General features: G+C 42.8%; 10 protein-coding genes across 14 annotated transcripts; 7 read left to right on the forward strand and 3 right to left on the reverse strand.

Moving 5' to 3' along the window:
- Positions 1 to 3,206: 3,206 nt before the first annotated feature.
- On the forward strand, positions 3,207 to 4,538 carry LOC128309532 (gelsolin-like). Its single transcript, XM_053045945.1, has 2 exons — positions 3,207 to 3,457; positions 3,530 to 4,538. Exons 1-2 carry the CDS (start codon positions 3,227 to 3,229, stop codon positions 4,466 to 4,468), a joined length of 1,170 nt encoding a protein of 389 aa, XP_052901905.1. The 5' UTR covers positions 3,207 to 3,226; the 3' UTR covers positions 4,469 to 4,538.
- Positions 4,539 to 6,522: 1,984 nt separating this feature from the next.
- LOC128309530 (gelsolin-like) lies at positions 6,523 to 11,559 on the forward strand. Of its 3 annotated transcripts, none has more exons than XM_053045942.1 (7): positions 6,523 to 6,730; positions 8,568 to 8,642; positions 8,697 to 9,198; positions 9,263 to 9,477; positions 9,543 to 10,625; positions 10,702 to 10,938; positions 11,385 to 11,559. In XM_053045942.1, exons 1-7 carry the CDS (start codon positions 6,671 to 6,673, stop codon positions 11,445 to 11,447), a joined length of 2,235 nt encoding a protein of 744 aa, XP_052901902.1. In that variant the 5' UTR covers positions 6,523 to 6,670; the 3' UTR covers positions 11,448 to 11,559. The 3 variants fall into 3 exon arrangements, with proteins under 3 accessions (XP_052901902.1, XP_052901903.1, XP_052901904.1); XM_053045943.1 differs by having other exon boundaries at positions 8,712 to 9,198; XM_053045944.1 differs by having other exon boundaries at positions 8,712 to 9,198; positions 9,546 to 10,625.
- A 1,112-nt stretch (positions 11,560 to 12,671) lies between these two features.
- On the reverse strand, positions 12,672 to 13,494 carry LOC128310503 (uncharacterized). The gene is made up of 2 exons (XM_053047155.1): positions 13,261 to 13,494; positions 12,672 to 13,199 (listed from the first exon to the last, which is right to left on the reverse strand). The coding sequence occupies exons 1-2, from the start codon at positions 13,472 to 13,474 to the stop codon at positions 12,796 to 12,798; spliced, it is 618 nt and encodes a 205-aa protein (XP_052903115.1). The 5' UTR covers positions 13,475 to 13,494; the 3' UTR covers positions 12,672 to 12,795.
- Positions 13,495 to 14,921: 1,427 nt separating this feature from the next.
- LOC128297050 (uncharacterized) lies at positions 14,922 to 15,786 on the forward strand. Its single transcript, XM_053032604.1, has 3 exons — positions 14,922 to 14,994; positions 15,072 to 15,287; positions 15,362 to 15,786. The coding sequence occupies exons 1-3, from the start codon at positions 14,922 to 14,924 to the stop codon at positions 15,784 to 15,786; spliced, it is 714 nt and encodes a 237-aa protein (XP_052888564.1).
- Positions 15,787 to 17,364: 1,578 nt separating this feature from the next.
- Positions 17,365 to 19,405, forward strand: LOC128299180 (glutactin-like). The gene is made up of 4 exons (XM_053035057.1): positions 17,365 to 18,282; positions 18,347 to 18,718; positions 18,796 to 19,126; positions 19,203 to 19,405. The coding sequence occupies exons 1-4, from the start codon at positions 17,365 to 17,367 to the stop codon at positions 19,403 to 19,405; spliced, it is 1,824 nt and encodes a 607-aa protein (XP_052891017.1).
- A 1,304-nt stretch (positions 19,406 to 20,709) lies between these two features.
- Positions 20,710 to 22,735, forward strand: LOC128296876 (glutactin-like). Its single transcript, XM_053032392.1, has 4 exons — positions 20,710 to 21,666; positions 21,762 to 22,136; positions 22,203 to 22,533; positions 22,602 to 22,735. The coding sequence occupies exons 1-4, from the start codon at positions 20,710 to 20,712 to the stop codon at positions 22,733 to 22,735; spliced, it is 1,797 nt and encodes a 598-aa protein (XP_052888352.1).
- A 139-nt stretch (positions 22,736 to 22,874) lies between these two features.
- On the reverse strand, positions 22,875 to 24,449 carry LOC128296877 (protein FAM8A1). The gene is made up of 3 exons (XM_053032393.1): positions 23,971 to 24,449; positions 23,756 to 23,897; positions 22,875 to 23,607 (listed from the first exon to the last, which is right to left on the reverse strand). Exons 1-3 carry the CDS (start codon positions 24,353 to 24,355, stop codon positions 23,136 to 23,138), a joined length of 999 nt encoding a protein of 332 aa, XP_052888353.1. The 5' UTR covers positions 24,356 to 24,449; the 3' UTR covers positions 22,875 to 23,135.
- Positions 24,450 to 25,957: 1,508 nt separating this feature from the next.
- Positions 25,958 to 52,420, forward strand: LOC128299552 (ras-related protein Rab6). Of its 3 annotated transcripts, none has more exons than XM_053035551.1 (7): positions 25,958 to 26,272; positions 26,729 to 27,230; positions 29,978 to 30,036; positions 45,425 to 45,584; positions 50,272 to 50,477; positions 50,566 to 50,632; positions 52,209 to 52,420. In XM_053035551.1, exons 2-7 carry the CDS (start codon positions 27,161 to 27,163, stop codon positions 52,277 to 52,279), a joined length of 633 nt encoding a protein of 210 aa, XP_052891511.1. In that variant the 5' UTR covers positions 25,958 to 26,272; positions 26,729 to 27,160; the 3' UTR covers positions 52,280 to 52,420. The 3 variants fall into 3 exon arrangements, with proteins under 3 accessions (XP_052891511.1, XP_052891510.1, XP_052891512.1); XM_053035550.1 differs by having other exon boundaries at positions 25,958 to 26,131; XM_053035552.1 differs by lacking the exon at positions 52,209 to 52,420 and adding an exon at positions 50,910 to 52,202 and having other exon boundaries at positions 25,961 to 27,230.
- Positions 52,421 to 56,608: 4,188 nt separating this feature from the next.
- Positions 56,609 to 57,868, forward strand: LOC128299549 (uncharacterized). The gene is made up of 2 exons (XM_053035548.1): positions 56,609 to 56,677; positions 56,774 to 57,868. Exon 2 carries the CDS (start codon positions 56,782 to 56,784, stop codon positions 57,721 to 57,723), a length of 942 nt encoding a protein of 313 aa, XP_052891508.1. The 5' UTR covers positions 56,609 to 56,677; positions 56,774 to 56,781; the 3' UTR covers positions 57,724 to 57,868.
- On the reverse strand, positions 57,801 to 58,737 carry LOC128299550 (checkpoint protein HUS1). Its single transcript, XM_053035549.1, has one exon. It carries the CDS (start codon positions 58,694 to 58,696, stop codon positions 57,815 to 57,817), a length of 882 nt encoding a protein of 293 aa, XP_052891509.1. The 5' UTR covers positions 58,697 to 58,737; the 3' UTR covers positions 57,801 to 57,814.
- Positions 58,738 to 68,914: the final 10,177 nt, after the last annotated feature.

The raw sequence follows: 68,914 nt of genomic DNA on the forward strand, positions 1-68,914 counted from the left end.
GCTACTTTGCTTATTTTCCACCGTTTTTGTGCAAAACCATAAAAGGTGTTGCTTTGGCACACAACACAACCGGAAGTGTTAAAGGAAGCGAAAGGTAAAATTGGAAAAATCTTTGCTACCGTGGTCTTTTTTTTCTTCTTTGTGAAAAAACCACAAACACTGTCGTAGGTAACTGCTTTCACACACTTGGCACAGTAATTGGCATTTTGCGTTGGTTTGGGGAATTATTTTCCATGATTTGTTGATTAAACAATTCTATTGTTTTTTTTCCTCTTTTGCACAATAAATTCACACACCTTGAGACACACACACACACTCACACGTGTCCAAGCACACCCAGTCCCAGTCCACGAGGGGGGCTTTTAATGCCTGCGAAAAGATGCGAAAGGATGCCCTACTGTCCGGTGACCGAGCGCAACCGACCCAATATTATGAAACATCCAGCTCGAACTAATCTTCTCTCTCTCGGAGCATCGCTTGTTTAGCGTCGCAGCAGCCTTCGCCTATTCGGAACAAACACACACACACACACACGCACGCGAGTGACTCGCCGTATCCTTTTGTGTCACCTGCTTTCGTCATTCACCACTACCAGCACCATCTTTTGACAGATGAGAGAGCACGCAAACCGAGCACGAAGCCAAAGGAAAAAGTAACACGCGCTCGTCTGCCATTTACTGTCGGGAAAATCGGGAAAAAGGCGAGTCCTCTCGCAACGGTGCCGCATTCTCTCCCTCTCAATTTTCGAACACGCACACGTGCAAATGTGCTTTTCCTTTCGTTCTTTTTCTACCTCCCGTTTTCTCACATTTCTGTTCTCCCTTTATTTTTGTTTCACCAAACAAACGCGCGAAACCCTAGTTGATTTGGGAAGGATCCCTCTTTTGCCTTTAGAAAGGGAACAATACAAAAGGACCCCTTTTTGAATTTCGTTCCACGCTCGTTCCTTCTTCCCTTGCTTCGGTAAAGTAACAACAAAACACAGAGTGAACGAGGAACAGCATTGCGTTTAACGTTTTCGAAATTCATCCCTCTTCCGTTGGAAAATTGGGTTTATGTCTTGGATGAGTTATTGCCCTGATATCCGTTTTTCGCCCCGTTTCTGATCGGTAGGAATTTCCCCTGCAATGCAAACACGAATGAGGCAAGCGAATGTTCAGGGGTTGATTCATGCCGGCTGATGAACATGCAAGTTTCGTTAAGTTTTCCCCGGAGGTTCATCAGGAGAAAGGAGGTGTTCATCGGATGTCCTTTTCAATTTCTCAGGAGTGGGGATTTTCAGTTTCATTTTGCAGGGGGTGAAATATTTCAGGACATGAATGAACTCTCACATTCCTTTTTTCTACATCCACCTAGAGTTGCTTGCTTTTCTGAAACCAATAAAATATCTGAATTTATAAAATAACACTTTACGTTTTTTAGATTTTTCATTAAGATTAAGGTTTTTTTAGGTCCCTTAGGTCCTTAGGTATCAGTTAAAATCAATGTTTAAAAGATCCTGCCTTATTGTTGAGAAGCTATCTTACCTATTATGACGTTCTGGTAAGCTCAATGTAGGCCAGTAATAATTAGTGAACAACTAATAATTAGTGGATGCGTCTGACGACATTGTTGTTCGTATAAAGTCTTTACGAATGCGAAATTGTGCGGAATTGATAAGCTGGTGTAGGAAATTGTCTTTACTCAACATCTCATCAGAAGAATGTTTATCATGCATTAAAATTCCGATGAATGCCAGACGTATATAAACATAAAAAGAAGCATGGTAGGATCACTTTAAGGTTACTCGATAATACGGATACGTTTAATAGTAGTGTAAAATATAAATAAATAATGGAACACATTTCTATGTAGAGTTGTTTTGCACGCCATAGATTCAACAAACAATGGCATAAACCGAGTGCGTCATCAATTCATCTGATAGAAATCGTACACTAACGATGCTGTTGGTAGAGACCTTTCGACTAAAAGATCGTTTAGCAACTAGACCAGATCTCAGACTCACTGTCAGTGATTTGTTTTGCTGAATACCAGTTCATACTGAATCACTTGTTTGTCTGGTTAACGTGTCAGTGAAGTGCAAGGCAGACGTATTTCGGAATTTCCTCATTTGTAGATAAGCTTTAGCAACTTTTTTTTATAAAACATATTATTCATCCAACAACTGCATTGTGTTACAGTGTCCGTGATGGATTCTCCTTGCTTTACCACTACAATAATTGCGGTGCGCTCAAAAGTATGCTGGACAATCCCTTGTTTAATATCAACATAAAATGTATAGTGTATAGTACCAACACAAAAGTCTCACGATCACTTTACCGTACACTTCAAGCAGAGATGTCCAACTATAGTGCTTATAAATGCATTTTTTGAAACACATTTTCGCCTATATGCTTAACGAAAGATTAAAGAAATGATGAAGAGGCTGCTTAGATGTCCCACAACTTGTATTTACTCATCCTTTTATATCCTTAATGAATTAAATGTAGTTTTAATGGTTTTTTAAATACATCTCAGAATACAGCAGAATACATCTGACTATTTCTAAGCATATGTTCATGCCTCTTTCTACGCATCTTTCTTTGCAATGTTTCACACCTCTGTCCGAGACTACTCTCAATACCTTCGATGTGTGAATCAGTAAAGATGACCGTTTGTCCATCCCTTTCTGGTGTCTACGCAACGGACGTGATGTTCAATTATTTTCCTACGATCGTATCTCATCGCAACTGTACGCAACGCACAACGGGCGACTTGACTGTATTTGTTACAGCGCGAAACATTCGAAAGCCTACGAATATAAATGATCATCAGCTCCGTTGCGGCATAACGTTCACAGAGGTACATCGGTGAAGTTGACCACACAAGCTGCTGCAAGGTAAGAAACATTGTGGAAGATTTGTGATTGTTGCGATTGTTAGGAAGTGTTCTGTGTTGCTATCGATTCTGTGACACCTTGAAGCGTATCCTAATAGGAGATCATAGTGCTCCTGCTAGCGTTACACGTCCGCAAACCTTGAACGCATCGGCTTGATCACGTCGGGGCCGTCTATCAACGTGAAGGCTATAGGGGTCATCGGCAACGTAAAACAACCCGCCTGTACAATACGCTATCGTTGATAACCGTGACATCAATGACACTGAGCTGTTATTGAAACACAAACGCAGCACCACTGTTCACGAAAGTAGCGATCTTTTACGTTCTACGCTGTTTCGTTGTTTCAGAATGAATCGTTTGCTCGTTGGCGCATTTCTGCTGTCGGCGGTTTCCATCGCCCTCATCCACGGTGCAACGGTCGCAAGCGGTCCGGGCAGGAAGCTAAACATTCCCGCCTTCAACAATGCAGGCAAAACGGTTGGCTTGGAGGTGTGGCGTGTGGAGAACTTCCAGCCCGTAGTCATCCCGAAGGCAGAGCATGGAAAGTTCTACACCGGCGATTCGTACATCGTGATGAACGTAAGTGATAGTGGAGTAAACCGTAGTGATAAGCGCTAGCTAAGGATCGTTCTCGCTTGTTCATTCCCCCAGACGAAGGAAGACAAGAATAAGGTCAAATCGCACGACATCCATTTCTGGCTCGGAACGAAAACTACCCAAGATGAGGCCGGTTCTGCGGCGATCCTGTCCGTCCAGCTGGACGACCTGTTGGGCGGCGTGCCGGTCCAACACCGGGAAGTCGAAGGTACGGAATCGGACCTGTTCCTCGGCTACTTCAAGGGTGGTGTGCGGTACCTTGAGGGTGGCGTTGCCAGTGGCTTCAAGCACGTAACCACCAACGATCCGGGCGCGAAGCGACTCTTCCACATCAAGGGCACGAAAAACATCCGCGTGCGGCAGGTAGAGCTTGCGGTGTCGGCCATGAACAAGGGCGACTGCTTCATACTGGATGCGGGTCGTGAAATTTACGTGTACGTTGGACCGCATGCGGGGCGCGTCGAAAAGCTGAAGGCTATCAATTTCGCCAACGATCTGCGCGATCAGGACCATGCCGGACGGTCGAAGGTGCACATCATTGACGAGTTTTCCACGCTGACGGACCAGGAGAACTTCTTCACGATTTTGGGCTCCGGATCACCGACGCTGGTGCCGGATCAATCGACGGCTCCAGCTGATGCCGCTTTCGAGAAGACGGATGCTGCCCGAGTACAGCTGTACCGCGTAACCGATGCAAAGGGCAAACTTGCCGTCGAACCGATCACTGAGCGTCCGTTGAAGCAGGAGTTCCTCAAGCAGGAGGATTCCTTCATCCTGGACACTGGCAGTGGTCTGTACGTGTGGATCGGCAAGGGAGCGACCCAGCAGGAGAAGACGCAAGCGCTAGCCAAGGCGCAGGAGTTTATCGGCTCCAAGAAGTACCCGGCCTGGACTCCGGTCGAACGGATTGTGCAGAACGCCGAAACGGCTCCATTCAAACACTTCTTCCAGACCTGGCGCATTGCTGGATCGAACCAATCGCGTTTGGTGTAAATGTTTCCTGCAAGCGTTACGTTGCAAATGAGATTGTTTTAGAGTAATAAATGAGATTATGTACTAAGCAGTATGAGGAGTTTATTTGTGAACTTATTTATAAAATTATGTGAACATTTTTGATGAGCCATTTCAGTATTTACAAACGTCTCTAGTACGTCTCACAGCTTCCAAGAAGATCTTTAAACTGGTCGTTCACTTGTCACTTCGGTCATTTAAAAATATTAATTGGAGATGATTATTCCTCCATGTAAATGGCTCTATTAGCCATTCCTCTATCATGCCCGAAGCTAAATGGAATTGACTTAATTACACCTCTAAGACAACGAAGGTAATTGCGTTTCAAATATATGCGACCTTTTGGAAACCTCATCTGTACAGAACGTTTATTATTCAGTATTGCAAATGACTTCTCGCTCGCTCGATCGCTTAGATAGTAACCTTCTCGCATTATTATTGAATACTTTTGATTTATTTCTCGCTAATTGGTTAATACATTTCATTATTTATGTGAAAAATATCACGGTTAAATGGGTGTGATGTTGATTCTGATAAATTTTTATTTATTTCTATATTTACTTATTCTTTCTTTATTTGTCTTTATTTTTCCTTTATTTGTTCTTAATCTTTTTCTTGTTTCAGATTTTCTGTCAATATAAACTTATTTATTCATTTATTAAGTTTATGAGGTATAGTTTTGTTTTGCTTGACGTTCCATTAAAAAAAATATATATAAAATGATGATTTCTGTATTCTACTAATTCAATTATGAAATTTATGGTGGTATGTTTTATGTTTAATGTACTGTTTAGTCTTCTACTGAGGTAATAGTTTACTAAAATTGATTATTTATGAGAAAAATATCACGGTTGAATGTGTACAATGTTGATTCCGATGTATTTTTGTTAATTTCGTTGTTTATTCTTGCATTATTCTTGTTTATTTCGCCTATTTTTTGTTCTTATTTTTTTTTGTTTTAGTTTTCCGATCAATATGATCTTATATTTATTTATTTATTAAGTTTATTAGGTTTAGTTTTGTTTACGTTTCATTTAAAAAAGAAACATTTAAAATAATGATTTTTGCATTCTTTTAGTTTAGTTATGGAATTGTTGATTGTTTGTTTCATGTTTTATGTATTACTTAGTCTTGTAATATTAATTTAATCCTTTTTTCATTATAACCACCATCTTTCGTTTTCTTACATCTTGTTACCACTCTTTTACTGTTTTGTTATTATTGTTATTTATTATAATTTGTTATTATTTAATAGGTTGTACAATTATATATTTTTAATTTATATACTCAAAGGTATACTGTATACCAACATTTTGTTGTAGTTTCCTATTTTTCACTCCCATACTCAATCGAAACCATCAATATAATGTTTTTCACACAGCATTCCGAAGTAACGACATTTTATTATTCCGTGTTAAATGTGTTGGGCATTCTGAATTTGTTTTGCTTCAATTCCAAAAGTTTCCTGAGTGAAAATAACAATTTAAACATTACACTTTTAGTTCTTTACTTCGTTTTTGCTTAAAGTTTGAAAATCACTGTGCCTGTTGGCAGCCTTCTCTCCACTGCAATGACTCATCTTCAACTCTCACGCAACGATGCTTGCTCTACATCTCTCTCAGCCAGATATGAAGGGGTTTTTTTCTCTATTTCATACAAATACACCACTATTATAGTACTCTCGCGGTGTGTTCACGTGCCGCGACGAAGCTTCCGCAACCGCTGGAACGTACCGGCTCAAGTTCAAGCTCACTCTATTCACTCTCTGTTTATCCACCAACGCCACCTCCGACATGCGTTATCCCCCCAAAAATCCCACGGCCATGGTACGGGTGGGACGTTCCCACAGCAGGCCAGAAGGTGGTAAATCGAGCCCCGTTCGGTGCCATCCCCATGACACACCCTTGGGTCCCACGAGGCCAAAGCGTTCGGTTGCGAGATAAACACCACAGCTACAAATGCCGGTTTCATGCGCTAGAAGCGTTACAGTTCCGCGCAAGAAGTCGCGTGCTGCGGATGCCGACTGAGTGCCCCTAGGTTTCGTTCGCTACCGATTGAAGTGCGTGTGTTTGTGGGTGGTATTGTGCGTGACGTTTTTATCGGTGATCAAGCAGTACGCGAGAAGTGGATCGGTTATTATTGTCACCACTGTTACAACTTGCGCCGTGAAGTGAATACGAAACGATGCATCCAGCATTTGATAATGCCGGCATCAGCCAGGGCCTGGAAGTGTGGCGAATCGAGGTGAATATAGAACATTTGCGAGATGGAATTAGAACGTAACAACTTGAAACGAGCGTCGAGAAAAAAAATGATTAAAAACAGGTTCTGCGAGGCAAAGAAACGCGGAACAAAAAGTGAAGATGCGTTGCAAACAAACAAAAATCGCAATCAAGTTTTGCCAACCGTTCTGAAACAGCGGAAATCATCGCACACTTTGATGCGCTTCAAAAAAAAAGCATTGCCAGTGTGTTTGTGAGCGTTTGGTGATTTTGTTTTTGGCCACCGTGCTTCTCGCTCTTATTATTTCCGTTGAGACACATCGCAATCGATTTGCCGTCCAATTTTGGACACGGTTCAGCAGCAAAAGCATTAAAAGCGCGCTTTTGGGAAATGGCATGATGCCGGAAGGAAAACAACATGCACACCATCACACCACCACAAAGAGTGATGGGCTAACGTCTGGATGCATTGGTGGAATGTAGTGGGTTTGGTTGTTTTATCGCCGGAAAATCGATGGCACCAGACTGTCGGGTTGGGAAATGTGTAATAAATTACACCAAATTCTTACACCAAACGTGTCCACTGCTATTAGATCGTACGCAACTCCCAAGAGTTCGCCCCCATTCCGTCTCGCTGGCTGGAAATTACCGCAGTGTATCTAATCCAACGCGAGGTGGTAAATAATACCTGACTCACGGAAAGCTTGTCACAATGTTATCGGTTGTGCGCGATGCTGTTGGGCAGATAATTATCAACCACGCGTGCTACGTGCCATACGTGCGAGTTATGGTCGGGATGTGAAACGACAACGTTTTGCTACGCGCTACGATGAGAACTCCGGGCACCAGTTCTTTGGTGATCATATTTGCTTTCGTCATTTTAAAAATAGACACCAAAAAGACATACATCAGGAAACCGTACTGGAATGCACTAATGTGTGCCAGATGGTTTGTTTACAGCCGCTCAAAACACTGTCGGAAGAGAATTAATCATGGTCTTTGTCATGCTCAATTCACGGGAAGAAAAGGAGTTATTGCTTCAGAAGCTAGAAGAGGAGAATGAGAGTTTTTTTATAAAAATGTCTATTAAATTATTTTTAATAATTCGCCTCAAATGTTAAGCAATAACTACATCGCCTTTGTCAAAGTTTGCACAAACAACGGTTAACGTACTGAAACGATTACTCAAAAGGCCAATATGGCGGTCGATCATGATAAGATAAGAGCGTATCATAACGACCCATTTGTACCGATATCTATGCTACGTTCGAACGGCTAAACAAACTCATACTTTCAAGGGAAACGCAATTATCCGCAAGGTTTTTTCTTACCAAAACGAACCGGAGGAGATGTATTTTTAGCAGAACCGTGTTAATGTAAACTTTGCCGCACGATGTATTTACAGTGAACAGTTTATTCTGTTGTTGCTGTTTTCCCCGTGTGGAGTCACATTCTATTTAATTAAAATTGCACGACTAATCTACGCGCAAACAAGCTGGCGATTATGTACTCTGGCGATCGAATGGAGACTATTTCCGTGGAATTTTACCCCTAAAGAAGGGGAAATATGCGTCTCTGCTGAGCTTAAACCGCCGAGAACCCAAGGTTATGAGTCAAGAGACACTATGACTGGTGGAACTAGGCGATCTTCCAAACGATTCGTTTCACTGGCCCCGACCTTGTGAGTCATGGGAAATTCAACCACAAAGTCGTTGAGACAAGCAATCGTCACGGACCGGTACCGATAAAGCGTTTGTCTCAAAACCGGGTATTGTTTTTTCCCCGTACGCAACAAACAACTGTCATGAATCAGTCGTGATGGAGCTGTTAATAATCGATCAACCTTGATATTCTTTCAGAACTTTGAGCCGGTGCCGGTCCCAGTGAAAGAGTACGGAAAATTCTACACCGGCGATTCCTACATCGTGCTCAACGTGAGTTATTCTAATGTCTTCCTGAGTGGCGTCACTTGTACTAAAAAGAAAAAGACTTCCCAATTGCAGACGAAACAATCCAAGAGTGGAGTGCTGTCGTGGGATGTCCACTTCTGGCTCGGTTTGGAAACATCCCAGGATGAGGCCGGTTCGGCTGCCATACTGACGGTGCAGCTGGACGATCGTCACAACGGTGCTCCGGTGCAGCATCGCGAGGTGCAGGACCACGAGGGTTCGCTGTTTCTCAGCTACTTTCCCGGTGGTGTGCGTTATGCGGCCGGTGGCGTTAAGAGTGGTTTCAACGAGGTGGAAACCAATGCGGCCGGCGAGAAACGGCTGTTCCAGGTGAAGGGTGCCAAGAATGTTCGCGTGCGACAGGTTCCGTTGACGGTCGGGTCGATGAACAAGGGTGACTGCTTCATACTGGATGCGGGATTCGATATCTACGTGTATGTGGGATCCTCGGCGAAGCGGGTCGAGAAAATTAAGGCCATCAGTGCTGCTGGTCAGATACGCGACCAGGATCATGCCGGTCGTGCCAATGTGCATATCTTGGGTAAGGGAGAATTGCTCTAGCCATTCACGATCAGGGTGAAAGTAAGAATGTCTTTTGATTGCAGACGAGTTCGCCAGTTCCTCGGAACAGCAGGAATTCTTCGATGTGCTCGGAGAAGGTTCCCCTGATGACGTAGCGGAAGAGTCCGAGTGCGATGAAGTGTACGAACGATCCGACTGTAAGGCGATCACCCTCTACCACGTGTCGGATGCTAGTGGATCGCTAGAGATCACTCCCATCGGAGAGCGTCCATTGAAGCAGAGCATGCTTGATTCTAATGTAAGTAATCAAAACGTCATCTACGGTGGACCACCACGAAATTCCACAACTTCGCCATTATTCAGCAGGACTGCTACATTCTGGACACCGGAGCCGGCAGCATTTACGTGTGGATCGGCAAGGGCGCTACGGGTCAGGAGCGTTCGCAAGCGATGGTCAAAGCGCAGGAGTTCATCACCGCCAAGGGCTACCCGGTGCATACGGCTGTCCATCGCGTGGTGGAGAATGGCGAAACAACCGACTTCAAGCAGTTCTTCTCGAGCTGGCGCGATAAGGGCCTTAACCATGCGCAGCTCATCAAAACCGCCATGGGCAGTGGAGACGAATCCGATGCCGATGCGGAGTTTGATGCGGAAGTTTTACACACCTTCAAGAAGAACGGTGGCCGTGCGCTTGGTTTCATGCCGGACAATGGTCAGGGAGCGATCGAAATATGGCGCGTGCAGAACTACGACCTGGTGCCGGCAGAACCGGATGCGTACGGGATGTTCTTCGCCGGTGATTCCTATCTCGTGCGGTATGAGTACACCGTGAAGGCCGGTGGACACGGTTACATCGTCTACTTCTGGCAGGGCAAGACCTCCTCCACCACGGAGAAGGGAGCCTCCGCGATGCACGCTGTCCGTATGGATGACGAGCTGAACGGTAAAGCTATTCTGGTCCGTGTCGCGCAGGGTAACGAACCGCGCCACTTCATGAAACTGTTCAAGGGCAAGATGGTTACCTTCCTGGGTGACTACGACAAGCAGTTCGCGGATGATACGAAACTGTTCCGCATCCGGGGCACCTGTGCGGATGATGTGCGGGCAGAAGAAATGACCCCGAGCGCTTCCTCCCTAGCATCGGACGATGTGTTCCTGCTGAAGACAGCGGGCACCGTCTACATCTGGCACGGTGTCGGTGCATCCGATCTCGAGAAGGACATGGCGGCAAACATTGCTGGCGTTGTTGCCCCGGACGCTAGTGCGGAAGTCGTCGCAGAAGAATCTGAACCGGAAGCGTTCTGGAACGCACTCGGCGGAAAGGATGAATATGATCACGAGCTCGATCCGCCTGGGGCGCCCTTCTTATCAGCCCGTTTGTTCCACTGTCGCATTCTGTACAACAAGAAGCTGCGCGTCGAAGAAGTGCCTCACTTTGAGCAAGAAGTAACGTATTGACTATTACACATTATTAAAGCTTGCTGATGTATGTTTTAAATGGATGCCAATCTGCTCTCCGCAGGATCTCAACGTTGACGATGTGATGGTACTGGATGGAGGTGATGAGATCTACTGCTGGATTGGTAATGGAGCGACCGAGGAGGAACGCAGCAAGTCGATCGACATGGCACGTCAGTACATCCGTACTGATCCGTCCGAACGCACCGAAGAGACGGTGCCGATCGTCATTCTCAAGCAGGGCGCCGAACCAAGAAGCTTCAAACGCTTGTTCCCCACATGGGACGATGGTTTCTGGGAGGTTAGTCGTTAACTCGATGTACCAGTGTGTTGCCCTAACATTGTGCTAGTCGCCGTGTGAGACACAAAGCAAATAACTTCTCGGTGTAGAAGCGTACCCTACGACCTGCTGACTACTTCACCACTTTACCTAACCCTTAATTTTCCTTATCGCTTGTCTAACAAAATTATAATTTTTCCTCAGTCCACTACTCTGCTCGTTAATTAGTAAGCGTTGTTTCGGCTTTAACCGTCCCTAATCGTGCCGACGTCTGAAGTGTTGTGTATTACTAAGCGCTGCTATATGTACAAACGCTTGCACATGGGTTACCTACGGAATGGTTTGTTAGTTGTTTGAACTGTAAAAAGAGTTATTCAGTTGCTAGAGTGTAGTTTGTTTCAAATGTATGATAGTGTACACTAAAATTCATCCTATCTTCTGTCCGTGTTTTTCTCTCTCCCCTACAGTCTCAAATGTCATACGAAGCGTACAGGCAGCAAGCTTTGGAGCAAAACCAACATGCTGCTTAAATACGCATCGCGTCATCATGAGTCATTTATTTCATCAAACGTGTTTTGGGTCATATAATCTTTCTACCTTTTTACGATGTTTAATAAAAGCACAAACATATACGAATGCAGTAAAAGAATTGCTTCCTTTATTTATGAAGTAAGTATAAGGAATGAACAAAGTTTAAATCGAAACACAACCACTATTGAAAATATCTAAATTGCGTAAAATTATTGTAAATTTTTAATAGTTAATTTTTGCGATGCCAATTGCATACTTTCAGTCCACCAGGTAGATGAAGCCCCTTAATTTATGCAAATATTTTTTCAGTGTAAAATATTCTAGAAACTCGCAGATCCTCACGTTGTGAAACAAAATCAATCAAATAAGTAGTCAAAAATAATATTTTGTATATTTCCATGGTTCATGTAACAATTTATTGTTGTATAAAAAAGCGTTTAAGTGTTGAAAACACTTGGGAGTACAATAACATTAATCAAAGTAAAATGTATCATGTTATCAGTGGTGTCATATATGATGTCTTATAAAACCAAATCAAATTTATTGCTGACAAATTTGCGATTACCCACAATTGAAGACTTTTATTTTTCTTTCAATCTGACCTATCTTACCTTATCATTTATCAATCAACCAAGGATACACACCGATGAGCAAACGGAACTGGATCAAATTCTCTGCAAATAAAGTGTGTGGTATTTTATTTATTGGCAACATTTGTTTGCACTATGGATTTAGTCTGAATTAACAACGATTTCCATGCAATTCGTTATGATTTCTGTTGGGTTTCTTCCCACCATGCAATGTGAATGCATGCGATGATAGAGCATTTAAAAATTACTGGAGCAAATTGGAGTACAGACAGTGTGCTATAAAGTGCTCGAGGCATTTGATTAGATTGAACCGATTATTCAATTTATCAAAGGCAAGGAAACTCATAAAGATTGTAAGTACTTGCTGCATCATAGCGATAATCCAACATGGCTGAAGACTGGAATTGTGCTAGCAACCATGCAATAAAGCAAGAAAAGTTAAGTGTGAAGTATTTTTTCTTTAATACATATAATCAAGATTATAATATTTAACTACAATTTAAAATAAAACTTGTGAAATTCTAAACCACTGCTTTCACCATACAACATAGAAGTTTCATCAATATTTTCATGATCTGCATATCTTTCTTTCTAAAGTCCTTTTTGACACAATATCCTGATCATTGAGGGGCATGATAGTATATATCGTACTTTATTCATATGCGTCTTACATTTCTAACCAAAAGTCATGTAATTGTCAGCAACGCAGCTCATTTCGATGTCCACCGGATTGCATACATTTAGGCTGCGTTCGTCATTATTCAGCCGCCTCAATCTCACCGTGCATGCCGCTTATATCTTCCTTGTTCGCTAGTTTCTCCCGCAGCTCGACACACTTTTCCGAATCATCGCGGAACTCTTCCGGACAGGAAAGCGTAAACTGACGCCACAGACAGAACACAAAATCGAACCCTTCCGGATTACACTTCGCATCGTCGCTCGGAGCAAAGGCACTGTCCGCTGCTTCCACCTCGTCGAAGCACTGCTTGATGAATCCTTCCGCCAGCGGGACCTTCCACTCGATCGTGCTCATATGCTCCAGCACCACCTTGGTAAGATCCGTGTGTACGAGGGCACCACTATCGTCCGCAATACCTTCCTTCTTCGCGATACATTCGGTGATGCAGTTGAGATGCTCACGGTTCTTCATCATTTCCTCATCTGTGGACGGGGGCACGTCCATTAGAAGGACATTCTAAACAACGGCACAAAACATACTTACGAGGAACCTCACCCAAACCGAGCTCCCCAATGCAAGCGGTACGAATTTCGGCAAATTTGGCGTGAATTTCGCTCTTGTCGAACCCATCGTTACAGCAGCGCATCGAAGCATCGCGACGTACTCTCGGTCCGAACGCCGACCGTTCGAATCGACCACCAGCTACCGCACTCGCCACAACAAGCAACCCAACGCTCAAAATCAACACTTTACCCATTGTTTAGTCACTGTACCGGCCGGTTTGGATGGAAACGAACTGTCCACCTAGAATGGTGAGGTGCGCTTTTATACGATGCACCTGCAAGACCCCGCAGATGCTGATAAGATGCTGCACCGGGGCTGATCGTGCGCTGATCGTACATTAATTGCCATCTACGCCGGTTGTTAATTCAATGTCGCAACGGTAATTTCACCCACGATGATTTTCTCACAATTGTTTTGACGATTTTAATGTTCCAATATGTCCCGTTTCCCGACCGCATCGTCAAAACTCCCGGTGGAAGGAAATGATCGTTCAGCGGCCTGTGTATGCAAACAAACACTTTTCGATCTACGATATTGTCGGCTCTAAGTGAATCATCTGCCAGTTGAAGCACACTGTATCATTTGAAGCAATAGACTAGCTTCCTCCACAATACCTTGAAGTTGACTTCCGAAATTAGCATCCAAATTCCGGAATAGAGCAGACGTCGAGTTTACCGATGTTATTATTCAGCTTTTTTCTCTTCCATACTTTCTACACTTGTTGCGTAAACATTTGTACATCGATTGCTATTCGGTGATACTGTGGATCATTGACCCGATGGCCACAGAGGCGCAACGCCACAACCACAAAGCTGGATTAACTGGAAGGGCAAGTTTCACAAATGGTGCAAAAGTAAGTTCTAGCTACATGGCTTTTAGTTGCTTTTGTTTCTGTTTCGCAAACCCGGGGTTCGAGAAGATTCCGGGTCTCAAAGCCCTAAGCGACTCCGAATGGACAAAATGGATGAGCCTAGTCATGTATGCTCGCAACCGAATCTTGATCGAGATCTTACGCCCATCAATCATCAATCATATTTTGATGTGGCTTAGAATGGTTGGGAACAGTATAAGAAGAGGAACACAGTATTATCTGATATAGGGGATTTTGTAAGAGAATACATTTTATCGTTAATGACACTTAAACCAATATTCATTCCTGATGATCTTATATATCCTGATGATCATGATAAACATTCTCGGTTTAGATAATAATTTCTTAATAAAATCAATATTTCTGATATGAAAAACCTTCCAAATTTTTCATAAAATAATGCCGAAATTACATCACTATTCCTCGTCCCCATTCTCCAACGATAGAAAGATCATGGATCTTGTACAAATCAATCAGCACTTCAACCACCTTCATCAACACACCAACCGGGTGTCATCAGATCAGCTGGAAGAACGCAAAGTACAATAATCTGCACAAACATAGAATAAACGCGAACAAAATATGGTGTAATATGTATCCAACTCTTCGTCGGGCATCTTTGTTTTTTCGGCAGTCTTACATTCCACTGACCTTCCTATATATATATATAGCGACCTGAAGTGCGTTAGAACATCAAATTCTAACCAGCTCTCGGACGGAGCTGATCTTCGTGGTTTGGTTGCTGTGTGTTTTCGGTGGTACTGTGAAAATGTTGAAGTTCGTCGTTTTTGTCGGTTTGATTGGATTTGTGGTTGGGTACGACTTCAAGGATTCGTTCTACAGTAAGTGCTAGCGGTGAATTGATTAAAAGTGAATACACCGCTCAAGATTGTTTGGTTTAAATATTTTCTGCCGCTAGATGAGATGCTGCTAGACTACGACTACTTACTCGAGGAAGCTGATAACCCTTCCATGTCGGGTCGTTTCCGTCGTTCGCCGTCCGATGCGCTGGACGATAAGTGCAAGCGTCGCTACAAGTGCTGCAACGATATCAACACCGAGAATATGGACAAAATCCACGAAATTAAGAAGCAGTGCTTCATGGAAATTCGCAACAAGAACAAGGCTGACGGAGGTAAGCGAAGCACTAGCCAGGAAAGGAAGATGAATAGCCTGACATCTTACATCACCGAATATCTCCCTCTGCAGCATATGAACCGATGGACTTTTTCTCCTGCGAGCGGTTGAACAAAACCAAGTCGGATGTTATCTGCGCCATGGAGTGCGTTGGGCGGAAGAAAGAAATCCTCAACGACGATGGCACGCTGATCGAAGGCAAGCTGATGGAGTTCGTCAAGAGCAACTTTGCGTCGGACGATTGGCAGCAGCCGCTGCTGGCCGGCCACATCGCAACGTGTGTGAAGGAAGCGAAGGATAAGGCGGCGAAAAATCCGCGGGAGGCCGGCCAGTGCAACTCGGAAACGTCCCACTTTGGGTACTGTATGTGGCGCCAGCTGGCGCTTGCTTGTCCCAAGGATAAGCAGATCGTCAATCGGCGCTGTGATCGCATCCGTGAGAAGCTGGCCAACAATGAGCCGCTTCACTACTACAAGGCTGAGCTAGACGACATGTAAGGCGTAAGGAACACTTTTATAAGACTCATTGCAAGGAAATGTTTTAAGTAATATAGCATGTGTGCTGATGAAAGCATTCAAAATAAAATGAATAACATTTATTTTCCTCCCAACATTCGATAGAATTGGTTAGGATTTCACATCTCCAACTTCGCCATGCTTAATATATGTGATCTCTCAGACAATTCAACTAATTTTTGGTCCAAGTCTTTAAAATAGCCTTCTGTTTCTCTTTGGGTCCACCCGGGTTCCTAATTTGTCCAGTCTGGAACTTGTCTTGACAAACTAAATCTACGTCTTCAACTGATAATCTAATCTCCTCATAATTCGTCCAAACCCTCCGGTACACTCTTCGTCGAATAGAGGAATAGAAAATTCCTATGAACCTATCCTTCAAGAGGCATCAGGAAGCTTTTTTATCATAATTGAGCTTTAATTTAGATTTTAAATCTTATCACCTTGCCGTTAATGGAAGCCGCTGACAAAGAGTAAACAAATCTTCAATTCCTAACTAATCAAGCAAAACAGAGGTCGTAAAAAGCTTAATCTACTATCCGAATAATTTTATCTCTAAGTATTGAAGCCAGTTTGAAGAATATTGTGGCATCGATCGAATTTAACAAAGATTAATTACTTCACAAGTAGCAGACGCTTCCATAACTCGTCACCACACTGTTCATTGCGATAAACAATCAAGATATAAGCAGATTGAACCTCTTCCATTAAAGCCATCCAAGTAGACAAGGCGCTCCAAAATGCATAATCCACCGAGCTTGGTACAGATATTCGCGGTAAACATGATCGCCTCCCAGTCTCGCCAGGCTGATACATTGATCCGGCTAATCCCGAAACAAAATGCGCCACAAACCCCAACACCAGGAATCGAGGTTACAATGAGCAGTACAAATCGGCACCGGTAGATTTTGAATGGAACGCAATAGATAACGACCGTGTTTTGGGGAGCTGCGGCGTGGCTCGCCAAAATTGCGGAACAACGCGCGATGAGTTTTAGCTGATTTGATGCCCACATGTAAGCGTGAGCTATGGTAAAGCGGAACAACACCCATACCGGGGTATTGTAAATTGCGATCCTAAGCATCCAACTCATTTAGGGAACAAGATATGGACAAGCCTCCCTCCAAAGTTATTTGCCTTTCGTGCGATGTTTATTCTTCGAATGGGATGAGTAACGTGCGATGTTTTTTTTCCTCCGCTAATCAAAAGAGTATTCATTTTCACATACACTACAATGTACTGATTTTGGCCGGGCACGATAAAATGGATATCGAATTCCATAGTTTGTTGTACAGATAACAAACTAATACCTTCATCATCTTCGGCACAAAAGGCAGTCAAAATAAGATTTACTTAAAACCGTCCTTCGCGGTCAGAATTTCGATTAGTCGGAAGGTGACCGCGGAACTAATTATACCTACACGAGGACGAACCGAGGTGAATACAAGGTGTAACAGGTGTCTGGAAGTGTACAGTTTGTGAAGCACTACTGCTTAGTGAGCTGATCTTTTCAAGTGTACAAAAGAGATCTTGAGTATTTTAGTGATTCAGTGAGCCACAATAATGCTGAAGTTATTGCGAAAACTACCTGTGCGTCATCACACACGGGAAAGACTTGTGCGTGTAGCTCTCTGTGGTGCAACCAATAATCGCAGCTTCTCCAGTGATGATGCTCCGATCGTGGAGCTTCCCGGGTTTGGCAAGCTTAAGGGCTCGTACACTAAAAGTGCCTGGACTGGTACACCGATCCAGCAGTACCTGAACGTGCGGTACGCTGAGCCAGCAGTAGGCAAAAACCGCTTTAAGGCACCAATACCCGTAAAACCGTGGGAAGGTGTGCAGGATGTTTCGGCACGTGGTCGTGGAGCTCCCTGCTATGGAGATCTCAAGAAACTTCCCAAAGATCAGCTGTCAGCGGAGCTGGAAGATTGCATCAGTCTGTGCGTGTACACGAAGGACACTAGCGCCAAGCGGCCCGTTGCCGTCTATATTCATGGCGGTGGTTTCTACAGTGGTAGTGCCGCTCAGCATCCACCCGAGTATCTGCTCGAGAAGGATATCGTGCTGGTTGTGCCACAGTATCGCTTGGGAGCGCTTGGATTTCTTTCCACCAAAACGGACGCCATTCCCGGTAATGCGGCCATAATGGATGTGCTGCTGGCGTTCGAATGGGTCCAGCAACATATCGCACAGTTTGGCGGTGATCCGGAACAAGTGACAGCCGTCGGACAGTCGGCCGGTGCTGGTATACTGTCGTCGCTGCTGTTTAGCCCTGCGCTGAAAGAGTCATACTTCCAGAAGATTATTCTTCACTCGGGAGCCGCCTTCGGTAGCTGGCTGTTTGATCACAACGGTGAGACGAATGCCCGGGATATTGCGCGTCGTGCTGGGTTCGATCACAAGGCACCACTCGAACGAGTTGAGGAGTTCCTGCTCGAGGTGGACACGTACACTCTGCTGAAAGCTTTCATGCAGCACAATGTAGGTAGAGGACGCAAACTTTATTGGCCTTGTTTAACTCCTACCCTTGACTATTCTTGACTAGTGGCAAGGTCTTCATAAGGGAATCAATAGCACCGGAGGCCGTATGACGATTGGTGGACCATCCCAGATCTTCCCCAAATCACCGTACGAGGTGATGAAGGCCGGAGGAGGAAGGAAAAATATTCCCATGTTGACGGGCGTAGTCAAAGACGAGGGCACATTCGCACTGGTGGATGTGTTTACCATTCTGACCGCGTTGAAACTTTACGACAAGAAAGACTTCCTGAGGTTTGATGTGATCGAGGAGATTCAGCGAATTCTCGGTACGGTAGAGGTGTCCTGCTCCGTTACGCCACTGGCCGTGAAGAGTATGTTGGACATGGAGGCGGCCGCTAACGGCGACATCTTGAAGATGATTCCAGGGCTTATTGATGTAAGCTATAGACTTTTGATATCTTCTCGCTCTTGTAATGAACATCAACTTTTTATTTTCGTAACACACCTTAACAGCTCTGTGGAATGCATCTGATCAAGTCCAGTGTACTTCGGTTAGCGCAGTACAATAGCAGACACACACCGGAACAAACGTTTGTGTATTCGTTCGACTATCGTGGTGAACATACGCGCTTCGGTTACGATCAAGACATTCGCCATATTCCATTCGACGGTGGTGTACATCATACGAACGATCTGCTGTACCTGTTCCCCTATCCACCTACAGCTGCCCAGCTCAACGAACAGGACACGGCGATGGCGAAGAAAATGGTTGACCTGTGGACATCGTTCATTGTGGATGGTGTACCTAAAGCGCAAGACCTTCCACATTGGCCGCCATTTAATCGTACGTATATCGCACCTCGATACGTTGACGATAGTTGAAATCCCTCTCATGACTCATTACTCGCTATTTTTAACAGAGATCTTCGGTCCGTACGTTCACCTCGACCAGCAGCTAACGGTAGGCAACAACTTCCTGGACGAATTCACGGTCAACGCTGACGCTGCTCGGCGACAGCGGCAGCAGCAAAAAGATTCCCCCGCACAAGACAACGGTACCGTCGGCACACATCAGGACGAACTAATCCGGCGAAATCTAGCCCAGCAGCAACAACGGGTGTAGCGCGTTTTTAATCCACGCTAGCAAATCTTCCGATAAAACAAACAAACAGGCACGCACGAAGGCGAAACGAAACAGTTACAGAAACAAAACACTCAAAACCAGCACCCGACCGCCTTCCGGGACAGTTAGGGTGGACGGCTCCACTTTGTAGGATATTGTCAAGCCGAGTGAAGAAGTTATCTATTCTAGGCGAAGGTATCACGATCCCAACGATAGACGCTGATAACGCAGATTATATGATAAAAGGTTTCAACAAGGAACTCGAACGATAGCTGTACGCACTTTTCCCAATGCAAAGGTTGGACAGAAATTACGTGTTTTCCATTTATCACGATAATCAAATAAGAAACTATGATATTTCTTGACCGTTGCTTCAGTGAAAATAAACAAGACAATTTATGTTAAATTAACTTATCAAGTCTATGAGTCAATTAAAGCCTATGGGAAACTTTAACCATTCGAAGTTCTGAGGAATTTAAAACTTAAACTCACTGATAAATGTATGCTTTGACAAGTCTTCGAGACAAGACATATAAACTGCTCAAAACCTTCATTTAGTAGCATGAGAATTGGGTAGTTAATCCTTATCACGGAGTGACATATCTGAAGTTGAACTGCTCATAATAAACAATTTCCAGTTAATCCCACCACATGCAGAGTATCAGGATTCTTCTTATGAACTTTATGGTTTTCGATGAGGAAACTGGAAGATATGGAGTGAGGTATTTATTTTTAATCCCAGATTTGATAATTAATCATGGATCGTTCAAAAACAATTGAGAAATTTAGAAATTTTCAACACACTACAAATTTTCCTTTACAAGCGTTATATTTAAGCGCCTGAAGGTATGCAACATCACCGACACGTTATGTTGGTAACGCATCCACGTTGTTTTCAAAATTAAAACTAAAACAACGTTGACCAAAAGCAGTTTATAGTTTTTCAACTCGTTTGTATTGTTTGTTTGTATGACCGCATTGTCTGACTGGCCGCAAATATGCCATACAATTTGGTAAGTCTTTTATTGTGTTCCCGCTTGCCCGCCATTGATATCCTTTTATCAAACCAACCTACCGCATGCGTGCAAAACGAGGCAAAAAAAATGGAAACAACTTCCAATCCAAGGGTGGCAAAACTTCCAACCCCAACGCTTATCTTTCGGACAGCGCTAATCGTCTTAAGCGTGCAGATTCGCGAAATTCGGTTTTGCTAACCAAAAAAAAAACAAAGAATTCCGCAACGGTCAGACACACGAGACAGAGCTGCTAGGGCGCTGCAACACCAGACCGTGGTCAGTTTCCTAATGGCTACCATCAGCAGAACACTACTGCTCTTACCGGGTCGTCGTCGGAAGTTGTTCACCGTCGGGAACGGTAACGGGGTGTTGCGTGTGTTCGGAGGCGCCGTTCGGAAGTTGTCCACGATGGAGGGAGGAACGCCGACGGACCATCCAATAGTGGAGCTGCCGGGGTTGGGTAAGCTGAAAGGTTCCACCACGCGCGGTGCCTGGACGGGTGTGAATGTCTACCAGTTTCTGAACGTACGCTACGCGGAACCGGCTACGGGCGAGCGTCGGTTTAAGCCACCGGTTCCAGTGGAACCGTGGGAGGGTGTGTTGGATGTGTCGGAACCGAAGCTTGGCTCACCGGTCTACAAACGCATGAAGCTATTGACCGAAGAACAAAGGGCCGAAAATCTAGAAGACTGCATTAATCTGAGTGTGTTTACGAAGGATTTCAACGGCCGCAAACCGGTCATAGTGTATGTGCACGGTGGTGGGTTTTACGATGGTGCGATATATCACTACCCGCCGAACTACATCATGGAGAAGGATGTCGTGCTGGTGGTGCCTCAGTATCGGTTGGGAGCGCTTGGGTTTTTGTGCTCCAACACCAAGCAGATCCCGGGCAATGCGGGCGTCATGGATGTGGTGTTGGCGTTCGAGTGGGTCCAGAAGTATATTAGCCATTTTGGAGGTGATCCACAGCAGGTCACCGCCATGGCACAGTCCTCCGGGGCAGCGATGGTTTCCAGCATGACGTACAGCCCGCTGGTGGACACGGAGAGACTGTTCAATCGGTTGATACTGCAGTCGGGCAACTGTCACGGTTCGTGGGTGTGGGATCGCAGTCCGGAGCGTAACTGCCGGGATATTGCCGGGTTTGCTGGTTTCGACCGGAAGGCACCGCTGGAGGACGTGGAACGATTTCTGATGCAACTGGACATCTTCAGCCTGATGAAGGCTTTCACTCAACATTACGTAAGTAACGGTAGAGCTGTGTATGACGAATTCTTGAAGGGATTTCCATAGAATTTGTAAAGTCTTTCTGACCTTTTCGCCGATTTGGACTTTAGCGACTTCGAACACCGAACGGAACAGATACGATCGGTGGTGCACGTATGGTGTTTAACGATCCCAATGGACTGTTTCCGGAGAATCCTTACTTCATCATGCGCAAAGGTGGAGGACGGAAAAATATGCCACTCCTCACCGGTGCCACCCGGCACGATGGAACGTTCGCATTCTTGGAAGTGTTTAACATACTGCTGTTTAAGAAGCTAATCGGCGATCCACACATCACCATCCACCGGATGGTGGACGAGGTGAACCAGGTGCTGGGTGTGGACGATCCGTCCTGTACCATCCGTACGCTTACCATGGCCCAGTTCTTCACACACGAGCAGCTCGCATCCGGTGATTTGCGAAAACTTCTGGCTGGTTTCTGTGATGTAGGTGGACGGTGTTATTGTGGATACTTTGAGGTTGTGTAATTTCAAATTTACCTTCTAATATAGCACACGGCAGATGTTCTGATTAAAGGACCCGTGCTAAAGATGGCCCAGAACAACGCGATGTACGTTCCGGAGCAGACGTATCTGTACAGCTTTGACTACGCAGGCGAGCACACGCGATTCGGTTACGGTGGTGACACATCGGCCATCCCGTTCGAGGGCGGTGTACACCACTCGAACGATCTGATGTATCTCTTCCCGTATCCACCAATGGCCGCTAACCTTAACGAACAGGATACGACCGTGGCGAAGCGAATGGTTGACCTATGGACATCGTTCGCCATCCATGGCAAACCGGAAGCACAAGATGTGCCTGATTGGCCACCGATGAACAGTGAATTGGAATCTATTTGAATCTTCAAGGCTTGCATTTAACTAACATTTCTTCTTCATTACTTTCAGACGTGCTGGGACCGTATCTCAAGATTAACAAGCAGTTTACCATTGGGCAGGACTTTAGGGAAGAATTAACCGTGGCGATTAAGAATCCGTCTGAGATTGAAAAGAAGAAGGTGAACAAAACTTCAACGCAATAGGTAATTGATGGAAATGATGCTTTATGGCTTTAAGAGACTTTGAATTCCACAGGAATTCCTTCGTCTCTCGGTAATTGGTGACTCAGAACAAATGTGTCAAAAGAAACAATAAATCGAAAGTGCTGATGTAAAACCATATGCTAAACGGTTCCTGTTCCGGGTACACTTTACACAATTTATTACATTTATATTACCAGCGTAACTCTTCACCATAGCGGGGTTGTTTTATGTCTCGTATTTGGTTAACTGAAATGTTTACGTTATAGTAATCAGCGAGCATTTGGATGCTCCAAAACCCATCACAGGCCGGTCTTTCGGCTGCTCGGCGGTATGCATGAAAGAAAACTCTTTTGGTACTGGGTTCATCCACAGCCTTCACGCGCGAAACCCTTCCACCTTCCTAGCGCCGTCGTAGCACCGGGTTGGGATTGTCCTCCACCACGACCGTCTTCGTCACAACGTCGTAGATGGAGCGATTTTGCCGGAAGCACAGCAACAGCAAACACATGGGAAATAGAAATGCTATCACGGCATTCTTCACGACCGCCCGGGCAAACGCGCGGCCAAAGCTTGGTGTCGTGCCCGGATACAGTAGTGCCCGCAGCGGTATCTGATTGCTGAGCAAACCGGGCTGGGGTTGCGGTTCCAGCACTGCGACCGATTCGGCATACACGATCCGCAAACCCATCAGCATCTTGCCGGGCGTTGCACTGCCCGGTATGACCTGTACGTGTGCCGTCCATACCGCTTCGTAGATACACACCGCTATCTTGATGCCTATCTCGAGAAATATCAGCTCCGAGGTGAACGATAGCAGCTCGGTGTAATCTTCCTCGAACGAGTTACGAATCGCGTCCAGGTCCATGTACAAGCTGGAAAGAGATAGCAAAGGGAAAGCATGTTTTCAAAATGCAGTCGGTTCAAGAGTCGGTTCTGCCTAAATCATGGACACGCTTATCAATGATTTCACACCCGGTTAGGTAACCGAAACAGTGCGTCAGCGACGGGGGTTGCACTTACAGATCGATTTCGAACGCATCTATAAACGCCAGTGTGGTCATTATCTTAAGCAGAAATATTATCGATATATCGATGGCTTCGGCCGCGAATCGTTTCCAAAGCGGTGCAATGACGTATTCATATCCACCGTGCCGATTAATAGCTAAAGAAATGTGGGATAAAAACGAATTATTTTCTTTCACCTTTGCTCTGTTCCAATAGTACAACTCGCTTACCATCGTCTGGTCGGGTTGGATCGATCGTTTCGTTACGTCCCCGGTTCACAGTAACATTCTGTCCCTGTACCGTTGGCGTACCGGATGAATTTATCCCACCCGTCGTACTTCCGCCATTCGTCGTAGGCATACCGGTCATGAAAGATCCCATGCTGGGAACTGCCGACGGTACGCTACCACCCGCATTTAGCTGAAACAGCTGCGGATAGTTGCTCATCAAATAGTACGGGAAGTGAGCGTGCAGATGGTTTTGCATCTCCGCATGGTAGACCCATGTTCGCAGCAGCTCGAAATATATCTGTTTCGACGTTTTGGTCAGATCCAGCTGTGGCACAGCATCGACCGGACTGTCCTTTTCATTGATTGTGTCTTGATTTTCTGCCATGATGCAATCTCGACACGGCGAACAAACACTGAAAGTTTGGCAATCTGTTCGCGAGAAAAATCACTCCACTGTTTGCTATATCTGTTATTTATCGCGTAATGTTTTTCCAGCGCACGAAACAAAACAACTGACTCAGAACAACAGACGCACTGTGGAAGGTTATTTGGTCACGGACGGAGACATTACGGCATCGCTGTAAGGTCCGGTCATGAAATTTTTATTTATACAATAATTATTGATTTTCATTTATCGAACATATTTGTCATTACTCAAGTCCAATACATAAGTAAAATAGAACATTCCTAATAACATTTACATCTACCATACAAGCAGCTCCATTTCGGCGGGTAAGACTAATATGGAACTTCTATGCTTGTTAAGAGTCTCATAAATGCGGATGTGATGAATTTGCAGTTTCAACGATCCTGCGTTCTGCCGATGCTCAGTTTACTTGACAGATATCTCAGCAACATCCTTTTACTCTGCAAAAAATCATTCCGAACCCTCTCCAATACAACACAGCGAGATTCATCAGTTTTATACAAAATCCATAACTGTGAGGCGAATGTCAATTTCAGATCTGTATAAGTTCTGTATATCCCTAGCTTCGTTCGTCGCGACAAGTGTTTTGAGTAGAGAAGCTTTCTCAGACTGTAGCAAGACCGGTTGGTGGCTAGCACATATCTCAATATCAATGTTGTTGTTGGTGCCGTTGTTACAAACGCGAACAGAATTCATGATACTGGTACCCAAGGGGGGATTAATCATAACAATTGAGAGAACCGCGAGGACATAAGTTAAGCTGACACCATACAACCGCCAACGGGCAGATACACCCGACAATGAAAGATATGATAACGAAAGGAGAATGATTCTATCGTTCATCTCGCTTTCGCTTTCAAATCGCAGGACACATTGTTAGTATATAAGCAGGAAAAATTGTTATTAACTCTACTTGTACTTCAAACCTAACCACGGTTTCTTCAAGTCGCTGGGTTGGCATTCGAATTGAATGGAGGTCCACACTAGATACTTATTCTGATTATTCAGAACAACAGGCTAGTGTCCGACCCGAACAATTCCGAGCGCCTTCACTTCTATGGCTCTTCCAGTGAAAACAGAGGTCAACCGTTTGAGTTTCTACTCATTCTGGGACTCCAGATACGAAGCTTAACGTCCGATCCGAGCTGATCTGAAAGGTGAACGAGACTTGGGCGAGAGTTTCAGGGGAGATCAATCTTCGCGTGGTCAACCTACGGCGGCGGAACCAGCATTCCGAAATTTGTTCCCGCAGCAACAGCCGTGAAGTTTGACTCAAGATAGGTGAAAGTTTGGACGACTTCAAAAGAGCTGTGTCAATTAATTGCGTGTAAATGGTGTCTAAGTTTAAATATTACTTTTTAATTTTCATTCTTCGTAATTTCGTTCTTGATTTGTCAAGATTCTTCATTATTCTATTTTCGCATTACAAAACAGCGTATATTTGAGTTAAAAAAATAAATAACGTTTAGTTTGTTGCATAATATGTCACGATGATGTCCAGTCTGCCCTTCCCACCGTGTAACGTCAACACTGGAGAAAGCTGTCAAAAAAGTGTAATGTCACCAGATTTTTGTCGAAAAACGCGAACGCAAGTTTTTCCGATACGCTGAGCCAACGTAGGAGCAGCATCAGCACAAGAGCAGCAGTAGCACCAGTAGTCCAGCGATTATTTTATTGATCCACAGCGACGCCCGTCTGCCGCAAACGTGTGGGAGGAAAAATCGGGCCCACAAGGTGCGTCTCAAAGGCCGTGTAGCGAAAAAAGAAGTGCATTGTGTAGTTTAAAATAAGCCTGGGCGTTTCGCCGAATCGGGTTCTTTTCTCGATTCGCTGCTGCTGTCATCGTCTTCGTCATTGCCGTGCGTGACTGGGAGGGTGTGTTTGTGCACGAGTGCTAATAGTGTACGTGCGTATCGGTCGTGGCCGCAAACGGTAAAACAATTCCAAGCGCTTTTCCCTACGCGATCCAGTGCACCGTAATCTTGGCGTGCGTTTCCGTGTGTTCCGAAAAGAGTGCGCTTGTGTGTGTGTGTGTGTGTGTGGGTCAGTTTCTTCGCCCTTCTTTAACGTCCGTGTAGCATCCGAGCGGTCACTCGCGGTACGGTACCGACAATCTGCGTGGCCTTTCTACGCACACAGTGGTAACGGTTTGCGGTCCAGTCACCGGTGGAAGAGGAGTAGGCTGGCCGAGAATTTCCGTCGTGTCAGCTGAAACGCAGCGCGACAGCCAACGCAGCAACCCCAGGAGTACAAAGACCCGAAATTGGGTGTTCATTCCCGACCCGTTCCCAAAGCATCGGTTTTATTTTATTTATTTTTTTATGAAAACAGGTCATTCTCGTACCGTGCGTACCGGAAACCCTGATACCCCCTGCGGATAAAGGTTGTTTCCTCTGAGGTGAAAAAGAAAAGTACGACACTCGTCGGTCGTCGATCGTGTGTGTGCTCCAGTTTCAGTGGAAAGTGTGGTGGTACGTGATCGTTGTTTTTCCCCTGAGTGGAAAAGCTCCGACCCAGCAACCGTGTACGGGTTTGGTGAAGAAAAGCGTGAGAGTGCGTCTCGTGTGGCCACAGTAGGCCACGGTTGTGTATGTTGTGTGTGCTATTGGTGTTGCCCGTTAGTGTGATCCCATAAGTGTGTGTGTGTGTGTGGCTGTGCAACAACACCGTTGTTCCAAAGGGGAACGTACAAGAGAGGGAAAGAAAGTAGCGAAGAAAAGCCAACAACCACTTCCCTCCCAAAACCCACCCCCGCGTCACACGATGTCGTCATCCGGCGATTTTGGAAATCCTCTGCGGAAGTTTAAGCTCGTCTTTCTCGGCGAACAGAGCGGTAAGCAATCGAGTTTTAAACTGCACAAACTAACAAATGTTTTTTTTCCATTTATTTTCTCTTCTTTTTGTGTTTGTGCTGTGTGGAAACGATGGAAATCCGTTAACTTCTACGATATGTTCACCCTTATGAGGCTTTGCCCTTTTTCCGCACTGCAAAACAAGGCAGGCTTTGGCGATCGTAGTGTATCGTGGTGTCTTCGGGGAATGAAAAATGCTTAGCAACGGGCCAGAAGCTTTCCCTGCTTGAGTCTTGAAACGCGTGAGAAACGTCACAAATGTTGGGCGGAATTATCACTGAATAGAACCGGATTCCCTTCGGTGGAGGGAGGCAGTGCTTCTGGAACGCCACTACTAATTAACGGCATTATTCAATCAACAAACGCATTTATGATCCATTTCCAACATCGGAACAATGCCCGAAGGAAGAATGAATGAGGCGCAAGAAAAATGCCGTGCTTGGGATTGGAAGATTTTCCTCCCGGGAAGAGTTCATCGTTTCACTATCGGAAGTCTGAAGGAAAGCTGGGAAGAAAATATATCTTCCTGTCTGGTACATGGCAGGTGGTGTATTAAAATGAATCCCCCTAACAAGAGGGTACAGTAGACGGTGGAAAAGATTGGAAGCAGTGGAACAACCGTGACCTCATCTAGCCCGCTGAAGGTGAAGTCCCGTTCCACCGGCATCGGCTGGGATGGTGGTTGGGCTTCAAAGAAACCAACACAAAAAAAAAACCATCTCCAGAAAGGAAAACCACGTCCTGAGAATTAGATTTATTATTCATCATTGTGTCCATTTGGATCACCACGCTTCACACGGCAAAAACCACGGATGATATAGAAAAAAGCTTTCCAAGCTTTGTGTGATACAGACGTAAGCACGCAAGCATGGACAAAAAAAAACAACCAACTCCACACCGAAACTTCTCCATCGGAATTCGCGCACCGTGTGTTGTTCTTTTTTTTGTGGCGAGGGGTAGTTGCCTGTTTTCTCGTTTCGACAGACACAAGAAAGCCACCGTTCCCACCCGAAAAATCTAATTCACTTATCACAGCAACATCTGACTTGACTTTTATGCCGGTATTTTGCAGGGTTCTCCAATATATTTGAATAGCATCACCACGCTGCACTGAATCGCCATCGTTGAGCTGGATGTTGTTTCGCGTGCACAGTTTAGTGATTATTTTATGAAGGAAAGTTCAATGACTGAAATTCATACGATGTGCTGTGGTTTGTGCAGGAGTTTGTTGTTGTTTAGGAAATATGTTAGGAAATTTTCACGCACACAATAAGAATTACAAATTATGTTGAAGACTAGTAAACTAGACTAGTAGTCAATGTGAGGTAGCCCCCGAGATATACACTATTATAGAATGCTTGTGTTAATTGCGCAAATAGAAACGTATCTCATCTCTCAACCATTGAATTCGAAATGCTTGATTAGGAAATCACATCAGTTAGTCGTTTGTCATCTTTAGGGAAGACACAGAGACATTTTTAATATATTTGATCTCGTTAAGGTATTTTGAAGCTAACTGATGAAGTCGTTTGACAGATAACCACGCCATCCGTTCGAGTAATAACGCTACGAACAAAGGAACTATTTCCTAAAAAAGTTTTGTTTGAAAATTAAGGTGAAAAATGTTTCCTTTCTTTCTTTTGTTTAACAAAAAAATATCAACAAAAATTGAAACATATTTATTGGATGAAATTGGAAGGATTTCGTTTTGTCTATTGCAAAACCCTGTATTTTGAGAGACGTATTGATGCTGGAGCTTAATCTCAGCCTCCCTAAAAAACACGCCCAAGGGTTACTTTTGTATGTGTGTACGGGTGAAAGGGGAGGAGGGGTGAGGGGGATATCTTATACCAGTTCTTTTTGAGCCACTTTATTCTACCCCTTTTTCTCTCATTGTTCTGCCTTTAATCCATCTTACTTTCTTTTTCTTTGCCGGTTATTTATGCTGTTTTTTTTTTGCACCCAACCGTGTGTGCTTTCGTTGTCCCGAAATCTTGAGAGAGAACGTTCACGCCAGGCACGAGTTTTTGTTGATTGGCGGTTGGCGGTTCACGTACCTTGTGCCGGAAAAGTGGCAATAGAACAAAACGAATCAGACAGCATGAATCATCCCGTCCCCCCTTGGGACTGTCATCCGGGGAGATCTGGGGCGAACGAGCGTTGGGACAGTCAAGGCTACCGTTGACATTTCGGGCCGGGTGTACCAACAACCGTAACAACATTTTTACCATGTCACACGGAACGGATTTCTAGCCCAAAAGCAATGAAAAATTGCTCACGATTCACCACCACCTCGACTAACCAACGCTTTTGGAGGGGGGGAGGCCTGGTGGAATGCCGGACCCTGAAAATGGGTACTCCACTTTTCACAAATCTCTTCCAGCGCCGGTGCTGTGGCGATGCATAATCAAATTATGCGATACATCATCCTTGGTTTCTCCATCACACGCTGTGGGGAGAAATGTGCGTGCCTGTGTGCTTATATGTGTTTTTCTTTCTCATCTCCCCTTTTACTACTTTGTATGGCTGATCACATATTATGTACTCTTTTTTTCTTTTCATGACTCTCACGGTACGAATCGATGCTGCTATTGAAAAAAAAAACCCATCCCCAACCCAATGATGATGATGATGCTATTCACGGTCTGCTGGGTGCATCCGTCGCGTGCCACTTGCTGCACCACCACCAACACAACACTGTTAACGTTCCTCCCATTCCGTCCGCCAGTGGGCAAAACATCGCTAATCACCAGGTTTATGTACGACAGCTTCGACAACACATACCAGGTAAGTTTGCCACCAAAGAACCGGGGCCAGAACAGATGGAGAGAGTAGAGCAAAAAGAAAAAGGGATTGCGGGTGTGACAAAAACGGCATATAGGGATGACCTCGGGCTCTGGGCAGGGATAATAGAATTACGCCATATTCCGGTGCTGCTGCCTACCGAAGATCGGATATCTCGTCATGACTCACACCGACGGAATGAAAGGGACAGCGAATGGGCACCGCACAGCGTACTCTATCGAATATATCGGTACGACTCACTGCTTCCGGCTGTGTGTGAGGGTTGTGGTCAACCCAAAGTTGCTTTTCCTCCATCTCACCCAGATCCCGCTCCGATTTCGTTGACCGTTATTAGTCATGCGACCCTTTCCATCTCCGCTTGTTCGAAACCAAAAACAAAAAAAAAATCGTTTGATGGCATTTTGTCCATCCATCAATTGCAGCTGGTTGTGATTTTTGGGTCAGATTGGTGGATGGTTAGCTTTTTTGTCCTCCCCTCTGTGCTTCTAGTTCCGATGAGGTATTTTACATATTGTTTGGTTGACGTGTGTACAGTGTGGTTTTGCTACTCATTTTACATTGTAATGTTTGCCATATTGTGTTGTTTATGTTATGTCATGTTTCTGCAAGAGCAAAAACACATACGTTGTTTAATAAAATTGACAAATACCTGGTGTATTTGTTTGAGGTTTTACGGTTGGGTTTGAGGTGTTTTCGCAGAGTTGTATTCATTAGAACGGTTTGCTGTCAATTCGCAACTGTCATTTTGTTAGAAATTTGGCTTTTAAAATTATCAATCTCATTCTGTCAAAAAAAAGTAATTATGTTCCTTTTATTAGCAATTTAAAGGATTCATATATTCATATATAAGGTATATTTTCATACCCAACCTATGCTTATTAATTTTACACAATTACCATGATATACCGGAATCAATTTATAAAGTAACTGTCATCTGGTAGGTCCTAATTTTGCGATAAATAAATATTTTCCGTTGCCGAATAAATTTATCATCCGTCCGTCCTCGCTCAGCCGAACGTTGTTGACGGGTGACGGACATGTCCGTCCTGAAGACCGGCGCATCGATGAAAGACGCGCGCGCACATACATGCACACGGGCTATTTCTGATTGTGTAGTTGTTTTCTGTGTTGTGTTCTTTTCTGGATTATTTTCTGGACGTTCTAAGCTAATGATGAAAGATTTCAGGTAATGAATGACATCGTGCGACGGAACACGCTAAGCTCTCCAGCGCCTAAGACAACAAATGTTTGCGGCGATACCAGCACGTTCTGGCTAAAAATCGCCCGTCAACAAAGTGTTAATACCCTTTATTCTGACATAGGTACATTGAAGTACATCGTTATCGATTGTTGAGATAATTAACAACAAGGAAACAATATTAGTTCTTTCATTCTACATCATGTATTTTATAAAAAATGCCATTTAATTTTGGTTGCAATTCGAATTATGATTTTTTACCTTGTTTTATATTCCGGACAGTCGAAATAAATTGTATTTGCTTACGGAGTCACACAAGAAGACCACAACAAAAGGTGCAAGATTGTAATACTTTCAAGAGGCAAGAATGTGTCCAAATTCACGAACAGGCCTGTCTCTTTATGTCAATTTGGACTGTACGAAGTTAAAAGCCTAAAAAATTGTACTTATAGCATAGAAAACATGTGATTTGTGCACCTTATTTACTAAGTTTCGATGCTGTCGGAAGTTAGAAAAGTGTTTGTAGTTCGAATTAAAATGCATTTTCATGGTTCATATCATTTACATTCTTGGAAATTCGTTGCACAAATTAAAAGGTTTTCCTCATTGCACTATTAACAGGTGAGGTGCTGAGGTGTGACCAATTTAATTTGTATTTGTTACAAAATAATATGTGAAAAATGCTCTAAGTGTTCGTAATTCGATCCAAAACGATATTTTAGGTTATAATTAGAAGGAAACAAGCGATCGCGGTGTATCGTTTGCTCTGGGAAGCTTATGAGCAATATTTGTGATGTTTCCTGAAGTGTTACTTTCGATCATTGAAGACGAGGCATTGCAATCCCAATCCAAATTAAATGCACTAAATCACTAAATGCGTCTCAACTATCAGTTTTTTATCATTTTAGGACCGTTAGGAAATATCCAGTGGTTCGAAAAATGAGAATTTTGTGTGGAATGCATCTTCAGCATTTCCAACAGAAGGCAGTTTTGTGTTGTGCGTTCGAGCTGACGACACGAAAGTTGGTCTTATTTCGAGAATTGTATTGTAATCATTACTTGCTGATGTCAGACCATCCAAGAAGTAGGTCTTGTGAAGAGTTCAATTAAAAGCCTTAACTGGGACATTCTATCATATCGCTTGTGATCCTTATCCAGATCTGGTTCCATGTACTTGCCGCATGTACTTGCAGAGGAGCACTTAGCCCAATATGAAGTTGTCACAAAATGGGACAACACATGAACTTCGTTGTAACTATATCAATTGTATTGATGAGAAAGTCACTCAACTCCAGAATTTGTGTGAAAAAGGGAAGAAATGTGTAGAATCAAACGGAAATTTGAAATAATTTGAAGATATCCTGAAAAAATAGACATACTCAACTATTTTCAACATATTTTCAACATTATTGTCTAATAACTTTAATAAAGCTATGCTCTGGTTAATCAATTATCTAATGTTCTAGCCTGTTCCTGTTGTATTCAAGACAGGGAAATACAGAACCGGACAGAACAGATGTGACAAATTGATTTCGTTAGACCATTCAACAGCATCGCTATGGCAATCCATCATAAAGCATTCATTGCTTTGTAAGAGAACTCCTCCAGTGCACTCGCATCAGAAGCGAGCAGCCATTTCGGTGTCGCATATTTGTACTTCTCCACACGTTCGCCTCTTATCGGTAACACGGTAATCAATATTGGGCAGAGAATTGGGTTATAAAAATTGGTCCTTTTATCACTTTCCGACATTCCCACACTGGCTGGTTGCAGATGCTGTAGCGCGTGACACCATTTCTGTGATGAGATGAGATCTGGCTGCTGATGGTTCTTCCCACACGTCAGACGAGATCCGTAACTGGCGCAACTGCTCGCCCACCTTGCCCACCAGAACTTTCTGCGGCAAGGCCATGTTGTAGAGCAAATGCCATAAAGTGTAATAGTTTTATATGAAGTACAGATGTTTATGGTTAAGGCTTGTGTGGGAATCGAAAGGAGAGTGACGTCAGGCTTTATTTACTTCTGTGGCGCCGATAGTGGTGCCACTATAGCAGGATAAAGTATAGCTGAACGTTCCATTTCGTTTTGTCAAAAAATAGGTTAAGTTCTTTGTGATACGTTGCTGACGTTCAGGCGCAGATACATCTCAAAGCGGGACTATTTCTTTAAAAGCTTCTTCTGTTCTTTAATATTATGTTGTGTGCACCAGCTTTTCTCTTGTTTCGGTGCCCCAAAATAGCCTTCAAGAACGAACAAATTTTGCACAGCAAAGTTTAGGTTTCGAATCAAGAAAAGAAGCGTATACGTGCCGGCAATCAAGCGAAACAGCGGCAAAATTGTATTAAAACTTTCCCGTCGATGTGCTTCGTTCAAATTGACTTTTAACCGTTCCTGGGTTTGCAAGGCAGGAGGATAGTGGGTCCGGGGCGTTGGGAAGAGAGAGAGATCAAAATTATTCACCTACAGGTGCAGGTGCGTAATTAAGAGCAATCCAAACATTCGATTTCTTTCGTGGCTTTCGTAGAGCGAACTTTTCTAGCGTACGGTTCCTTTTCATAATTCATTTTCGTTCTTTGCCACATCTCTCTCCGGGGCGAACGTTTATAATCTGTATCTGTACGAAGTAGAACAGCAAAGCCCGCTGACCGTGCTAAACTTTCCTCTTTCAAGAGCGTCATGAGAGGAGTGGTCCCTATTATCACACGCCGGTCACTTTCGCGTTGGCGTTTGACAGGCGTGAGAGCTTTTGATTCTCCTCGAGAGCTTTCTGTCTAATTAGCCTAACTTAAATCCGCATTATCTGTACAAAATGGAGACTTTTGTTCGCTAAATTGATGAAGGCACCGTAATGAAAAATAAAGATAATATGACCAAATAACATTTTTAACAGTTATTTTACTCATATTTGTCAAGAGATGAAGTAAACGAAGCGAAAAGCTTAATTAATTGCAACTATTTCTGGCTTCTTAACAAGTTGAAGTGAAATATGAAATATAAAGTGAAATAGTCCACTTTACGAAACACATTCAAAATAGATATTTATAGGTTTTTTTTTCAAGAATTACAATAAAATGTTAAAAAAACCATCATTATTTTAATGAAATTTGCAATTTGAAGATATAATTCTGCATACAAAACTTAGTGAAATGTCAAATTTTAAAAATCCGCGAAAATCGAGAACCGCCTAACTCGAGAATTCACTGTATCGTAAAACTTTCTCAATTAATGCACCGAGGCAAAAGTGCGTGAAAGGTTAAAAAATCAACACCTTCCTCCAAAATTTTCATTTCATCTTTAAAAAATTTGCCTTTACTGTCAATATTTTGACAGATATCCAAAGTTTGAAACTGAAATTTCTGTGTTGGGTGAATCTGATTCGATTTCATGAATCCGAATGAATCTTTGAACTGAATAAAGGCATCTGAATCTCTATTCCAAAGAATCATGAATCTATTAGGATTAAAATTAAATTCTAATTCTAGTAGATTCACAAATCGTAAAAGATTCTATAATTATAATTATAAGCAGTGCTATTTAGATATTCCAAAATCATGAATCATGAATTCATGGATTCATGAATCTTTGAGATTTTTATAAATCTTGAGGATTCATGAATCTTCGAGATTTTCGATTCCTTATTTGAATGACTCCTTAGAAAAGATTCATATGAATGACTTTTCTTAAAAAAATCCTGAAGCACAACACTATTTGAAACAGTTTATAATACCGTTTTAATCACTCTATTCCTCACGGCCCGACCAGTTTGCCGATCAACGCTAATAATTATTTTCAAATTTACTAATTTGCCCTACACCGAGCGAAGGAGAATGAAAGATTCAAGATGTCACCCGTAAACAAACCGTCTGTTTCTGTCTGTCTCTGCCCGGTCGGTCGGTCGGTCGCTCCCTCCGGTGCTAGAATAAACACACCGGCAGACCGCGAAACTTGCACAAATTAGTCGAGCAATTAATTACAACTTAACCTAATTACACTCTTCTCACGTAATATCACGTCCCTGGTATGACGATGATGATGATGATGATGGACTGTGGCAGGCCCTGCTTGCTTGCTTGCAGGCAGGCAGACATCTTCCCGTGTCGAAGGCTGTGTGTCGATTAGTGTAAATTAAAGGATTTCTTCATGCGGTAAATGACCAATGTCAGGCAAAGAAGGAATTGGCTCCACCTTCGTAAACTGTCAATTGGTACGGGATGCTGATTACATCTCGATTGCGAGCACTCGGTTGGTGATCTGTAAAATCGTTATCGCTCTTTCTCTCACAGGAGATGAGATGCTATTAACACTATTTGAATGAACATCAACGTTTGTCGTGTTGAAAAGCAGTAAGCCAAAAGGGGAAAACAAAACAATTCGATAGACTAATCAATCCACTAAAAATCACCGTTTACTGCAAGCTCCACGTATGTCTGCCACGTCGTCCGCGAGTCCCAAGGCCAAGCAACTGATGATGAATCCTGCGTCACCTGTTGAAGGGTTGGCAGTTGCGGTTATGCTTTATTTGCTAGCGATAAGCAACGGTGTGAAGGTTTAGTAAAAGTATTATTCAACAAAAAAAGAGGCCAACTGATAACAACATGCTGGCTGTGGACTGGACCAGAAGAAGAGGTTGAGGTGTGGTAAGCGTTTGCTGATTCATGGAGCAAGGTAAATAATGTTTGTAGCCCTGCCTTCAATTGCAATTCGAATCGACCACCCTTTTGTGCCATTGAGCAAAAAAAAAATAAAACAAAACCTTCACAACTCAACAATCGGGACAAGCTGCTATTCAAGGTACCTCCAGTTTTGGACAACTTCATGAACTTTATCATCAGCCGGCTGGCCGGGTTTTGTGGTGCGTAATGTATTCTTTAGAGCTTTCCGGTTTGCGTTTTCATGATCGTATCGGAATACGCAAGCTTCTTGACACGCGGCACCACCACATTAAGTGCCACGTCAGTCCACCATCACCCATTTGTAATTCATTAGCGCGCACAACTTTATCATACGTCACCCACTTACTACCACTGCTTCGCGGTTCCCGATCCAGAAAGGTTCTTTCGGAAAGCTGGTTTGTGATGGTTTTTTTTTGTTTCTTCTCTTTAATATTTTATTTTAAACGATGGGTGTGTGTGCGCGTTCATTTGCAATTTCAATTAGCATAATTCCGAGAGCTCATGATGTAACCGTTTCTTCCTTTTTTTTACTGGTCTTTCCCGCTTTTTCTTTTCTAAGTTTTATCTCTTTTTTTTTTCTTCAAATGAATGCCAGCACAGCGCCACACGATACGCGAACGAATGAAGTAATTTGCTCTCCGTTGCAAGAAATTCGAATCCTGAATTATTCAAAATGTCTACCCCCAACCACCACTTCGACTTTTTTGCTCCCTCCTTGCTGGGGCTAATAAACTTTAAGCACAGCGGGGCTATCAAACGCCATCCAGACTTTTCTCGTTCGCTCGGGAGCAAAAACACAAAATAAATAATAAAACAAATCCTCATCAAAGCAACATTAGAAGCAACTTTGATGAGCTTTCGTTTCATTTGATGTTTTTTTTCCCTCTGACCTTTGGGTGTGTGTGTGTTGATATCTCGCGCAATGATTAAGTGGAAATGTTGTTGCTGTTTTTTCTTCGCGTTCAATTTGTCTGCAATTAATACGGAGCTATTTGTTCGGTGGTAAATATCAAACGAAATGAAGCATTGCAAAACTGCAACGCAAAAAAAGGCATGCATGATCTCGCACATCTTTAAGCTAGATTAATAGCAGAACACCCGTATTTGGTTGTTTGAGTTGAACCTGAACTGTTCCGAAGGGGGGAAAATCAAATGGCCGTAAACAAATTTATCACACGTCAAGGTGAAAATTGCATACTTCCTTTCTCTTAACGGGAAGAATAATATGGTACTCTCGACAAATGAATTGATGCATGTGGCAGCATGGCGGAGTTGAGTTCCAATTCTTGTTTTTCCTTAGGCGCCTAAGGTCCTTTTTCGTGAAAACAATCCACTTCTTCAGTAGTTGTCGATGATGCTTCCGTTTTATTGTTTTGTTTAGCTGTATTGGTGTGATTCCGCGCCACAACAATATTCCTTCCGGTTCTGCCATTTCTATTGCTGTGTTCCGCTATTATCTGGCATTGAGTTAAATGGGAGTAGGAATTTTATAATATGTATTGCAAAGGATTTTTCTTCGCTAACACACACATCAGACATCAGACAAACAATTGGAAGTAATAAATGGACGAGAGTCCAAAGGGTGCTGGTTGGTTTTTCACATTTTTATGTTTGCAGGAAAGCTAAACAAAATGTTTATAGCTGGCTATGGTGCGCCATAAAGGCTAGCGATTTTGTGTTCACATGGCGAAGCAAGCGTGCCGCTACCGGAACAAACCGAGCGTGCCAGATTCTCGTGTGAAAGAAGGATGGGAGTTTATTGGCAAACAATTTTCACTGCCCCAGCGTGCACCGATGATGCTAAAACACACAACAGCACAGCAGGGTTCGGTGTGCAGGTGGCGTCATCTCTGTGAGTCACGCGTGCGTTGAAAGGTGGTTCTCCCGGTTCGTATGAACTTTCGTCCGTTGCTGTTGCATGTGTAATAATCATATTGTACTTCTTTTGTTTTTACTTTTAGCCTATACCTCGATGGTTGCAATGAAGAATTTTCTGTAACGTGAAATGTAATGGACGAAATACGAAAGCAGTCCCCAAGATACACGGTATCTGAAATGTGAGGAATTGCAAATGCGAGATAATGGGGCAGCCCCGTGGTGTATTGGATAATGACGCCGGATTCACACCTCAGGACCGTTACAAAATCCCATTCGGACTAACACTCCGTACGCTCCGACTGACTAACCTGCTTCTTGTTCTTTATTGATACAAAAACCTCAAGAGGTCCTAGACCTCCCATTGGTCAGAATCATACTTTAAGTCAGTTTTTTTGTATGCATTTTGACGTTTCTAGCTTTATCCGCTGTCAGTTCTCCATAGAAAATGGCATACTAAGTAAAGTCTAGGAAAGGAGCATTAAATCGTTTTCTTAATGAGAGCTGGGTTCGACTAATGTCAAAACAAAACATTGTTCTAGTAGTTCTGAACCATGTTAGGCCATGTTTTTCGTATGTTAAAAATGTAAACAAACATTGTTATTGTAAACTAGAAGAAAAGGATTGTTTTAATAATGTTTAATTGTTTTAAATGAATTGAGTTTCAAGTTAGCTTTCTAAACTTGAATCTTTAAGTCCTTAAATTTTGGTTCCAAAACATGATCCCTTATGTCATTGTTTATGTCAAAATGCTACGTCCTTTACGATTCTGTACAGAATGATAGAGCCGGGGACTTTTATTATTTGGCAAATTCAGGATGAAAGCTGAAGCTTTCGAACTTATGGTATGATCTACCTCATTTATGACTTTCTTTGATTTTATGTACATGTAGCTGAGTAATCCGCATGTGATTTTTCCCAGTCCTGTCGTGTAAAGACCGGCGTCGACATCAATGCCAGAGGGTCGTCCAACAGACTCTCCCGCTACGAATAAATAAAGTTAAAGAAAGTCAGAAATGGAAGACCTGGACCTCTTGAGGTTGTAGTGTCGCTAAAGAGTAAGCAGATACGAGGAGTTTCAAATTTGACAGCTCATTTAGTTGATAGCATTCAATTCTTGATTGCTGAAGTCACTGAGCGTAAATATGATATTCGACTCTTCAACTTTGATCCATAAACGGTATTGAAACCTTGACGAGTAAACTCCGAGATAGTGAATTGTACACCTTAGATTACGTTACCAATAATTAAAAGCAATACTGCCAGACGGTTCTTCTTGAATAAAATAAAAAATGTTACTCCCATGTTAGACATTCTCCGGACCTCCGAGTGTCTGTAATGGTGTATATCTCGAGACCTACCCGTGTTCTTCCACAACCCTCTGCAGCCATGTGGCTTCGGAAGTTGTTTCTGGGACCATTTACAATGCTTAGCGTGTGCAAACTGTGCTAATAACTTACTTTTATCCTTTCATCTCTACGCCACATTACTTAGAGCTGTCTGCCACGCGTTCGCAACAGCAACAAACAACGTGTTCCATCATCTGCCGTGTGTCCCTCACTCTCCTTCAGGGTGTGGGGGGAGGGGGGGAGTGTTGGAATGTGATGCACACCCGGGGGGTTGTTCAATTCTTCTTTTTGTTCCTCCGCCCAACATCCGGACCAGCAACACCTTGCTCGAGAATACGTAATGTGTTTGCCCGTACCTGGCGTACAGACGGTTCTTGTTTTGCTGTGCAGCGCACATGGCGTTGCTTACTTTCCCCAATCTCGCTATCGGGATGAGGCAACCGAAAAGCTTTACCATGGACATTAAAAAAAACAAAAGCGGCAGCAGCACCGTGCCGAAATGAATTTGTGTAGGCTCTCGGTTTTGTACATTTTGCTCCTTCTGTGGATGTTGTTTTTGCTTTGCTTTGGGGCGGAAATTTCGGGGAAAAGTTTCACGGAACGTAAGAACGTAAATTATAATTCATCCGTAAAACCCAGCTTCCTTGGTGGCCGCAGGGTGGAAGTAATTTTTCCACGACCACTCGCAACACGCCCGCGTTTTTTTTTTATTTTTGGTGTGTTGGAGGTAATTTTCCGTGTCGGTGGGTTTTTAGGTTTTGCTGCTGCACGCTGACCTCAGCGGAATGTGTGTGTGGGCGGGCCGGTTTAGCAAAATGTGAGGTCATTAATTTTGGGCAGTATTCTGTCTTGTTTGTCGATGAATCATAAGCCGCGGAAAGTTGTTGTAAAGTCGTGTTTTAAGTTTAATGTTTAATGAAAGCCTTCACATCCGCAATGCCCACGGGTTGAACGGAACTTGATGGGCACTGTTCCACCGGAAAGCCCCGGTCTTTCAATTCGTAATCGATCTGCACCGCACGACACTCGCGCCTGGTGGTCGTCGGTACGACACATTTTCGAATCGCTTTACTTCGCTTTCGATCAGTGACGTCCTTCAGACAATAAAGCGCCACCAAACCACCAACGCGAAACGTTCCACCACCACGTCCCATTTGCTGTGGCCACCCTTTACCTTTCTACCGTCGCCGGACCATGTCGCTGAAGGGAGTCGCCCCACACACACACACACAAAGAGTGATGTGAAATTAGATCATTAAAATGTATGCGGAGACATGATGTCGCCCCACGCAAAGTGCAAACCATCGGAACGACGCCGGCAACAGTATTTCAATGGGTGTATCCACCCATTTGACGTTACTCACTTGCCAGGATGTGCCTGTATGTGTCGACGGTGGACCCAAGCAGCAAGGAGGAGGAGATGGTGTGACACAAGGTTCCGGACACATTTTAGCAGCTCAATTCACTGTGTTGTTCCCCTTTTTGCGCCCTGTCCCCGAAAACGGGCCAAACCTGCCTGCAATACAAACTCCTCGCGTCACACGAGAACCTGCCGGTACAGAGCAGCATACTTGGGCCGCATTCGCACACGCGTTGGTCCGTACATGTGTTAAATCACACAAAAGCATTGCTTTCAAAGAGGTGTGCGGTTTAGAATTTCCAGCCCCAGCGCACGCCTTGCTTGCGCTATACGCGAGTGGAAAGCGAAATTGAATACATCCTACAAGAGCTTACAAAAAAAGAAACAATTGGTGACAAAAGCGCCATTTTGTACACGTTCGCAATGGTATTGGAGCGCGATAACGTAGATGATTGATCAGCGTACGGGAATCCATTTGTCTGGAGGGAGAACCGAACCGCGTACTGTTTGTTTCGGTGCCCTTTTTGCCGCCGTCATTTGTCAGCGGATTTGTAACACAAATTACACTGTGGTTTGTGAAGATTGTATTGCTTAAAAAAGCTACTAGAAAGCTAATACTCGGCTAGATTCTTGCAAAGTTGATTAATTGCAGGGTTTCTCTAGTGATTTTTTTTTCGGATATCTTTTCTGTGCTACGAATTTTGCCAAAAGCACTTTGTAGACATATTGAATGAAATTTATAATTTTTTTAATATATAGTAATTACTTCTAAGCAATACGGCCATACCATCCTTCATCCATCACATCACGGACACATTAAAAAGAAAACAACTTAAATGTATTTTCCTTACTAAAATGTTCAGCATGTGTTAACTGGTATCAGATAATAATTTTGGTTGTTTATGTAGTGTTTTTTTTTGTTCAAAGTTTCTAAAATAATCGAGTCGGAAAATAAATATTCTAAATTGCAAGAATATTGTAATGTCAAGTATTTAATTTTGATAAAATTTGATAAATTTGAATAAAAAAAATTATTCAAGATAATTTTTGAACAAAATTTGAATAAAACCACGACAAAGTTGAAATTTTGTAAAAGAAAATTGAATTTTTCCTCAAATTCAAATTCGGAATGAAAATAATGTCCTCCGCAAATCTAACCTCTCAGTTTTGGTGCTTTCTAGAAGAATTAGAAATTTGCATGACCCTTTCTGATTAGGGAGTTTTTTAAAAGATATAATGGAATAATGAAACAAACCCAAGAAAATTGATTCTTCCAGAAAGATATAAAGTCGTACAGATGATGGCGTTGGTAAGTTCGACTGACTTCGAACAATATGGTCTTCCATCTGGAAAATTACAAACTTCCTCTGTTGAAAGTTCCCTAATACGATCCAGCTTCGGGTAAATTAAAGTCAAACCGAAGGGCCGAAATGGAAGGTGGAAATGGCACAATCTGGCAGAAGATCTTGTTGTCATCTCCCAAGCAGAGCCGAAATAAAGAATGTGATGTTCTGTGGTTCGCAATGAAAGATTCGCATCATGTGCAGGTCAATTAATTTTCTGACAGAAATAGTTTTTTTTTATCACCGAAGAATGGGTTCTTAGAATCCGTATCTTAAAAACCGATTATTTACGACTGAATAATATCAAACATGACAATATATATCATTAAAAACCCTGTATTTACAAACCTGACAGCCTGATGAAGATATCTCACATAGAAAACCCTGTAACTTTAAGCAGAACATTTTAGATAGAGTTGTACTAATAATTGTACTCACGAATTTGTACAATACAGCAGGTTCTAATAACAGTGCCGCTTACCGTACAGTAATCCCAAAGGATGTCCGTTTATTTCGTTTGACCTATATGTGGCATCGTCCCAGCTGCCAGCAGCAGCAGAACCTGCCCGGCAGAACATGAAAGTCGTTAAAAAGCATTTCGCTCCGTCACCGTGTGCTGTATCTTCCACGGTGGTACATTCCTCGGTGGTCAGAATATTGGAGGTGTTATCGTTTTATTTATTCAGTTTATAACTTTGGAATGCATTCCACGGCCGCCGCGCACTGTGTTCCGAAAATTGTGCACCGAACAGGAATTGTCGAAAGGAAACCCGAGTTTGCAGTTTTATGTATGTTTTTCACAAATTCTACCCACACCGAAAACGGGGTTGCACGTGCAACCGGGGCATATTTTCAAGTGTATTTCAAGTTGTGCCACCGTCCGATGGGTTCGGTTCGCTCTCGGCGCGACCAGCAGCACAGCATTCTGAAGTGGTCCGTTCGGTCCTTGGGCAGAGTGTGGCAATCCTTCCGATGGGATGGGATCAAGTTTTACGTTGCAGCTTAACATCCGGCCAGTGGTGGCGCTGTGGTGGTGGTGGTGGTGGTGGGAAGAAGGGACCAACCATTACCTCGTCAAAGCACATTTCGAGAGGACCGATTGGGGAGGGGGAAGGGTGATGGTGTGTTGTTTGTGTATGGTTAACGGTTGTGACAACCATTCAAGCCAGCCCGGAGGCCCGCTTTCCATGGTGCTTCCCTGGAGGAACAATTTTCCAATTTTATTGCAATCCCACGGAGCCCATCGGAGCGGCTCTTCGGTTTATTTATATCTTGCAAATGGTTGGAAAAACAGTACGGATGATAAAACTGCTGGTAAACATGCTCATTAAAACCTAACACCGTTGCTGTGTTTGTTCATTTAGAGTACTGATGAAATGAATGAAACAAACGATGGTATCGGGTTTTTGTCGGGATTAAAGACACACATCCAGAGAGGATCTTGCTGCATCGAGCAGCTGAAAGAAAAAGCCTCTTAAAACATCTCCCAACAGACCTATTGCTGTTATCTTCTCCGGACACAAGTGCGTTCATTATTCGAGTGTTTTTCCTCCAGCAGCTTCCATTTTCAAGGCTAAAAGTCCATACAACCAAGCCCGTCCCGGCAGCCCACCGTGCGTTGTTCCACTCATCCATATTAGATGATCCATATTTATTTGTTCGCTACCGGCGCCTTTGAATTCTTCCCGACGTCTGGTCCGGAAGCCGTCAATGGGCGGAGAAGGAAAGGACAAGGAAAAGAGGGAAAAAAACACCCTCCGATAGCACCTCACCTTAATAGGATGAAGTCCACATAAAACGCACATTCAGCACACGTTGCATTACGCTGAAGGTTACCTTCGTCTGGCACGAACACACACACTCTGGGGGACACCCTGTGCTCGGTCAGCTGGCGGTGGCTAACCACGGTTGGTTTGCGAAGGCGAATAACCAGGGGGAACCCGACTGATGACGCCATCGATTTGGTAGATTTATACCCAACCGGCCCGCGTTCCGTTTATCGATCCAAGTTTTGGCTGGAAGCAAAACTGGTGGTGTTGTGTCTGTCTCGGGGCAGCGCACCTTTTTACTACTTCCACGATAACGCGGACTCCATAACGTAATCCCACGATAACGGTGCACGGGAAGAGTCGCAAAAGAGCAGCAGAGGTATATCTGCTGACAGAAATGATACTTTAATAGTTCCCATCGGGGGCCCGTTAGAAGAAAGAAGACGCTTCGTAGAGTGGTACAGGTAGTACCCGAAATACACGGCATCTCATATAGGAGAATTCTCACATCTCAGCTGATTTTGAAGTTTGATAGCTCAGTAAGTTTACAGGACGAAATTCAAGTACTCCATGGTCAATAAATTCGTATAAGTTGCCTATATTCGCTTTTAAAATGTGCAAGGTTTTGACTCTCTGTCAGTTCTTCTTTCGGAAGGAATTAGCAAAAAGAGGTTGAGTCTAGCATTCTCTAGATTTTCCTCTTTGAGCACGTGGAGGAATTCCTCAAGAATTCATTTTTACGGACGAGATATTTTTCGCGTAGTGACATATGATGTCTAACATGACCAAAGGTAGACTTCAACGCGGAACATCATTGCTGAACTCATTATAAGCATCCGACGCATATGCATCGTCCGTGATGATTTGAAAGGCGAAGATCTCTAAACCCGGACACGCGCCTCTTGGTATTCCTTAAAAATACATGGCCAAATTTAATGCAACGTACTTAAACACTTAATTTTTGGTGTATGTTGATGTATTTGGCCTTTCAAACCTTTTCGGAGATGAAGACTACGTATTCCAGCATGATGGTGTTTAGGAATTGACAGGAAATAGATCTAAACGAGGATTCTGAACAATTTGGACTTTATCTGGACACAATTTTGTAAACTTCAAGGTTTTCCCAGATTGGTATCTTATCGATTTTGTGTTTGGTTCCGTATGATGTCGATTCTCAGTGAATACAAGGACATGGATTTCGACCTCATAAATCTCGTAAAGTAATTCTTCCAAAACTTCGAATTAGATCAATTAAATTTGAGTGTTTTTTAAAGATATCTTGTCTATAACTTCCAAACTCCTAGAGATATTGCCCTTAGTATTCCACGAGAGTAGCGCATCTCGGGTACAACCTGTTTCATATGCTGCCTTGGGGAATATGCAGATGGGGAAGTGGAAATCCTTGACAGCAAAAAAAAAACAGATGCCATGCGCGCTAGTTCTTGTGCCGGGCAGACCCTGTGGCCACCAGCGGAAATGAGATATTCACCATGTCTCTGTGCTGTGCTGGTGAAGTGTTGTCATAATTGGGTTCGTACCGTTGGAGCGATTGATTGAACTACTTTATTGGACGCATGTTTCCCATAACCTTAAGCGGGACGACGACATCTCATGCACACTCAGCTTGGATGGTTGTGCTTGTGCGTAGGATGGATATTGATGTAGCAGCATGAACAACATTCTCTTATCGATGCGTCTCAATCGTCTCAACCATTTTAGTAGGCGGAAAAGACCATGCAAGACATCTTCCATTTTACTAACATACGTTCCTTCCTTCGTTTTCGTTTCCCCTTTTTTTTCCAGGCCACGATCGGCATAGACTTCCTCTCGAAAACGATGTATCTAGAGGATCGAACAGTGAGATTACAGCTGTGGGACACTGCCGGCCAGGAACGGTTCCGGTCGCTGATACCATCCTACATTCGTGATTCAACCGTAGCGGTAGTGGTGTACGACATTACAAGTAAGTATGAATGCCAAGCAACGGTCAAGTTCTTTCGTGTTCGGGAACTGCCTTCCCCCCACGTCCAGAACTAACTTTTACATATGTGATCAGATTTAGTGCTGTCAGAGGCGGTTGGTTGCTGCATGATTAGGATCTTTATTCCGGACCATAAATCATACAACCGTCATGCAGTTTTGCCGGCCAGCGTGCAGTTCCCTGAGGCCAACCTGCATAACTACCACCCTTAGGGGATGTGTGTGCCAGGACAGGGGGAAGCAAGATGACGTCCATTAAAAGGCCTCCCATGTACATAATTCCGGTGACCTTTTCCGTCTGAATTGCCGACAATAAGCAGAGCCCTTCCCTGTCCGGCAATTCTGTCCGGCATTTTTTTTTTGGTACATACACTCCTTCTTGAGGAAGCGAATTTCTCTCTCCAGATTCACCCACTTGTTGTTGTTTGCCATGCAATTACACGGTCCACGGTGTGTACACATTGCTGGCCCCCCTCAGCCCCCAGAGGTAGGTCCGGGTGCGAGTGTAGTTTGTTCTGCTTTCTGCACTTCGGTTACTACTGCCGCTGTGTGTGTGTTGTCGCAACCTGTCACAACATAACGTTCGTTCTTTGGTGCGGATTGAAAAAAGAAAATACCAGTGACGGATAATTGCTAAACAAATCTGAATCGGGGTTCGGCTGGTGGCCGTGCCGTTGGCGCTAGCTATTTCTTATCATCGGTGACACCAATTAGCTACGGCGTTCGAGTGCCATGTCGTAACTCGATTGCCAACCAGTTGAACTGATTCCAACCGTCAGGATTGTGGTGTTTCGTCATGAAGAACAATTGGGTTGGTAAAGTGCGTATGAGAATAAACTAGCTGCTGTTTATTTTACAAATATTATGCAATTTTAAGATTAAGATGATGTGGAGGATTTTTGTTTGTTAAGAATCTTAGTGTAATCCCGCTTATTTTGGTATTTCATCCATCGTCTTCTTTTTACTTACCGGCACAGCAAACTCAAAAGACCTGCCGCTTCTGACTTTCTTTGACTTTATTCACCTGCATCAGCTTAATCAATGCTGCGCGTGTGAAGATTTCTCCAATCTGCTAGGAATTTATCGAATGCCGATAAAAATATCGGACGTGTTCTTAGATACAGTCCTTTCCCGAGTTACGCGACATTCAAGGTGCGCGAATTCAAGATACGCGAATCTCAATATTGTAACAGTTCGTATAACTCAAAATGTGGAATTGATTTTTTTTGTCAATTTTTTGCAATAATACGTTTCATTTTAATATTATAAACATAAACTTTTTTTTTAATTACTTTAAATATAGAAATTTACTTATTAAATCAAGTATTACTGTGCTTCGTAATTCGAAAAGAAGAAATCAATCCCTGAGTACTGAATATAAACGATATTATGATTTGAGTTACATGAATTCGCGTAACTTGAGAAAAGACTGTATATTGGAGTGAGTTACATTATCAGCTTAGTTTTAATGTCTTTTTGGCAGGGTGCAACTTGTTAAAGATAAGTTCTTCCACATAATATATTTTCTTGAGGTTGAGGATTGTCACGGTGGTCTATTATGGTTTAAGTTATAATTCTAAAGCTTTAAAAGTCGTGTTATTAACAAATACACGAATAGAGAATGTTTATTCGGAACTTTTGAAGTTTCTTGCAATTTCATGCAAAATTAAACTCTAAACAGTCAGTTAAGTAATCTAAATTAAAGCAAATGATCATTTGTATCAAACATTTAGATAATCTTTACGTTTACATACCTAGAATTTGTGACTATTCTTGAGCGAATGTTGCCAAAATGTTTTGGTTTGACACTAACCGCTAAGGTGATTGACACTTTCACTAGCTTGTAATTGACAATATTGCACGCTTAAACATACAAATGTCAAAACGCATTTAAACAAAAAAAACTGATTGAAGATCATCGAACTGAGTGCTGAGTGAATCTGAATCAGATCCATGAAACTTAATAATTCTTTGTGAAGAATGAATCTGAATCTCTATTCTCTACCTATGAGGGATAAGCTCATATATGGAATGATTAATGAATCATGAATTTCAGAGGATTCACGATTCATCCAAGATTTATGATCCCTAAACATGATCTACGCCCATCCATCCTTCTCGATCATGAGTTGCTAGAAATGGGTCCCACTACTATTCCGCTTTAGGTCTACAAGGAACATGATTCACCACTGCTCTGAAGATTCATGAAATCTCTTGAGAGTCAAATCCTGATTTGAATGACTCCTTACTAAAGATTCTTATTAATGACTCTTCTCAAACGATTGATCAGGCCCAGCTCTTGTTGGAGAGCCTAGCATCCATTTTTCGCCTATAAAATATTTAAAGCAGCTTTACAATAGTTTAATCCTAGTATGCCTCGGTCATACAGTGTAATTGGTGCCGCGAATTGGTCATATAGTGGAATTGGATGTAAGGCTTTTGTAAGACTTTTCCGATATAACCGACTGTACCACAGTACAAAAGAATAAAACGAGTTCACTAATAGCCTCGGAGAGCAAGAGTTGATCTCTCAAGAATGATACCTTCCTGTTGAGGGTGAGAATTCAATGAAAGAAAATAGAATTCATTTCTTAAAAAAACAAGAACAACACATTTCTTATTGAAATGTTAACATCAAAGTAATTGACACGCTTTGTGTTTGCTGTATCTTGTGTCCCCACCCAATCCTCGCCCGTTTATTAACCTGTTGAACCAAAACCGTTCCATATCAATACCGCATCAATATATCTGTTTGATTTTCACACCCTTTTAGGCACTCGAGCGGCGGTTGGGGGGCATACAGTTTTATTAAATTTATGTTTCCTTCCTCGTTGGCCGCCGTTTTTCCCCCGCTGGCCACTCATTGAAAGTGAAACATTTACCCACCTGTGCGTGTGTGAGTGTGTGAGAAAGGAAATATTGTCAAAACTTATCACGACTGCCACGGCTCATCGATGATAAAAAGCACACAAGCGCACGGGGGCGGCCCGATTCAATTAGTGTGTGACTCAATCCGTCACGCGTCAGCAACGGTCAATTTATGTGTGGTTTATACTCCTGCACCGTCACCGTCACCGTCGTTGCGCAACCTGGACCCGATTTAGACTGACCAGAGTGTTTTCTTTTTTTGTGACTTGCAGTTTCTTTTCCCCCACGCGCAATCTAACGCATGCTGTTTTTTTCTATTTCTTTCGGTTGGCACTGATTTAGACAAGGGTGCGATATTGGTGGAAGAATGATGGGGAAATGGTCTGGAATCGAAGAAGAATCACACAATGATTACGCCGCGATTTCGTTGTTTGATTGTGCCAAGGTGGTGAAGCGTGTGCAATTTTATTCCCGTTTGTTGTTTTTTTGCTCTCGATACCCTCAAACTGCTGAACCACACACACCGATTATGTCCATCGTTTCGCAGCGTTCGTACGGCAGCGAATGGTTTTCTGGTGCAGGTCGACGAATCGTCAGCATCGAATTCGTCCTGACGCAACGCTTGAAACACGGGATGCACACAAAGTTCACTGCTGCTGCAGTGCGGCGTTCCAGTACCTTTCGCATCGTTTGGTTTTTCCCAATCGATTTCCCGTTTCCGCCAAGCGGTTAGTGGTCCGAGATTTTTCCAATCACGTCACGCCGATCGGGTGTGTGAATTCCACCGTACCCGCTTCCACCGAAGCCTGGAAGGTTCGAGAGACACATTTAAATTGTGATGGAAACTCATCCGGGGTACCAGTAGTGACCGGGCGCCTCCATCTAAATGATATTAACAAACCACAGATGGTCCATTTTGTGTCGCGTTTGGTGACCCACGACTAATGGCCATGGCAATAAGAAGTCCCTGTTGATGAAGCTGATGCAAATGTGCGAAGGGTCGGATGAATAAAATGATAATGAGAAAAGTGCCTGCCTTTCCTTTTTAAAGCCCTCTTGTTGGAAGGATTTTCCTTCTCTACCGCGCACCATGCTGGTTTGTGTAACGCTTTCATCAGAAGTTACGATTACCAGCCATTATTGTGCTTTCTTTCAATTAATGCTTGAATGAACTGAAGAACAAGTAATCTACTATTTTAATCAACTGTTTTGCCTTGGAAATGCAACGTTTAATTAATCGAGACTTAGTAAAGGAATGTGAAATGATCGCCAAAATATCGAAATTATGGAACTCAAACGTTTACTCGTCGTTTGCCACGTTTGACCTTTCGTTTGGAACGCGTCAAAGCTTTCGACTCTACGAGAGCTTTCTGTCTATGTTGTTATTGTTATTCTTATACATTATATCGTTTTCTTCAAGGGTTATAACATTTGAAGTTATAAATAGCTTTAAAACCAACCTAACTAACTAAAACTAATGTCTGTTCAGTTATTGAAGCCAACAAAGGGAAAATAAATTTAAATTCAGAAAATTGTGGAGCGATTTTAACAAACTCGTTAAATAACAGTCTCAACAAGTGACAAACGAGAAGTTAATAGGAGTTTATACAAGTAACAACAGCCTCAAGAGAGGTCTTCGGACATTTCTGGCGTTCTTTGACTTTATTTACCCATAACAGGATAGTCAGTCCTCTGTACTTTATAATATTTTTTCTTTAAGTTATAACTATTGTATAGAACCCTATAGAAACAATTTTATTTTCTTGTTTTTAACATTTTTTTTTCTCTCTATCTCTCTACAGATGCGAATTCATTTCATCAAACGTCGAAATGGATCGACGACGTGCGAACGGAGCGTGGTAGTGACGTGATTATAATGCTAGTGGGAAACAAAACCGATCTTTCCGACAAGCGTCAGGTGTCGACGGAAGAAGGCGAGCGAAAAGCGAAAGAACTGAATGTAATGTTTATCGAGACTAGTGCGAAAGCCGGTTATAACGTTAAGCAGGTAAGGGATTATATCGCTTTTGCGCAACACCCTACATCGATGCAAGGCGTCTCATCATTAACCTTTTTCCAATTGTTTTTATTTGCAGCTTTTCCGAAGAGTCGCCGCCGCCCTGCCAGGCATGGATTCGACCGAGAACAAACCACCAGAAGACAGTATCCTTTTTACGGCGCCGAAAATGTCATTTATCGTTTCATTGCAGATATCACATTTACCCTGCGAGAGACATATTGCATCGTTTAGCTTACATTTTCACAATAGATGTTGACAATTTGTTTCCATTCCAATTTATTACTTTTGTACAGTTTACCTTTTTTTTTATCCACAATTTTTAAAATCGCATAACGCACATTTACTTTAAGTTTCATTTGCTTTTCTTTCGTTGTGTTTTTTCCTTAACTTTTCATTTTCTTCCCTCTCCTGCAACATCAGTGCACGAGGTTGTGCTGAAAGATTCACCGAACGAAACAAAAGACCCGGAAGGTGGCTGTGCATGCTGAAACTGATCAACTACAGCCACTGTAGCCGACAACAGCAACAGCAACAACAACAACAACTATTGCAGCATTATGATAACCCCGTTACTACTACTGACTACTATTATTACTACCGCAATTACTACTATTACGGCTAATATAACGACTGCAAGGTCGGCGTTTACTATTACACTGATTATTTCTGCTTTATTTCGATGTAAGCCTAGTGGTGACTGGCTGGACTTCTAGAGACAAATAGATGGTTGTAATTCGACGATGAACTGGACGTGCGCATTCTGCATGTCTTGTGTATGTGGGCAGTTTGTTTTTTTTTTGTTACACCCATTTTGCGACCTATTTATTTGCGGCAGAGCAACAGAAGAACCTGAGACGCGGCAGACGCGATAATTAATTCAAGTTTAGTAGCATCAAACTATGTTGTAAGTGAGCCGATTCACGAATGTCGCGATCTAATAACAAGGTGCTGTGGTTTTTTGATTGATTAATGAACATTATTTAACTGCTCTTGCTGGTAAATTTTTATTCCATTTCTAGTTTTTGATTGTCGGTCCATTTTGCCCTCGTTTCGTGATTATATAAATAAATGGAATAGCGGTGTTTTTTTTTTCTTTTTTTTGTCGGATGTTACACTCTATTTCACGGACGTTCCGAACTTGCGACACTCGCGTACAGATGATATATGAACCATTAAAAGCCAGCAATATAATTGTACATTAATGTTTCCAAACCTGCAACTTATAAAATGTATTGTTTTTTTTAATTATTATTATAATTATTATTTTATTCGCTTCGCACCACATGTTAACCGCAATCGAGAACCCATAACACTCACAAATATTCCGGAAAGCTCCCGCAAAAAAAAATCAATCATCCCTCCCTGACATATGTAAAGCAAGGACGTATCCCCAGACACCGAGACACGGACATTTATGTGTAAGATTGTACTGTTAAACGGCTACTCGGCTACAGAAGGACGTACATACTACCATGGGGATACTTACTTTACTCTTACTTATTAACGTTTTTAAGCCTAAGTTGTTAGAGAAGTAATAAATGCGACAAAAAGACTTAAATTTCAGTCTTCTAATCTTTTTTTTTTAATAATTACATATATTTTACACTTGTTTTTCGACTATGAAGTTCTATTCGTACGAAAATCCCCCAACTAACATGTACTAATGCTCCTTAACCTCAACAACAAAAAACCTTTCCGCCACTAACGTTTCCTTTTCAGCTGTCGATCTGCAAACTCAACCATCGAACTCTGGCGATCAGCAAGATTCGGAAGGTGGCTGCATGTGTTAAGCCTTCATGTCTGCCATAAAGCAAATAAACAAAAAAAAACAGAACCCCCGGATGAGAGGAAACAAACTGATAACTTCTAAATTGTAGAGAGCGCGTAACATTTAGCCATGGTGGCTGTAAACGGAGGCCGCGAACGAACGAAGGCAGCAAAAAAGAAAAACGACAAATGAAACGGCATCAGTAGCAGCAAAGCGTGTTAGCTGTTAGTTTTCATTTTGCTCGCTCACCCCCCGCCCCAAAAGGAAAGGAAAAACTACACATACATCCCAACGCTGTGAGCAAACGTTTTAAGTTTAATGCGATTGTTTTCCCTGCTAATGCTGCAAACGGCAGAAAAGTGTTGTTGCCGCAAGTGGACGCTTTTATGCTTAAACCATTACAAACGAAAGCTACTAAAACAGGAACAGGCGAAGGATAATGTGCTATAGTATTACTATTGCCTGCAAACGTGTAGAAGCGCGTAGGAAAAATAAGGAAGAGTGAGAATAGGATGAAAGAGAGAGAGAGAGAAAGAGAGAAAGAGAGAGAGAGAGAGAGAGAGAGAGAGAGAGAGAACAGAAAACAAAACCTAACGACGTTAGCAGATTAGTAGAAAAAAGGCTTAATCGTGCAAAGGTGCAAAGAACTGTATTATGAAAGGAAGCAAAACAAAAAAGGGAAAAAACGCAAAGCGAACGATTCAATTAGGTAGTGCAGTAGTAGTAATGGAAACTACACACAAAAACACAAAAGAAACAAAAGACATGCCAATATGACTAGCGAATGGAAACGTTTTGTCAGTAAACGGCCAACACGGACACGGTGTAAAAAGAGGAGTATCGCCAAGATGGTGTAAAGGTTGAAGTAGAGTAAAACGATTAAATATGATGCATTACTATGTTTTTTGCATGTTTTCGTCTCATGTCTTAGTATAAAGAATACTATTCTCTTCACCTGTCAGTTTCGAACCAGGTATGAAATTTTTAAGAAAGTTAGTTGCATTCCACAATTTCCCACTTCCGTCTGGTTGTTAAACTCTACTGCAAAGAACTGTTGTGTATATGATTTAGAGTAAAGCTCACGTAAGCTTTCCTCTCTCTCCCTCTCTCTCTTTGTTTCTTTCAAATACGATCGTTGCTTATCGTGTGTAAGGAAAATGTGAAGCAAACAAACCTAATAATGTGTGCATGCCAACAATGATCCCCACTGCCGTCATCCAATGAGAACTGCACATGCTCCTTCATCCATTCATTATCAATCGCAAAAGGGTGTATATGGGACTTGCTGAAAGAGCACCCGCGGCATTAGGAAATTAGCAATTGTATCGGGTAGAATTGGATATGAAGGTTCACAACACTAATCATAAACACAGAAGAAGAAAAAAAAACCCTAACCTCTAAACCTTAACCGATGTCAAAGCGGGCAGTGGGCAAACATTCGTTTACACCGTGTTAAATGCTGCTTAAAGTGAGCTTCTTTGAGAATGGGCAGGAATTAGGTAATGACGGTGGTTGGTTTGGCCGGAAACCGATGATTTAGAAACTGCAGCGTAAATATTAGATAACGTATTAAAAAGTAATAACACAAGTAAAATGAAACAAAACAAAACAAAAAAAAACACAAAAGAAAAGAAAGCAAATCGGAAACATGCACCCACACACACACAAAGGACAGAAACAACCACACATACACAAGAACTGAAGGACGACGGATCAACAATACACTATCCTACATTTAACCTGTGTAGAACAACGGCAATGAAGAACTACGGTGGGAGAAGCATGGTGCGACAAAACCAGCTGCGGAAGAAGTCTCTTTCATCTTGAAATATTAAATCTAAACCAATTATTACTTAAAGCAAACAAGAAAAAAAAACCCCGACAACGGCTAACGTTAGATGCACGGGGATTGAGTTGTCCTTTGCTTACTGCTGCCACCAGCACGGCCGCCGGCCAGACACTTTGTACGGTTGTGCAATGAAACGATCATTTCAACACGACCTTTACGGGAGTTTTTTAAACAGTGCATAAAGGTGTAAACCTTTCGAGAGGGGTCTAAACATATAAAAAGGGAAAGGATTAACGCGGCACGGTTCGGTTTTGGTTGTTTCCATCTCAACTACAACAGTAATGAATTTGTACATTCGGCTCAGTTTAGAAGTTTTGGGTACAGTAGCAACATATGGTAAACAATATTGATACAACCTTTCTACACGATTTCAGCAAACTATTTTAACAAGAAACAAAAAAACAAACCTACGGATGACTTTAGTATCGAACTGGGGTGCGGTTATAGACGATCGAAAAGGGAAAGCCTTGGCAGCGCGCCTAACCAGCGGACAAACTCTAAAAACAGACGTCTATCGAAACTACATTCTTAAAGGGCAAAGAATAGTTGAATTAGGCTAATCACTTTCCCTTCTACACACACACTATCTCTGGGGCCGCGTTGTATCTGCTTTAGTCGCGGCACTGGTCATGAAATAGCGACGCAAACGCAAACACACTCCGCGCGAAAAGGCACGGAAAACTCGCATACGAACTCGTATCAAATGCAAGGCGAGACACGGAACACGGAAAAAAAACAAAACTAGCATAGCACATTACATATTTATCACGCATTTTCCTCATAAAACAAAAAACAAACTTAAAACAATCGAAAACCGATCACAAAAGGGTCAAATTAATGAATGGTGGAGAAGGGAGGGCGTTAGTAGTAGTTTAAGGCGCTGGGTTCTGTTTGTGCGCTACAGTTGGCGAACCGGGGGAAAAATGGATGAATGGAACGAGCAAATGGGACATAACAATCAAACGAGTACGGTGCCCGCAAAAGTACGGATCACACACAACACACAACACACCCGACAACAATAACTACCGACACTCAAACCAAACAAACAAACACACATACACACTCCATGGGATAACATCCATATTAGTCGCTTTTCATAGTTAAAAATAAAGAAATCAGAAAATGAGCATGGATTGTGGAAGTGTTTTAGTACTGTTTCGGTCTTCAATTTCATCATTGAGAATATTCCAGCTGTTCGGTGCTCTCTATTTACGCACGTGCTTATATCTAGCGCTTCAACCATTTCGCGGTCTTCATCTGCTACGGGAGGACCGATCAATCATTAATGATCCTTCACTCCATCTCAATTTGGACCTACCACGTCACGTGGACGACCTAGAAGCATTTTCTGTTCTGGATCGTTCGGTGTCATTCTAATGACGTGACCAGTCTAGAGGAGCATGGCGAGGATAATTCACTGTCCGACAGCTTCTTCATCATACAGCTCGTGGAGTTCGTCATTGTAGCGGTTCCTCCGCTACGTCAGTGGAGGATCAATCCGCTTGGAGGCCCAGGGCGGAATTATAGTTGGGGCCTCTGATTTTAAAAACATTTCATCTGTACCACCAAACCTCCGTATGCCGTATTGACTATCCCGCGGGTAAATAAAGTAAAAAAGTCAGAAATGGTAGGCTTCAACATCCTGAGGATGTCGTGCCAATAAAGAAGCCGTTGCGTAGCCGTGTAACCGGGCCGATATAGCTATTTAAATAGAAACAAATGTTTTATATAACCAAGGAAGATATTTTCGACAAATTTTTTACCTTTTTAATTAGATTTTGTGCAATGTGCACAATTTATAAATTAACTCTGCTGTTAATTCGCGGTCAAATTTCATCAGGAGCCTCTTGAGGTACCCTTCGGGGCTCCCTCTAGCCTAAGGAAAGGGGGCCCATGTGTACACCTTTTACTACTACACAATTTTTTTGGGGCCCCCGACACGGCGAGGCCCTAGGCGACCGCCTACCGTTTGATCCGCCGCTGTCCATCGTCCTTCTTCACCTACGGGGCCAAACATCCTTCTGAGCTAAGAGGATTTCATCAGTTTTAAACAAAGTTCATGTATTAGACGCATATTTGAGAACAGGAGATATTAAATTTCTATATAGTCCCGGCTTCGTTCGTCAGGTGTTTTGAGTAGAGCAGGTTCCTCAGACTGTAGAAAGACCGGTGGGCAGTTAACATCCCGTAGCGCGTGTCTACTGTTGTTTTATCTGCTGATATGCATGGTATCTGCTGATATGCATCTGAGGATATGCATGGTTTCCATGATGAACAAATTTATTCTGTAAGTTTTTTCTTTACCTTATTTTATTATATTATGTTATATTAACTTTTTTTGTCTCTATTCTGTCTTTTTTGTGAACGAAGGTATCTGAAAACGTTCGTTTTAAATCTGCTCGCGTAGAAAATTCGAGCAATTTTAATCGAGCAGTCTGATCTGTCATTTTTTTTTTTGTTTTTTTTCAGACGCTAGTGGAAACCAGATTTTAAAAATATAAACAAAGGATACACTGCGAAATAGTTGGTGAACTTTCGTGTGGTTTAACAGTTAAATTGATACAATTAGTATGTAAAACGCCGTTTTGTAGCTAAGTAGAACACTTTGGAGGCTGTTTCCAGTAATAACGTCCTTTAAATCATCTTTTTCCATTGAACTTTTAGCACTAGAAATGGCAACGAAGGCGCAACGATGCACTTTATGTGGCACGCTTGAAACAACAGAATGGTACATGCTGAATGAAAATTCGGTTTGTTCCGATTGCCATGATATCCAGTTAAACCCTCCCCTAGAACCGTTGGACATGGAACGATCTCCCGAACGGTCGTTGGTGGAAAATATAGAACAGCAGGAACTGGACGAGCTAACCGAAACCGATGTAGAGTCATCAGCAGAACATACAATGCCAGATTGCATGGTAACTCCGAAGAAAATGGATGTAAAGAAACCATCCACCGATGAACAACTCGACGTAGAACTAAGCGCGGATTTAAACAGCATAGAGGAACAGGAAGAAATGCATGACGGTATTACTGCCCTTAGCATGTATTCGCCCCGACGTTTGCGACACCGTGTTTGTCCGGTGCGGGAACCGTCGCGAGAGCCGGTGCGGAAGGGTTCCAAGAAGAACGGACGTACCTACCAAGGCCCAAAAGCCAAGTCGAGGCGCACACTCATGAAAAAGGTGCCTGCTAAATCTCCCCGTGAGACAGCATCGACTAAAACCGTTTCGAAGCTGCTGGATGAAAACACCTGGTACCAGATCGGTGACATTGTATCGATGGTCGATACAAAGGACAATACCTATTACGCTCAAATTCGTAGCTTAATGGTGGACGCGTACAATGAGAAGAGCGCAGTATTGACTTGGCTGCTGCCAACCACGGTTAGTCCACCGCCAAACGAAATGTTCGATCCGGCAACGTATTTGTCCGGGCCGGAGGAGTATATACCACGGCGGCTTACGTACATGAAGTTTGTCATGCACGCCCCTAGTAATTACTATCTGGATCGCAACAACCCGTATCCGCGTCCTGAATGTTATGGACCTTCAAATACAACGCAGTCCGAGAATCGTAACTACGTGTGGACCAGCATGAACCGTGATAGGTAATATTTACTGAAGCAGTTAGGTAGCAATATTCATTATTCGCATGATTGATATAGGCAATTAGAAGCTTTAAGTAAAAAGTATCAATGGAGATTTATTCGAAATTAGTAGCCGGTAAAATATAATTAACAAACGCGTTCTGGCGCATATCGAAGCGAATGTTTAATGCCTGCTCATGTCGTATATTCGCCGTCATTACGATATCATAAAAATTGATAGTTTCAAACAGTGCGGCAAGTTTCTTCGTATCCACTCGACAGCTGGCCTCGGATAGATTCGTAGGTTGTTCGTGCGGCTCCTGGTCGGTTGGTTTCCGCGCTGGAACACACTTGAGATTTCGATAATAGCTCGCCACAGTAACCACTTCGGTTTCGACCACAAGCGACAGTTCGTCGCTGAGCGTGGCGTACAATGTAACTGTTGGAGCAAGGTTTTTCTTCTTATCCAGCAACATGCGCAACGATTTCGCCGATGGCATAGCGATGGACAGATCGTACTCAATCTCGAGCGGGATCTCGTACTGATTCCACTCGCTGCGCGGTACGACCGTGATCGGTATGGCATGCTGTATCTTTGGCGTCAGAACGTCCTGGTCGTTACTGATGGTAGCGGACATTTCCACCGCTAGACAGGGCATGCTGGTTTTGATGAGCTTTAGCTTGATGTAATCAACCGCATTGTTTCGTACGTAGGAAAGCGCTCGCAGGAAGCTGTTTGCCAGGCAGGTCATGTAGATTTGGTTATGCTCACTGTCGATACCGTCCATTGTGTACTCGGAAAAGAAACCATCCCGCAGGGAGGCATTGATATCGCACCACAGGTATTGTCCATCGTACGCTTCGGATTCGATCTGTAGAAGCAGCTTCTTCGGTTGTATATTGATGATTAGATTCTTCTCCATGCGAGAAAAGGTGCTGATCACGTTGAGAAATTCTTTGATGTTAATACCATCGCTAATAACTGCGCGGAACTTCATTTTTTCAAAAAGCCAAAATCGACCTTCATTACTGAAACCGTTTGCGTTGGCTTTTGTAAACAACGGCTATTGTCGCCGGCTTCCGTTGACGTTCGGATCAGCAACAATGGTCAAGGTATATAGAAGCCTCGAACGACCTGTGTCCAATGAACAGAAACAGCAGTTTGGAGACTTTTTAAACATTGATATTGCTTTCGATTGATTGTGTAAAAAAGCATGTTAGTGTGAATTTTAAAAACTCCACTTCATTATTTTCATCTAAAAGCAGTACAATCTCAATATACAAATTTTAGTTGGTAGCAACGCATGACATTTCCACGGTAACATTATTTCCCACATCCATGGATCTTTTGTGATAGCCATTTGTCTGATCTGGACATCTAGTGTCGTGTTTTAGATATTTGGCCATTGTAGTTTATTAGTCCCGAACCTTGCTCAGTTGGCATCTTGGCCATTGGGATTATGCTTCACCAAATTCTGCGTCTCCAGACTCTTGGTTGTCTGGTTTGATAAAATTTGCTCTATATAAACAGAGAAGTAAACAATAGAGCACAACAACAACAACAACTGCTCATGAAACAGTATGGGTATGATACCCAAATTAGTATAGGTCATCCGGTACGGGGAATACTAATCCAGTATATACTTAAAAATATGAATTTAGTATTTGTCTGCCACTCGTATACTAAACTAGTATAACCCAGCATAATTTAATAGTTTACCGTATACTAAATTAGTACATCTGCGAATGCTGAAATAGTATAACGTATTCTAAAATGGTTTAACGTGTACTAAATTAGTATATCCCTGGTATACCAAATTAGTATATTTTAGTATACGTCTTACAAAATTAATATTTGTCTAGTAAAGCAGATTTATGCTTTGATGGGCTGGTATACCAGTATACTAATACTGTAGTATACCGATACCTTCACATTCATCAGACGTTGCATAGTGTGCGATTATCTCATTGCTTGTGGTTTGTGGCCTAGCAGGACATCACGATAAACCTAATGTGATGATATCCTACAACCGAATTAGATACACTACTGACCAGAGTCTCAAGAACTACAATTGCAGCGAATCAAGCAGTAAACCAGCATCTTAAATACCTATATCATATAAGATGCTTTAAAACATGGTATCCTTTTCTATACTGCTTTCTTTGTGGGTTCAATGGTCATTTCTAGTCTTCCTAGTAACCCTGTTAGAAAACGCGTGATACCTAAGGACAACAATTAAAAACATTCTCAAATTGCGCGTCTGTGCACGTCGACACGTGTAAAAAACATCTCATCATCTGGAACGTTGAAGAGAACAGAGAACGCATCCAGCGCTTGCTACCACGTGTATTCTCCCGTCCGTTCGCTCCAGTATAAAACTTTCTCTTTTATCTAATAGCTATTATTTGAAGTGCGTGATAGTGTTACCTTCATGGGTAAACGTAAAAAGAGAGAGGTACTTCGTCCCTCTCTCTCTCAAACCCATCGGAGCTTGCTCCAAAAAAACCGAAAGAAACACCTGCGAGAGAGAATAACAATGTTCCTGATGATGCTGATAAGGATGATGACCTTGTACCGGTGAACTACAGGAGAAGAGTTCACAGTGTAACGGTAAATGCTGCTTCAACCGATGAAACATTACCTGCAGCAGCAGCCGTGGTTATGAAACAACCTTCTGTAAATCAACTTAAGGTTGATCTCAAACATATTCCCGGCGAGGAAAATCAATGCGTCGGAATAGGAGTCAAAGTGTTCGTAAAATCAGTGGAGGATTTCGAACAACTATTCAAATACATAGAAGGGAAAAAGGATGCGGAGTTTTATTCGCATGATATTATGATTAAAGAATGCGGATTAGGATTAGGATGCGGAGTTTTATTCATGATATTGATTAAAGAAAAACCGTTCAAGGCTGTCCTACGCGGATTACCGCTAGTAGACGGTAAAGAAATCATGGAGGAGCTGCGGGAACGCTATGCCATGAAACCGATTGAAGTTTTTCGCATTAAGCGAAGAAATGAGGAAACGTTGGCCTACTCTACATGCCTGTATCTAGTGCAGTATGAGAGAGGCACTTGTATACAAGAAGGGCTCAAGGAGGCCCGTACGCTAAACTCCATTAGGGTACGCAAAAATGAAGCAAAAATGTCCAAATTGTGCTGATGAGCACGATCTTGCGCAGTGCCAGGCTGCCAAAGAAGCTGTACGGTGCGCCAATTGTGGCGCAAATCATATGGCCAATGACCCCGAGTGTCCGCAAAGAGCGAAATATCGCCTTATTCGGCGCGTCTGCTAAACAGCGGGTTAATATGCGCGTTACTCCTACCCAGCCCAAAGCGCTATACAATCCTTCAACGTTCCCGCCGTTGAATAAAAAAGGCTGACAGAACTACCCCGGCAAAACCGACATGGGAGGTATGCTTGGTCCGTTATTGTACGTTCTGTACACAGCAGATGTGCCGTTTCTGCCCTGCGATGGACAGCTGTTTCTGTTCGCAGATGACACTGAGTTGAGGAGCAGGGCTCAGCGCTGCCTTGATAAATACCTCAAATATGCATCATATTGGAAGATTAAAACCAATATAACCAAGACACTTGGTTATGGCTTCCACATCGTTATAAGGTCAAACTTCTAAATCCTCTTCCAAGGAGCAGAGTGAATGTGAGAGTGAAATACTTGGGCCTGCTGATTGATCGCAAGATGATCCTTCGTGAGCATGTGCAGAGCATCTTGAACAAAGGTCACTTCCTTAGAGCCTGTATCCTTTGATCAATCGTAGGTCCAAGCTTTCGCTCCAGCATATGCTGGCACTTTTTAAACAAATTTTTGTACCAATGGTGACGTATGCAGTGTCCGTGTGGGGGTCTTGTGCATAAACCCACAGAAGGAGTGTCCAGATCATGCTCAACAAAGTGCTGCGCATGATTTTGAACGTAAGCAGATACACAAGTTGTGTCCATATGTATGATAAAGCTGGCGTCGTGCCTTTGAATGCATTAATAAGAAATATTAATAGTTTATTAAAAAACAAATGTTTGCATTCTCCCTATGAACACATTCGTAGTATAGGAGATTTCATTAGAGATTAGCTTAGTTTTAAGTAGAATAATGTTCTTAAATTAGGTTGTATATAGGTAGTTAGTTGGTATAGGTAGTTAGTATAAGATTATTTTCTTTAGGCATATCATGCGAATAAAACTCCGCATCCTGTTTTCCTTCCAGGTATTTGAATAGTTGTTCGAAATCCTCCACTGATTTCACGAACACTTTGACTCCTATTCCGACGCATTGATATTCCACGCCGGGAATATGTTTGAGATCAACCTTAAGTTCATTTACAGAAGGTTGTTTCACAACCACGGCTGCTGCTGCAGGTAATGTTTCATCGGTTGAAGCAGCATTTACCGTTACACTGTGAACTCTTCTGCTGTAGTTCACCGGTACAAGGTCATCATCCTAATCAGCATCATCAGGAACATTGTTATTCTCTCTCGCAGGTGTTTCTTTCGGTTTTTTTGGAGCAAGCTCCCATGGGTTTGAGAGAGAGGAACGAAGTACCTCTCTCTTTTTACGTTTACCCATGAAGGTAACACTATCACGCACTTCAAATAATAGATATTAGATAAAAAAGAAAGTTTTATACTGGAGCGAACGGACGGGAGAATACACGTGGTAGCAAGCGCTGGATGCGTTCTCTGTTCTCTTCAAAGTTCCAGATGATGAGATGTTTTTTACACGTGTCGACGTCCACAGACGCGCAATTTGAGAATGTTTTTAATTGTTGTCCTTGGGTATCACCCGTTTTCTAACCGGATTCTTCACAAGTTATTCAAAAAGATTTTAATTTTGGTCGGCGATACGGTTCCCCCATCCTGTGCCACCGGGCCGCCCCAAAGCTTCCATGTGTCAAGTGAGCGCAGGACTCACTATCCTGATTATGAAGGAAGAAGGAAATGAAGGAAGACTAGAAATGTCCATTGATTTGACCCACTAAGAAAGCAGCATAGAAAAGGATACCATGTTTTAAAGCATCTTTTATTATATAGGTATTTAAGATGCTGGTTTACTGCTTGATTCGCTGCAGTTGTAGTTCTTGAGACTCGGGTCAGTAGTGTATCTAATTCGGTAGTAGGATATCATCACATTAGGTTTATCGTGATGTCCTGCTAGGCCACAAACCACAACTGGACACTACAACTGGATTTGCTTTACTACACAAATACTATTTTTGTAAGACGTATACTAAAATATACTAATTTGTAATACCAGGGATATACTAATTTAGTACAGGTTATACTATTTTAGAATACGTTATACTATTTCAGCTTTCGAAGATATACTAATTTAGAATACGGCAAACTATTTAATTATGCTGGGTTATACTAATTTAGTATACGAGTGGCAGCAAAATACTAAATTAATATTTTTAAGTATATACTGGATTAGTATTCCCCGTACCGGATGACCCATACTAATTTGGGTATCATACCCATACTGTTTCATGAGCAGTTGTTGTTGTCGTTGTGCTCTATTGTTTACTTCTCTGTTTATGTAGAGCAAATTTTATCAAACCAAGACCACCAAGAGTCTGGAGACGCAGAATTTTGTGGAGCATAATCCCAATGGCCAAGATGCCATCAAATGCGAATAGGCAAAATACGTAATATTACCATAAACTTTAGGAAAACATCCTTTGAATAAAAGGCTCGGTTAAATCATAGTCAACAATCGTCAGTTCAAATCATACCAGCCAAGAGAACTGGCTGCCATCATTTTCTTGATCATTGTACTTCACCGGATATTTCGGGTTTGTAATTGTAGAATTGTTGCCGTCAATGTATGGAGTTTTTACGAGACGAGAAGATTTTTGTAGGTAAATATTTTTTTTTTGCAGATCGTCTGTGCTTCAATAATCCATTACACATACTGAGCGGAAAATCAAGAGATCCAGGCCTGCGCGTTCTGAGCGTTTTTAAATTTATCAAATCAATTGGGAAGAAATCTTTTTTTAAACATCTTTGAGTTTACGTACACAATGGAATTCTGTGGCATAGTTCTGTAACCCGGCCGATTAGCTAGTATGAATGTAAAATGTATTTGTTATCGAACACATTTCTGATTGGAGCTTATTAGACAATTATGGAAAGTCTCCACACTTGATGTGCTCGTTAATGCTACTTGGGCCCGGAATATTTTTTGGCCACCATTGATAGGTCATATCCAGCAACCTCGGTAAAAAGGGTCTCGCCTTGGACTGAAACAAGGTTAGACCATGTAGAACCATTTGCAAAAAGATAGAAAGAGAGGCATAACAAATTGGCAGCTGTCAAACAGTGTCAGTAGGTTCAAGTTTCATGGATTTTTAACCCTGTTATGAACTGTGGTGTGAAAAATATTTGTTTTGCCTCTTGGTACGTAGCAAATCTGGTCGTTCACAAGGCATTATAATTAATTTTGCTTGAAAACCCAATTCCACGAGCGTGTAGTTGGGTAGAAATATGGTCGACCAACTGTCAAACAGTTGAACGTGACAAGGATGCAAGAGACGACAGCTGGCCCACCTTTTCCGTAAGCACCTCGATTGCTGGTCTCACACATTCCGTGAACGGCATCGAGTTGGAAGTGCGTTTCGTTATCTTGCATCGGAAGTGATCAATCACAGTAGTGGTGTGCTGAGTCAGCGTTGGAAAGAAAACTATCGGTTTCCATCGTGTGTTTCCACCGAGTTTCGTACGTTTTCCTCACGGTGCAGAGCGCATTGCTCGACGTCTTTTTTTCGTTTTTTCCCCGGAGAAAATCAACCGCTTGTCGCGAATGTCCCGTGATGTTGTGCATCGGCTAACAACTCTACGCGACAAAGAGCAGAAAAGGTTCGCGTTGCAGCGCTGATTGTAGCATTAATTGAGTTTGCCGTGTTTAATGTACCCGCGGTGTCTGTGTGTGAGTGTGTGTTTGTGTGCTGTGTTGGCTGTGTATTTCGGTGTGACCCAGGAAAACAGTCGTCCAGGAAGTTCTAGCAACCCGTCTACGACATTGGGCCGTAAAATTGGTGCCTAATGAAAATGGATGAAAGAAAGGAGAATGTCGAGTGAATCATCAACTTCCAAACAAGCCGTGTATACGGGGGCTGGCACATACACACGGAACCGCACTGACATCCAGGCGCGGACATTATTGTTATTATTACGCCCCGTGATAGTGTCTCCGCCGCCGTGTCACGTATAGCGCGGGCGCTGACGAGAATGCGTATCGAGAGAAAACCTCCCTCCGCTGCGGCTTACAAAGTTCCGATTCTGACCTAGAACCTTTGGACACAAACGCTCCAAGCACCCGGTCCAAAGGGGTTGGGGGGCTGTTTTGCTGCCTGGAAAGCACACATCAACAATGCGAAGAGAATTGCTACCGTAACATGTCGAGGGCCACTTTCTAGAGAACAGCGTGACCCAAAGATTCGGGTCCCCGAGCGTCCCCGAAATCCGTCGTGATTGTTCCGCGTCAAATGCTTTGATTGATCGATCGGTCTGGTGGCGATCTGGTGGAAGGGTGGAGGGAAGTTCTTTCTCTTTTGGCAAATCGTCCCATCACGACACACAGATAGTGCCACATTCGTCTCATTCTTCGCTTCCTTTCACAGTTCACCTTCGCTGGAAAAAACAGGACCAAAAATAAGAATTATGATAATTATCCCACGCTCCGCGACTTGCTTTGGCATGCCATTTTTGTCCGGGTCTTCGGAGCGCCAGTTTGCGAATCAAACCAATTGAACTCGTCTTGGGTCGACCCACTGTCAAGGCAACGGGAGTTGCGATACAAGCAAACGGACCAGACATATGCAACACGGTCGATTTATTTATTTTTTTTGCGTGCTTATCTAAAGGCCGCTGCCTGTTGGCAATGGGACACCAGAAGCGGGAAGGGTTGGCCGGGCTACCCACAACAACACGGGTGAACTGATTTGATGCTTTTGTCACTGGTGTGTGGTTGTTATCTGCGGCAGTAGTGCCCATCGGACATCCGTATCTTGTCCGTGTGTGTACACGTACCCGTACACGTGTACGCAGAATCGTCTTGCGGGCACATGAGTACACAGAACACAATTGTGCGATACGACATTTCGATCCGGTTCCGGTATGGGCTGGCATGTGGACAGGGAATTTGAGAAGGTTCTAAATTTGAGGTGACACCATACCGCGGTTCCGCTGTGGTATAGTTTTAGGGAACTGTGCTTGGGGAATTAAAGGGGGCGATGCAATGGGGCTATGTGCTTGTGCGATACATAACAGGGAAGAAGCATTCATATCGTGTGCAAAATATGTGCCGGATTTGGAGAAAAATAATTAACATCAGGAAGTTGTACATTCGTGAGAAACTGCAATGAATGTTTAGTACCGCCAACTTATTTCGCGTCCAAGTGAGGTCATCTTCGTCGATTGTTTCTGATGCTTAAACATTAAAAAGGTAAGCGAAAGTTACAATTATTACTTTCATTTTATTCGGTATCATTGCAGAACATCAGATTCTTATGAATTTCTTTCTTGAACCCCCAAGCTCTTAAAGTTCTCAATGTAATAATTGTTTAATCCATGAAATAATTTGCATTAGGAACTCCACTTTTATTCAATATAGCGCTAAGAAATGCGTTGCGTTGCTTCAATCAATTTTTTCTTCTTTTTCTTCATTGGCACAACAACCTGAAGAGGTCTAGGTTTGCCATTCCTGACGGTCTTTGACTTTATTTACCCGTGGCCGGATAGTCAAGCCCTGCGTACAGAGGATAGGTCCTGATGCGATGGGATGTTGGACCTGCCCTGTCGTGTGAAGACCGGCTCCGCTACCAATACACCACTAGTCTGACCCCAATTAAAATCTATTCCATCAGGGACTAAACTAACCGTCAATGACATGTGACGTTTGACTTATGAGGTTTAAAATTGGGGGATTCTAACGGAGTACATGGAAGAATCCCTTCGAATTTCCTTAAGAATATAAGAAGGTACTGATGCCACGTTTCTACATCTGAGCATAAAACAAATCCTCAAACAACAGACATTTGAAAGACATTCTGAAGGTGCCGGAAGCTTCCTCATAGTTAAAATAACTAAAAATTAAAGTTGTGGTAGAGTCATGCAATACTCTCACTGCCTCTCATTGTTCTTCTGTCCCAAAACTGTCTTTGTTGCGTTTTGGAATTTTGAATCGAAGTAACCATACGAAAATGTAAGATTGTAAATCGCAGTAAAATAGTTTAAGGAAGCTATGATTTTTTTTTAAATGGCTATATAAGCGGGAGCAATTGTTCAATAAAGAAGTTTTTGTAAATCGGTTGAAGTAGAAACAGCGAAAAGTGAAGGTTTCTTTTATCAGAGCTCTGGTTTTCGGCACCTTACCCCCTTCTGTCTGAATAGGCTCCCCAAGCATTGGATAAGGAGCAGCTAGCGGGAAGGTCTGGTAAGCGGGACGCAATCACCACCTCTGCTTCACCGGGAAAACTCCGTTACCGTCGCACAGAGGCTTCAGCAAAAGGATCAGTCCTTCGCGTGGTCTGCCGAAGAAGCTCGGCGTGTAACAGTCTTAAAAGACATTGTGAGGATGTGTACAATAGCTATTTTACATGAATTATTTGTTGAACATTCTCAGTATAATTGAAGAGTTCTATCAATCGAGTTGTTGTTAGGAGAAATTGTTTGTTATCTGAAAAGATTATCTTAGTCGGTGTTAAGCTATCTCATGATCTTTTCTCTTTGGCAATCTGTCTTATCTTAACCGGCGATGAGAAGAGACTGAAGCTATAACTAAAATAAGCAGCAGACTTTGTCTATAGGTGGGATAGAGTGGAATATTTAAGGATGGTAGACATTTTTTCCATATCGTTATGTTCGATATGCTCCCGATTTTCCAACGTCTACATCCTATGCATACTATAAAACTAATCATTTGAAGACTATTCTACAATCAGAGTCATTCAACTTGTTCAGTCCGTAAAGTGTTGATAAATTTGCGGATTGGGACCTTGCAGCTATTAATGCTGAACGATCGAAATGTTGTAATTCAATCAATAATTCCACATTTTATCTCTCTTTAAAAGTGCGACAGAAATTCATGGCTCTGTCATCTTTAGGTATTTTCAAACTCGTTGCGAGCTTTCATTGATGTACCATTTATCAGTTAGCGTAGTGTCACTCCATTAATTAAGTATTAATTAGGTCTAATGCGTATATTTCCCAGTGTACTCGGTGAATGAAAATGACTAATCGGCTGAAAGGACTGTGGGGCTGAGGCCCATTTTTTTCCTCCCCAAAAGAGCTTAAGCATCACACAGCGAGCGCATAATGATGGCGACGATAGTGCGTTCGCATGGATCATTTAAATCAACCCAAATTGATCGGCTAGCTTTCGCCATCAGTTGTGCTGCTCCGTTGACAACCGAGCGCGCAGGGTGGGTGGCATTGTGGGGATGATGAATTGGAAAAACTTTACACATGTACACAAATTTCCTGTGAATGTAGGGACAGAGTTGGGGCTTTCCCAGTATTTCACCATAATTAAGCAAGCACTTCGGGCTGTGGTGTGGCACACAGGGCGGCGGGACTTTGTAATGGTTGAAGGTACGTGCCGTGTTTTGCACAAACTTTATTCCACACTCGAAAATCGTAGGCTGATTCTGCTGATTCGGTGCGTCTATTTCATGCAAGGATAAAGTTACTAATTACCGCACGATACAACAAAACAACGGATCAAAGCATAAATTGCGGTTTATGCGTACCGGTAGCGCGCTTACGCCCCACCCCACCTCGTCGATGAGGCGTTATTGCAGAACATGAATCCGTGCATGTTTATTTTGATGTGAAACGGTTAACGTTCATAAGTCCTTCGTGCCCGAATCCTACGTGTAAAGGGCTACTGGAACACACAAATACTTACAATGCTAGTGATGTGCACCATGATTCAGAATGAATGTATGATTTAAATCTTTCTAGGGAGTGAGTTAGTTAACAATCTCCAAGAAGAGCATTAATAATTCATTCGCGGTTTAACTCTTCGTAGCGACCTTAAACTCATGAGATGAATCGAGTGAGTTAACTCAAGATTTAACTCACAACGGTGATCTTCAACTTACGATTCAAACTCTTGGGTGATCTTCAACTCACGTTTGAAATCATGAGTTAATTCTTCTGTGAGTTAATTAACTCGGGGTTTAACACGATAACCCATTAA

Source organism: Anopheles moucheti, chromosome 2 (genome assembly GCF_943734755.1).
Source record: "Anopheles moucheti chromosome 2, idAnoMoucSN_F20_07, whole genome shotgun sequence".
NCBI lineage: Eukaryota > Metazoa > Arthropoda > Insecta > Diptera > Culicidae > Anopheles > Anopheles moucheti.

Bases quoted from the DNA above. Each gene is read 5' to 3' on its own strand.
- LOC128309532 (XM_053045945.1), top strand. From the start codon at position 3,227: ATGAATCGTTTGCTCGTTGGCGCATTTCTGCTGTCGGCGGTTTCCATC. The intron at 3,458-3,529 runs GTAAGTGATAGT...TCATTCCCCCAG, and splicing joins ATTCGTACATCGTGATGAAC to ACGAAGGAAGACAAGAATAA.
- LOC128309530 (XM_053045942.1), top strand. From the start codon at position 6,671: ATGCATCCAGCATTTGATAATGCCGGCATCAGCCAGGGCCTGGAAGTG. The intron at 8,643-8,696 runs GTGAGTTATTCT...AAAAAGAAAAAG, and splicing joins ATTCCTACATCGTGCTCAAC to ACTTCCCAATTGCAGACGAA. The intron at 9,199-9,262 runs GTAAGGGAGAAT...TTTTGATTGCAG, and splicing joins TGCCAATGTGCATATCTTGG to ACGAGTTCGCCAGTTCCTCG.
- LOC128310503 (XM_053047155.1), bottom strand. From the start codon at position 13,474: ATGGGTAAAGTGTTGATTTTGAGCGTTGGGTTGCTTGTTGTGGCGAGT. The intron at 13,200-13,260 runs GTAAGTATGTTT...CCCCGTCCACAG, and splicing joins CGGTTTGGGTGAGGTTCCTC to ATGAGGAAATGATGAAGAAC.
- LOC128297050 (XM_053032604.1), top strand. From the start codon at position 14,922: ATGTTGAAGTTCGTCGTTTTTGTCGGTTTGATTGGATTTGTGGTTGGG. The intron at 14,995-15,071 runs GTAAGTGCTAGC...TTCTGCCGCTAG, and splicing joins CTTCAAGGATTCGTTCTACA to ATGAGATGCTGCTAGACTAC. The intron at 15,288-15,361 runs GTAAGCGAAGCA...CTCCCTCTGCAG, and splicing joins CAAGAACAAGGCTGACGGAG to CATATGAACCGATGGACTTT.
- LOC128299180 (XM_053035057.1), top strand. From the start codon at position 17,365: ATGCTGAAGTTATTGCGAAAACTACCTGTGCGTCATCACACACGGGAA. The intron at 18,283-18,346 runs GTAGGTAGAGGA...ATTCTTGACTAG, and splicing joins AAGCTTTCATGCAGCACAAT to TGGCAAGGTCTTCATAAGGG. The intron at 18,719-18,795 runs GTAAGCTATAGA...ACACCTTAACAG, and splicing joins TGATTCCAGGGCTTATTGAT to CTCTGTGGAATGCATCTGAT.
- LOC128296876 (XM_053032392.1), top strand. From the start codon at position 20,710: ATGGCTACCATCAGCAGAACACTACTGCTCTTACCGGGTCGTCGTCGG. The intron at 21,667-21,761 runs GTAAGTAACGGT...TTTGGACTTTAG, and splicing joins AGGCTTTCACTCAACATTAC to CGACTTCGAACACCGAACGG. The intron at 22,534-22,601 runs GTGAATTGGAAT...CATTACTTTCAG, and splicing joins TGATTGGCCACCGATGAACA to ACGTGCTGGGACCGTATCTC.
- LOC128296877 (XM_053032393.1), bottom strand. From the start codon at position 24,355: ATGGCAGAAAATCAAGACACAATCAATGAAAAGGACAGTCCGGTCGAT. The intron at 23,898-23,970 runs GTAAGCGAGTTG...ACATTTCTTTAG, and splicing joins TCCAACCCGACCAGACGATG to CTATTAATCGGCACGGTGGA. The intron at 23,608-23,755 runs GTAAGTGCAACC...ATCTCTTTCCAG, and splicing joins GATGCGTTCGAAATCGATCT to CTTGTACATGGACCTGGACG.
- LOC128299552 (XM_053035551.1), top strand. From the start codon at position 27,161: ATGTCGTCATCCGGCGATTTTGGAAATCCTCTGCGGAAGTTTAAGCTC. The intron at 30,037-45,424 runs GTAAGTTTGCCA...TTTTTTTTCCAG, and splicing joins GCTTCGACAACACATACCAG to GCCACGATCGGCATAGACTT. The intron at 50,478-50,565 runs GTAAGGGATTAT...TTTTATTTGCAG, and splicing joins CCGGTTATAACGTTAAGCAG to CTTTTCCGAAGAGTCGCCGC.
- LOC128299549 (XM_053035548.1), top strand. From the start codon at position 56,782: ATGGCAACGAAGGCGCAACGATGCACTTTATGTGGCACGCTTGAAACA.
- LOC128299550 (XM_053035549.1), bottom strand. From the start codon at position 58,696: ATGAAGTTCCGCGCAGTTATTAGCGATGGTATTAACATCAAAGAATTT.